The following is a 72,089-nucleotide window of genomic DNA, read 5'->3' on the forward strand; positions in this document are numbered from 1 at the left end:
GGATTAGTCTTCGGACTTTGAAACAGAGGGTCGCGGGTTCGAATCCCAGCCATGGTGCAATTTCCTTCAGCAAGAAATTTATCCACTTTGTGCTGCACTCGACCCAGGTGAGGTGAATGGGTACCCGGTAGGAAAAAATTCTTCGAATGCTCGATCGCTCGATCAAGGTAGCCGTGCTAAAGCCGGGTAATAATAGCAGGGCCCGCTGGGAGAAAAGTTTTCGTAACTGAAGTGGCTACCCTGGGTAAATATGCCGCTATTATTATTATTATTATTATTACAGAGAGGAACAAAAATATGATGCAATGATATAAACTCGAAAACGAAACATGGAAACTCATCGATAAAATAAACCGCAGTGGTCCTAAAGCTAAGCCCTAGGGAACCCCTCATTGGATAGCTTTCAGATTTACGGTTTTTCGTGCAGTTTTGTTTCATATTATAAGAATATTTATTTAAACCTTTCACAATTTAATAATTTTCTCACTCATACGTTATTCTAAAGATCGCTGCTAAAGCTAGAGATACAAATATCAAGATGCATAAAGTTACATTTTAAACAACGCATTACTTGAAAATATCAGTCTAGGATCTCCTTCCTCATTCACCATGGTGGAGAACCCTTGGGGAGTTTCCAAAAGAGTTCAATACGACTTATACTCGCACTAGAATTCCAAGGTGCGCGGTGCTGACCTAAGGCGGTAAAAATTAGGGGTGAACGTGGCGTATTGCCTAAAATCAATATAAAAAATTGAGAGCGAGCGAAACGTGTGAGGTCAAATATTTTTAGACATATTTTGACTTTGATATTCAGGAAATAATTTTACTCTTCTCTCTTTCCTTTTTTGTCTCTGATATTTTTCTTCGTCCTAATTTATTTTATTCTTATTGTTTATTTTTCATTTTATTTATTTATTTATTCATTAATTTTTAGGGGGGAGCCACCCCTATCTGTACGCCAGTGCAGTTGCTGAATAAAAGACATCGTCTCACTAGTAGAATCATGTCAATAGGAAGTGCGACGCATCAGGTGCGCTCCTGCACTAAATATAACTTCAACATGTTCAAGTCACACCTAAACTTTGTAAAACACCTCTGGATCTCAGGAACTTGAATTGCTTGTTTCGTTTAGGTGAAGAAAATAATTAGCGGTGATGCATATTGCAATTACTGTATATGCGGCTTGAATTCTTGAAAATATTGAAAATCAGAATTTTTCCAGAAGGTTGTATAAGGCACTCTTTTTCTTATATACGTCATAAAAACATGATACCTTTGTCATTCTAGAAACTGTTTTAATCCCTATTTTTGTCTTCTAGATTCTGGCTTATATGATTTCCTGCGTCTTATGCATCTGTGTCAGCCTGGCAGGACTTGGAAGGTACTGCTATGACATCTTTGTGTTCTCACAGCTTGGACTCTTTGGAGATTGCGGTGGAGGGTGTTTGGTAAGAATATAACATTAATCTAAACCCCTCAAAAAAGTTTTGCAACTCAGTTTTGGGGGATGATATCTTTTTGGTTAATGAAATATAAAAGATAAAACTGGTATCAGTGGAAAGCTGAATTATTCCTCTTTACAATGACATGCCATTTGATGTGATTATGCAATCATGAAATATGCAATCGCCCTGAACATTGAGAAAAGTCAGAAGTGAAATGTTGCAAAATGCATTGATTTCTAACAAGAGTCTCCATTTCTATAGAATTTCCACCATGTAGGTGACAGTGAATGCACTCGGTCCATCCTCGAAACAAATGGAAATTCGCTATGGGAAACGACGCATTTTGCAACATTTCATTTCTAACATTGCTGCATATTTATCATGTCTGTGTATTTCATGATAACACTAGCATTACAAATGACACATGATCGTAAAGAGGAATAATCATACTTTCCAATGACACCACTTTTACATATAATGATGGCACACTAAGAAATTTATCAGCACTCAAACTTGAGTTGCAGAACTTTTTTTGAGGGGTTTATGTATTGGAGATCAAGGGTGTAGACTGGGTCATTGCACCCTCCCGCTGAGGCACAAGAGTTCCGACACTGGTAGGCAAAGAGAAATTTGATGATCTTTGTAGGTTTGCATGGTGGAGTTTACAACGTGGAGAAGGTTAACGGTTCACCATGTGTAATATGAAGAAGGGAAATGAAATACAGGCAGAAAATTCGAAATGGAAAGACGAGAAAGGATGCAAAAGAGGAAATTAGAGGTATTCATTTCTTGAAAGTGAATGAAGTCCTGAAAAGGACTGTAAACCAGATGAGATGAGCTGGATATGGTTTGAGTAGCGATTGTGTGAGTAGTAGCTGGATGAAGTGAAGAGGGTTTTTCTTTTTTTTTTCTTTTTTTTTTGGTTGTTTTTCTCTTTTTTATTTTCGTTTCTTGTTTGTTTCATCCTCTTTCGTTTTGTAGATAGATTTTTTTTTACTTCTTTTACTTTGTTATGATTTGTTGTTCCTTATATTTTTGTATATTGCACGGTCTCTGAAAACCAGCCATAGGCTGATCGAGGTCATTTTACTGTGTTTAAATAAAATAAATCAAATCAAACGAAATTTGTAACCCTTCTTCTGCTATCAACAGCTGATTTTCAAAACTACTTTAACATGTTACGTCCCACCTCCCTAAGATTCATGCACCCCCTCTCACCAATATCACTTTAGTTCCCTCTCCCCATACTCAAACCAGCCTCCGCCCTTGGGGATCATGTTTGAGGGAGGGCAAGATCGCGATATGCTCTGTAGGCCTACTCCCCAAATAGCTGGCATAAAAAAAACGGAAAATGCCTGGACATCCTTCACATCAAGTTTTGTTTCAAATACAACGTTTCTTCTCATTCGCTTTACGTAGGTTTTGGGGTAATACTCAATGTTGATAACAATCAAAATAGAAATAGTACGCTGTTAAAAAAAATTACAGGGGGAAAGGAAGGTTTTTGCATAAAGCAATAACAAAATCATTCTGTTAATTCATAAAACAGGATTTTATCTGCAATTTAACAGAGCAGGTCTGTTTAAAAAAGGGAAAAGGCGGTTTTATGTAAGGAAATGTGTAAGGTTCCAAACACCAAATAACAATTTCCAGGAATTTTACAAGATATAATGTAAGATTACACAATCTTGTAATATTATTGGTGTTCTCGAGACTCTGCTGCAGAAACTTCTGTTAGTTTAAGGATAAGTTTTCTAACAGTGTAGGCCTAACAACAAACATGACAAACAAGGAGGAGAATGCTCATTAAAATGGTAAAAACACCATTTGATAAATCATGATGAAAATCATTTACACCAGGATATTATATTGGTAGTAAACAGTGGTAGAAATAACAGTGATGATAATAATATGTTTGTGGCTGTCATAACGGTTCAACGTTTTCTTTTGATTTTGATTTCAATCAAGGCCAAGGAATCTGCCTATCCAAAAATGTACGAGTGTAAAATTGTAACGACAATGCTTCACTGGGACACACTGATCAATGTCGAACAAATCAATATTGTTATTATTATACACCAGAGGAAAATGGGGGTAATCTATGTACACCGATTAGCATGGTATATAAATTCATGTGCAATACATTCATGACAACTAAAGGAAGGTGATCTGTATTAATTGTTATTTGGTGAAACTGTTTTACACCATTATAATTCATTTTGTTAATATCATTTCTCAGAGTTTTTGTAAACTGGTTTAAGTCGATATAAAAGAGACATTCATGAAAAAAAATCAAGAATATTCATAATAAACTAGTTTACTTTGTACAGATTTTGTTGTATTATTTCACAACGTCTATTTTTATTTTTCCGAGTTTTGGTTTGAGGCAGTAGCAGTAGCGGACCGGAGGAAACAAACCGTGTGGGGGCAGCAGCATTGTTCACTAAAAATACAGTGCCCCTCAATCGTTATTTTGCCTCCTTTGGGTCACGGTCCGCCAATGGGCAGTAATAACAAAATATTTTGCTTTCTTCACATTGTTATTTTTCAGTTCGTCACCGTACCTATTTGCGTGCTAGCCGTTATTAGTCTGATCGGATTCGTCACATCGCTTGTTGGGTCGATCTATTGTTGCAAAGGGGTGTGCTCACCGTCAGATAAAAAGACGTCATCAAATATGGTAAATAATGATATTAATAATAATAGTAATGGGTAATGACGATGATCAAGATGATGATAATAATAATCTTGATAATGACAATAATACTAATGATAAGACGTCATCAAATATGATGGTAAATGATAATAATGATGATAATAACAATAGTAGTAATAATGACGATAGTATTAATGATAATAGTAATAATGGGTAATGATGATTATCATGGCGACGATCATAATGATAATGATAATCATAATGACAATCATGATATTAATGATAAAAACAACAATAACAATAATAATGATAACGATTAGAATCATCATCATTATCATAATCATCACCATTTAAAGGTAAATTTCACCCTGACAAAAACTATGTCGCAAAAGTAGCAGAAGAAAGAATGAAGGTCTCAGGAAAATCCAATAAAGATTAAGAGAGTCATTTGAATATCAAGGGTTTTTTTTTTATTTGTGACGTCATAAACGAGCAGCTAGGCCTTGTTATATGTGAAACAAAATGCATAAATTTCATTTATGAAGTGTTCGTGATTATTTATTTTTCATTTCATTTTTATGGAGCGGGTTTGAAATAATTTGTGTATTTATACACTGAAGGTACAGTAGCAACCATTTTTAATTTTCTGAGAAAATGACGTTGATTTTTTTTACCATACGATATGTAGGAAAGGTGCTTCTTGCAGATGACGTCACAAATCAAATGATTACAATTTGAATCACTTGTTTGCTTTTTATTGGACTATCCTCAAACCTTCTTTTCTTTTCTATTTGTACTATAAACTATAATACTATATTTTGTCAGGGTGAACTTTCCATTTAATATGCCCCCTCTGTTTAGAAGAAATCTATTCCCATGTACATTAGCGCCATCTAATTACTAGTGGGCATAAATGTATAATTTGTGGGATAAGTCCACCCAAACAATAAAAATGTATTTGACAAAACTTGAGGAAAAAATGAAACGAGAATAGTACCATTAAAGTAACAGTGCGTAAATCTCAGAATCCAATAATAACGTGATTATACTAAAGATAATACACAATTGAATATTCGAAATTAACGTTGTATTTACATTTTCTTTTCACTTTCTTTTTTTTCGTAGACGGGCATGGACCGAGTCCGAATTCCGCGGCCTCAAACGTCATAGCAACTTCGTTCACCGATTGTGTAGATGGCCGGGGGGGGGGGTCATATGACTGCCTCTATTTCAAAGATTATTCGATGAGTTGTAAATCAAGTACATTTTAATATCAAGTTTGTTGTGATAATACAGAGAAATTTAGAAAATAAAAAGTTGATGAATACTTGAATGAAATGTATTTAATAGTAACACAGCTATGGCTTTGTATCGAGTAATATCACGGGTAGGCAGCTGCTCCTTCATTAATATATAGTCCAGAAATTGCCATGTTTGTAATCACTCTTGGTGACTGCGAAATATTTATCTTGCGAACATTGGCGAAGCACATTTAAAATTGGTCTGACGAAAACGCAAAAGTATACGGTGTCGCAAACTGTATGTCTTAAAAGCCACTTCTTTCTTTGTTTTATTCTTCAGTTCATGAATATTTGAAAACCACAAATATTCTCTCTTTTTTCGTTGGTATTATTGCTTATACAAAAAGTAACTTAAAATCTAGTCCAGTCCTGATATATGGATGATTTGCAATTTCACATTGTTTTAATTGTTCGCCATGCCCAAAGCATGCACGTGTTTCAAGGCCACTCTCGATGGTTAACATCTATATATGTTCATTAAAGACAGGCCTACTTTATTTCTTAAAATGGCATTACTGGTAATTGATTGTTACTTTCAACGCCGACTTATACTGTTCTTACATGTCAAGAGTCCATGCAGCGTCTTAAGGTGTATATCTATACCATTGTATAAATGTGGCAAAAGCGTCGGTATATTACAAATATATAATTTTACTGGATTATTTCCAAATGTAAACTTTTTATTGCAGGTTTTCAGCACTGCCCTTTGTTTCGTTTCTGATAAACTGGATTGGTGATGAAATACCGCCTGCAAGTTATCACACTTGGGTGGTTAATAATTTCTTGGTGAATAAATGGAGAAATGTATGTTTATTTCGTAATTGCTTAATTTTGCCAAGCGGTTTCACTAACACAATCTAAACCAGTGGTGGATCGAGGTATGGGCACATCCGGCCTGTGCCCCCCCCCAACCCCTTACAGCCCTAGTTAGGAAATATGTCGTGCTTTCGCAAGTGAATACTTTTTCATTTATTTTTGTTTGCTTGTCCACTTTCTCGTGACATAAATTAACATCGGCAGTGTGAAGACTGTTTTGTTCTTCTTTCTTCCTTCTTTTTTGGGGGAGGGGGCTTTTTACTTTTGCTGTTAAAAAAATTGCCCCCTCTTGGAAAAACACTGGATCCGCATCTGATCTAAAAAGAATAGACTAGGTCTATCTAATTTCCAGACATAATGAACATTTAGAAGTGGTGTGGTTACCCCCCCCCCCCCACATAGTTTTTGAGATGGGTGCATTTTCCTTCATTCGAACCACCGCCTCCGCAATTACAATAATATCGAAAAGAATGACGTGTTAATGAGAACTCGTAGAAGAAAGAAATATAATAGACTTTTTCTATGCCAAGGTCACAAGAGTGTTCTTGCCCATTGTTATCTGGAAAACGCATGGGCGAATATGAAAACAATTTGCCATAAAAGATAATGTATCGTGACCACCTTTCGAATTTCGAAGACATCTCCAACGTTGACTCTTCTAGCATTCGGCTTGCTTGATGATATTGAATCTCGCTTGTAATTCACAGGTAAGTGCATTTCTTTTTAATAGGTGTCATCCCAATTTCCATTTTTATACGAAGAAAATGGTATGCTTTGTTTAAAAATAAGCACCTTTGGCGAATTTATTGACCATTATCTTCGTGCCGGCCTTGTTTACCTTTCGACTATCCGAAGACTTCACTTCTAATTCATGCATCTATAGGCCTGCATAAATTATAAAAAGAGTTGATATTTCTCTTATTCATTATGTTTTTATTTTGGTAACAGTTGAAAATATGCCTGCTAACACAGGGTGATTTCAGGTTCAGTGTTCACCTTTTGGTGTTGGTATGTCAATTTTTACACGATTATATAAACTCCAAAACATAAAATGAAGATGGTCCTGAAAAGTCACTCACTGGTTATTGAAATGTCAATAATGGGATAAGGATCAGTTTTCCAAGCTCTGAATAAGGTTTGGAGCAAGGGGAGCAATCCAAATGTCAACACCAAGGCCAACACCGGACTTGAAATCACCCAGTGTATAGGTTTGTGAGCAACAAGCATGGCAATACGCCGCTGATGGGGGAGATCCTCTTGCTCGAAATTATAACAATTGTCACACGTCTTTCTTTATAGTGTTTTTCCATGCAATATTATAGGATTGATTTTGAAAATATTGAAATCTTTGTCTATTATGTACAGATAATTACACACTGTGGTACCTGTACAGTGTTTGTGTGTGTGTGTTCAAAGAGCGTGTTCATGTGATGGACTATCTTACTGCGATTCAAAATGTTGAATTTGAAAAAAAAACAAGTGTGAACTTCGCACATATAAAGGATAAATTCAATTTGTAATTTATATTATGAGCGCACTATGTTATTTCCATTATTCATATATATATATGTATTTATCTAAAATTCGTTTTATTATCTTTTTTTTCTTGGAGGGGGGCGTCGAACTAAAGGTGATGTCTATTTTTTGGCGTTGTAATTATTAAAAAAAATAGGTAACAAATATGTAAGCCCCTGCCATTGTCGGCTCACACACACCCATACTCACACATAGGCCTACACATGTTTATGTAACAGAATTTATATCCTGATTTATTATAATCTTCTGATGAATAATGTACACCATATTTTCTTTTGATAAAGATCCGCAACACAAAGGAATAGACCATGACATCTCCACAAGTGCGCATCGTACGCGTGACGTCATCACCAAGGGAGGTAATTCAAAATTCATATTACATCTATTTGACCAATATCAATCACGGAACAAGGATCATCTTCTGGGGACATTAATCAATCCTGAACAGCATCATCTTTAGCTTTCTTCTGTATCGTATTCTTTTTTTTGTGGAGTCCCCACCCACGAAAATGTCGAATTTTCAATAATGCTGTAAATCCATGACTATGCATTTATCTTCAATATAATGTATGCGTTCGTTATTCTGACTCTTCCTATAGTATATATCCTCTGTACGTATTTTTTTTTCATTCAGTAGGCGTGTGATAGAGGCTTAACATCATAACAATCACAAGGCCTTGTCCAAAAGCTAATTTTGGGGCGTTAGTATGTTACGCGATAACCACCTATTTGACGTACTACTACTACTACTACTACTACTACTACTACTACTACTACTACTACTACTACTACTGTTACTATTTACTACTACTACTACCACTACTACTGCTGCTACTACTTCTACCACTACTACTACTACTACCACCACTACCTCTACTACTACTACTACCACCACTACTACTACTACCACCACTACTACTACTACTACTACCACTACTACTACTACAACAACTACTACTACAACAACAACAACTACTACTACTCTTACTACTACTACTGCTACTACTACTACACTACTACTACTATTACTACTACTACTACTACTACTATTGCTGCTACTACCACTACTTCTACTACCACCACAACCGCTACTGCTGCTTCTACTACATATACTACTATTACTTCTGATATATTATTATTATTATATTACTTCTTCTCCATAAGGGTAATTATGTGTTCAACCAACATTGGGCATTTCTCTGGTGCATTTTATTTGTCCAGTGTGATGAAAATTGTGCACATTCTAAAGTAATTGCTGCTTATTTTTAACCTTAATGGAGCTTCCCACATTGGGTAAAATACTGCCCAAAATTGGTTGGACACATACCCTCTTGGTGGTAAAAGAAAATTCCCAATATTTTCTACAGTGTATAGGAGCACCTTAATTTTCCCTCGCATAGTACGTATAATACAATTATCACAATCAATACTGCAATTTCCGAGACATTGATTTTTTTTCAGAAATCATTTCAAACATTTTTTATTGTTCAGAACTCATGCTGTCCCGGACGGTCTCCACAATACAACGCGAGTCTGGGGCTTCTCTTCCGGCGTGATGCAGGTCATTTGTGGAGTGTGTACACTTCTGCTCGGAGGCATCTTTTTCGCATTGGTCTTGCACGTCATCGACACAGGTGCAGGAGTTTGGTGTGGGGCGTTCGTAAGTACCTCCTGTCAAGCCATTTGGAAATCCCTGCAACACCCTTTCCTCCCCAATGCCCCTCTTTTTTTCCAATGTACATTACGTACTTGTGCAATACGACGCCATAGAGGGTTACTGTTGTACAAAACATGACATAGGAAACGGTTGCACAGTGCCCAACATTTTGCAAAGGATAACCTCACCAAATATCCTGAATATCATCGCAATTTCACTTTTGCATGATCCCTCTTGTCCATATTGTGGGAGGAAACCTTGCTGTAAGATAATCACCCGAATCCATCCGCATCCTTTTCGACCATGTAAACCTATACGATAATTTATATGTGTGAATTCCCCCACCCCTACTTTAAAAGAATGAAAATAATAGATAGTGAGCCGTAAGCCCATTAGTTATGTGCTGGAGATGCAGGGTGAAGAATTGCTTTACGAAGATCGCAAGGCTACTGTACGAAATTGCAATGATCTTTGTATGATTTCATACGATGTTTGCAAAGAGACCAAGAAAATAGCAAGGTGACTGTCAGATTCCCGTACGATTTCTCCACAAGCTCTTGATGGCCTGCCCCCTTAGGCCTCGGTTAGGTAGAGACCATGGCACCGATGCTCGTTGTGAATACATGTACGTTCATCGTCGATAGAAGTCAACAAAGATGCGCCGTAATTCCTACAGAAAATGACAGATATATGGTTATCGTTCTTCGTCGGCATTCAAATGTGTTTCAGGAACTTGAAATAATATGTAAATCAATCGCAACATGTTTCCATCTATTTAAAAGAAAGAAAAATGGGGAAAACTATTAGGACAGCTTTAAGAAAATAATTTTTAATATTTTTTTAAAACTAGATATTCATTCCAACTGGAGTTCTCGGCATCTTCACCAAAGGGAAACGAACAGGATTGGTATGTATTACAAAGTTTAAACCTAAAATCGTAGAGATCGGGAAAAAAAATGTGCCGATTAATTCTGTTAAAATAGAAACAAAAATTGCTCTACACTGAACAGATACACACAAAAGCGAACAAACATAAAAAAGACATACGAAAAAAGCCAGGAAAAAAACATCTTGTTGGTCGATTCGTTTTTCCTACGCAATAGTCTTGTTATTATCAACCTCTAATAAAACTGGGGTCCGTTGCAGAAAGAGTTGCGTTTAAACGCAAGTAAAAAAATCAAGCGCAAGTCCCAAATGCGCGCTGTTGATTGGTTGGAAATCAAGTTGCGCATGATTTTTAGAGTTGCAATTGATTGCAACTCTTTCTGCAACGGGACCCTGATCATTAGTAATATACAAGAAAATACCAATTCAACATCGAGAGACTTTTCCTTACAATTTCTTGAAGAGATGATTTTTAAAAATATTGTTTATTTATTCGTCTATCCATAAATTTATTTATTCATTCATTTACCTTTTTGTTTATTCATGTTTCACCAAGGTAGCTTCAAAGGTCTTCCATGATGCCCTGGATAACAAACAATGCAACAATGCAAGATTAAAAACAATGAATGGGGGATAGTCTAATACATCATCATCATCTGGTATACGGGGGTGAGGTAAACCTGTAGATCTCCCGGTCGTCAACGAAGTCATAACGGATAACAAATTTTTCGAAACTGATAAATGATGCGTGTGTGCGTGGATGTCGTCATGGTACATAGAACTGTTTGCTTTGCCAAAGTTTATCCAAGCCATTTTTGAAAGCGACAAAAATTCACCAGACCATTAAATTTCGATAAAATAATGTATAAAATGTACGTTATCAGCATCATCTAAGTCATCATGTTAATAGTTTTGTGTAATTTATATTTTTGGTATAGATCATTGCCTACCTTGTGATGTGCATCATCTCCTGCTTTGCAAGTCTAGTTATGGCTGCCTTTATATTCTACTGGACGTGGTATTGGGGAGTAGAATGTGCTAGACCGTCAACGTCCTGCTCCAACGTTACGGTAAGAATTCGTTGCCAATTTAAGGAGTACTCTGGTTTGAAAATCATGTGATTTAAACAAAACGAGTACAGTCAGACAAACAAAACGCTGAAAATTCCATCAAAATTCGACATATACTCTAAAAAAAAGGAAGAGCTAATTGAGATCTTAAAGAGCATGTATGTGTATAATGACTGCACTTTGGACTGCTGATTTGTCTAGTTCAAATTTGAAAGAGAAAAATCAGCAATTCGAAGTGAAGGTCCTTCGAGCTCTTCGTTTTTTAGAGTGTAAGATATCAAATTTATGATTAAATTTTTGCACTATTTTGGTTAAACATTGTTTCCACTATTTTTTTTCTCTCGATCTGCATGTCCTGATAAATATGCAATGAGCGAGCGTATGATATCTTATTCCCTTTTTTCATTTTTTATTACATGAAATTCCAGTTGTGTAATTCCAGAATCCAAAAATGTAATTCAGTACTGTAAGATAATCAGTGCTTTATTTAATTCATGAATTATAAATTTAATGTAATAAAAAGAGCAGACTACATGTATAATGCAATAAATATATTCATACAGTATGTATGATAAGGACCTTTTGCAAAAGTCCACGATTCGATGACATCCTAGGTTCGTTGTGTGTCCTCAATTGAATACGAAATTCGTGTGTGAGAGAATCATCGGTTTCCAGCGTGGCAAGGCAAAGCGCCCTCACACGCCCAATTGTCGTTACTTATACTATCTATTATTTGTAATATTATGTTTTCAGATTTACCAAGCTATTCAAGCTCTCATTGGAATTCTGATGGTCATTGATTTTGTGGGGGCTGTTATGGGGGCACATGTGTGCTGCCAGGTAGTCCCTTCAAGTAAGCCAGCGACACGCAGGAACAACGCGGTAAGCTGCAACTGTATTTTTTTGTATTATTGAATTGAATTGAATTTTTTTTTCCGTTAAAAACAAATAACAATACATATAAAATATGTGAACAACGCGGTCAGCTACAGACTGTTTTTTTTTCCTGGTATATTCTGACATTTAGGCATAGACACAGACTTAGAATGTTTAGGCAGGACGTGCTAGTCACCATGATATTGTTTGAAATATTTTTCAAAATTCTTCTAGTTTAAAAGAAAAGGAGTATTGCCATGGTAAACCTATTCCCATCGGCATAAATTCAGGGATTTCTTTATAAACACAGATATAACTTTTTTTTAAACAAGTGCACAAATAGTTACCAGTAATGCATATAGCATTTCCATTTATTTGAAAGCAGGATAAAAGAGCGTTGTAGATTAAATGCCTTGCTCACGGGCATAGGTACCGCGGCCGGGGATCGAACCCCGGACTTTCCATGTATAGCCAGGCGCCTTAGACGACTCGGCCACGGCACCTCCTTTTATTAGAAGCGACGACGACGATGACAATCATCTAATAATAATAATGATCATCATCATATAATAATAATGATGGTGATAAGATAATGTTCGTAATTTTTAATAAAAATAATTTTGCTATTAGTGCTAGCAAAAGCGATTAATATGATTATGATGCTAATCATAATCACGATTTAGAATAAGTTGAACAATATTAAGACAACATCCATTATAGCACTAATAAAACGCTCCATTGATAACCTATAAAATGAACAAGAAAATAACGGGACCATACCAACAAAATGTTTCGTATCTCATATGCATTTTCCCTCAAGGTTTGACTTCCGCTCAACTTGGTTAAGACCTTTGTTACTGTAATTACCGTATCTAACTCGTTAGCAGACCTACATGTACAATTCTTTTATCAATATTTTTAAAGATTGATTAAGAACATTTGTGACAAGCCTTCCCGAAAACAAAAAAAAGTCGCCATGGTTTTTTTGTTTTTTTTTTGGTTATTGCGGGAAAAGTATTTTGGTAAAAAAAAACGTTAACTTTGTTTGTATTTTTTGTTTTTTCGAGGGGGGATTAGTTCCATATAAAAATGATGATATATGTATATATATATATATATATATATGAATAAAAAAGAATAAAACATATATATATTACATGACCAAATTTAACAGATCGTCATACAAAACGATTTGGAGGATGGCCCATGTCAGCAGTATTAACTCAACACCACTGTTCTTCAATGGGATCCTGTAAATTAACTCTTCTAAAGTGATCATTCTTATTCTTTCTCATTCATAATGCAAACAATACGTTCTAAACTTGAATGTAAACATATTTCTTTCACTGAGATCGCACAGTGGGCACATTTAGGCCCGAATTCACAAAGGTGGTTTTGAAAACTCACGGTTGAGTCCATGGTTTATGCAGATTTCCTGTATAAGTTACGCTTATTTTATCGCGTATATTAAAAAATGTCCAATGCTGATGCGCGCTTTTGTCATAGTGCGCCAAATTGACGCCTGTTGCCGTGGTTATCCACGCTATTTTATTCATGAGTCCACTGTTTTGAATTATTGAGCCCACTCTTCAACCAGTGGACTCATGAATGAAATAGCATATCTAACCATGGTAACAGGCGTCAATTTGGCGCACTGTGACGAAAGCGCGCATCAGCATTGGACATGTTTTATACACGCGCCCGATGCGCGCTTAATTAAGCGTAATTTATGCAGGAAATCTGCATGGACTCAACCGTGGGTTTTAAAAACCACCTTTGTGAATTCGGGCCTCAATGTTTTAGTTAACCCAAAACTTCAAATATTGTCTTCTTCCTATTATACATGTATTCCATAGTCATTCTACTACTTGAGAGGGCAATTTTTGGTCAATTTTCACAAGTTGAGTATCACTTCAAAGCTTAGCATGTGCTTTTCAAGCTAAAAAAAAATATCAGAATTTATTTGGGACATTTTCTTTTCTAAGGGGGGGGGGGGGGTGACAGGTCACAATATTGGTATTCTACTAATTACGTATTGTCATCATTATTGTTGATATCATTTTATATACGCAGGTGCATTATGAACGCCGTCAACAGCCAACAAGCAAGAAAGGTAGGTTTATATCCTGTCAGTATGCTATGCTCGTTTGCAGTTAAAATTAAAGAAATATATTCATGTTATGTTTGAGGGGCAACCTGTAGGGAGAGATATAATTGTACTTCAATCGTTTCTAAAAACACATTTCTTCATCATCAAGTCAATATTTCGGTCTAAGCCGGTACACGATGCATGCAGACGTGTTTTGATGAATTCATCTCCTTTCATTTGCAAGCTGAGAAAATGCACGCCATTTTGTGTATTATTAGATAAATAATCTAACCAATAGTGTGGGGATCAGATACAACAATAACAAAATGAATAATAATAATCAAAATGGGCATCCATTTTAAATGAACCGGTTAATAATTGGAACAGATTGTATATGATTCCCTTTAAATGCTGTCTTTCAACAAAACTCCGCTACTTTCAATATAAGCTTTTCAATCGGATAATGGGGGTGAACAAACATCTTTACGATATTGGTTTGTCTGAATCTAATTTATGTACATTTTGTTCTTCCTCTGTTGAAAGTATTTCACATCTGTTTTGGGACTGCCCTGTAACTCAACAATTTATTCAAAACTTCCAAACCTCTTTTTTGAACAATAACGTGTATTCAAATAAGAATTTATTTTTGTTTGGTTGCCCTGACGCTCATTACTCTACTGTAAACCGTTATATTCTTTATGCTAAATATTTCATTTTTTCCACACATTGTAAGGGTAATCGGTTGTGTTTAGCTCTTTTAAGAGCGTATTGAAACGCTATTGTGAAATTGAAAGGGTTCTCAGTCAAAAACATAATTTTGTCATATCATTAGAAAATAGCACGCATGTACAGTTGTTGTAAACATGTTCGCTTCATGATTTTTCTGTAAATTCAATTGCTTTCGTGTTTGATTTTGAATAAAATCTTTCTATGAAAGAAAAAAAATGAATAAATATATATGTATATATATATTATATTTATAAATGGGATCTTAACTTATTCATTATCAAATTATTTTTTAAAAATGGAAGTGAATCGAAGAGAGAAATAATGATGTAATGACTAGTTCACATTTTGTTTTACATATTCAGTTATCGTTTCGAAATAAAAGAGATGGTTGAATATAGCAAAAATGTGTACCTCCCTCTAGAAATGGAGGCAAATGTCAAAGAATGATTTGAATGAATTACGTTGAAATGGAATTCAATGAATAAAGGCTAGTAATGGTTGCTTTACAAAAAATGTTATTATTTTCATTGTTATAATAATATTTATTATTTTAATTTTGTTATTATTATTATCATGACTATTATCTTTATTCAACAGGTCCATCGTCTAACAGACGGTTCTAAATCGAGGGGGCGTTATACGCCCGACCACAATTTCAGCAAGATGAATTGTTCATAGAGTAAATATATCATTTCCAAGCTCAATTTAAAAAAAAGAGTCATATTTTCCACTTAACATCGCACAGTGACTTATTCTGATCAGAAAAAATGAATGTATAGCTTAAGAATGTAAATATCTGCATCCTGCAAGAAACCCCTGTTAGAATTACGCTTTTACACAAAGACCAATTTGGGGATTTAGGAATGTACAGGGGCGGAAGAGCAAAAATTTGGATGAAAACTGAGATTATTAGTGAATATTATTGAATTTTATTTCTTGGTCGAAAAGGTCAAGTTGGGTGTTCCATAAAGCTGTTCGTGGGTCAAGAGCGACTTTAAGCATTGTTTAGAACGACTGTTGAACCTTTCTTACGAGCTAAGCAATCGGACGTGTCATTTACCACAAGAAAGGATCACAAAACGTCCTTAAAGTTACTTAAAACTTAGAAAAGCTTGTCTTTGATTATAATATCTAACCAATGGCAGCAAGAAGTAATTATCATGGAAAAGGCATATTTCGTATTATATCTGTCCAGTAAGTCTGTAAGTAAAGTAGTTATCGTTTGTCTATGATCTGCAGACAAATCCATTGAAGAACATTACTTTTATTATTGCTTCATGTGTGGGATGGGGCGTCTTGGTCTAGTGGTTAAGACTCCCTTCTTTCAATCTGAAGGACGTGGGTTCGATTCCAACTTCAGCAAGAAATTTACCCACATTGTGCTGCGCTCAACTCACGTGAGGTAAATGGGTTCCGGCAGGAAGCAATTCTTCAAAAAGCTATGCGCACCGGAAGCTGGGGTAATATAGGAGCACCTTCAGCACCTAGCAAGGTGGATACGTGCGCTATACAAATATATTATTTTATTATTATTTCTCTATCTCTCAAGAATTCTTAAACAAATGTACCAAATGATGAATTATTTGAACAGTGAATTAGATATTTTTTTCTCAAACGGTCTCCAATATATTTTCCTATTTTGATTGAAGACTGTCCAATTTTTTACGGGTACGATTGAAGAGCTTTTTGATTGAAGAGCTTTTTTTTTTGCTTGTCAAAATTTTCGACCGGTTTTGCCCCCCCCCCCTCCTGTGGAAAATCCCAGGTACGGCACTGGAGTGCCGCCTTTAATACATGCCTGTGGAAAATTACACACGCCGCACCCCCATCCCGCTTCCCATGGCCATTTCCAATAGACAAGTTGTCTCTTTTGTGACGTCACGATCCAATATTTCATCATTTCGCTTAGAACGACCTGGGGCCCGTTTCTCAACACTTGGACAAGTTAATCATATCTTTGTCCACAAACTATGGAGTTAGTTCCAATCTTACTAAACCTGTTTCACGAAAGGCTTCCTAACTAAAATACCTTGATATCGATACTATCGGTAAAAGGAGCAGACGAGACGTAGCCTTAGTCACAAAATAGCATAATTTTCAAAAAGAAAAATTATGACAAAATTGCAAATATTGTGATGAATTGGGAATTACATCTTTTAAAAATAATAGCACAGGTAAATTATGCATCATACATACTTAGACCATGAAGACTGGGGCATTCAATTGCTGAAAAATGGAATTATGAATAATTTATTTCATGACTAAAAAATCACATGTGGACGTTGAGATGGGTACCCCCGGGATATCCAATTTTAATAGTTTACGAAAGTAAACCATAATACCATAATGGTTTTATTTGTAAAATTATGAGAATTATACAATGTTTTACGATTCCAAACATCATCGAAATATAGTTTAACACTTTTTTTTATAAATCTTTGATACCGATCTTACGATTTGACAAATCCTACGCATAAATTAGAGATTAGAATTTATCCAAATGTCAATAGGGTCTGAAAACGACAAATACAAGTCCAGTTATGGATGGCCTGACGTGGTAGAATTTTTATCAATTAAATTATATTACTATTTCAAAATGAATGGTTTTGTGGCGTTTTACCAACAGTTTTCATAGTTACTTTGTATTACAATGATCATTGAATGCATTATCCCACTTATTTTGGGATGTAATTTCAACCTCTATGATTGATTACGTAAGATTATAATTTTCAAATTTCTCGGCTCTTTTGCATGTCATAGTCTACCTACGTGATGCCACTACGTCATTAAGAAAGAAGTAATGACAGGTTCGGAGGTGTCATAAATATTTAGTGAGGTTGTTGTACACGATCTTGGTAAAGAGGGCTTCGTGAAACGGTTAGCGGACAAGTAGCTCACTATCTCCGATTTAGTCAAGAAGTTAGACTTATGACGGTGTTGAGAAACGGGCCCCAGGGCCCGAAACGCAAAGGCTAGCGATTGATCCCTAAATGAAACGACCTATCAAGATTATCGTTGCACGCGCATTTAGCTCAGTAGACTGATTAGGAGCCAATCAAAATTGCTCTTTCAAATTAGCGACCAATTGTAAATATTTGTGCTACGGAGTCCTGGGGCCCGTTTCTCAACACATGGACAAGTTAGTCATATCTTTATCCACCAACCACGGAGTTAGTTCCAATCTTACTAAACCTGTTTCTCGAAAGGCTTCCTAACTAAAATACCTTGATATCGATACTATCGGTAAAAAGAGCAGACGAGACGTAGCCTTAGTCACAAAATATCATAATTAACAAAATAAAAAATTATGACAAAATTGCAAATATTGTGATAAATTGGGAAATAAATCTTTTCAAAATATTAGCACACGTGAATTATGCATCATACATACTTAGACCATGAAGACTGGAGCATTCAATTGCAGAGAAAATTAAATTATGAATAATTCATTTCATGACTAAAAAATCACTTGTGGACGTTGAGATGGGTACCCCCGGGATATCCAATTCTAATAGTTTACGAAAGTAAACCATAATGGTTTTCTTTGTAAAATGATTATAATTATACGGTCTTTCATGATTCTAAACGTCATCAAAATATAGTTTAACGAGCGACTTTAAAGAGCGACTTTAAGCATTGTTTAGAACGACTGTTGAACCTTTCTTACGAGCTAAGCAATCGGACGTGTCATTTACCACAAGAAAGGATCACAAAACGTCCTTAAAGTTACTTAAAACTTAGAAAAGCTTGTCTTTGATCATAATATCTAACCAATGGCAGCAAAAAGTAATTATCATGGAAAAGGCATATTTCATATTATATCTGTCCAGTAAGTCTGTAAGTAAAGTAGTTATCGTTTGTCTATGATCTGCAGACAAATCCATTGAAGAACATTACTTTTATTATTGCTTCATGTGTGGGATGGGGCGTCTTGGTCTAGTGGTTAAGACTCTCGTCTTTCAATCTGAAGGACGTGGGTTCGATTCCAACTTCAGCAAGAAATTTACCCACATATGTGCTGCGCTCAACTCACGTGAGGTAAATGGGTACCGGTAGGAAGCAATTCTTCAAAAAGCTATGCGCACCGGAAGCTGGGGTAATATAGGAGCAACTTCAGCACCTAGCAAGGTGGATACGTGCGCTATACAAATATATTATTTTATTATTATTTCTCTATCTCTCAAGAATTCTTAAACAAATGTACCAAATGATGAATTATTTGAACAGTGAATTAGATATTTTTTTCTCAAACGGTCTCCAATATATTTTCCTATTTTGATTGAAGACTGTCCAATTTTTTACGGGTACGATTGAAGAGCTTTTTGATTGAAGAGCTTTTTTTTTTGCTTGTCAAATTTTTCGACCGGTTTTGCCCCCCCCCCCCCCCTCCTGTGGAAAATCCCAGGTACGGCACTGGAGTGCTGCCTTTAATACATGCCTGTGGAAAATTACACACGCCGCACCCCCATCCCGCTTCCCATGGCCATTTCCAATAGACAAGTTGTCTCTTTTGTGACGTCACGATCCAATATTTCATCATTTCGCTTAGAACGACCTGGGGCCCGTTTCTCAACACTTGGACAAGTTAATCATATCTTTGTCCACAAACTATGGAGTTAGTTCCAATCTTACTAAACCTGTTTCACGAAAGGCTTCCTAACTAAAATACCTTGATATCGATACTATCGGTAAAAGGAGCAGACGAGACGTAGCCTTAGTCACAAAATAGCATAATTTCAAAAAGAAAAATTATGACAAAATTGCAAATATTGTGATGAATTGGGAATTACATCTTTTAAAAATAATAGCACAGGTAAATTATGCATCATACATACTTAGACCATGAAGACTGGGGCATTCAATTGCTGAAAAATGGAATTATGAATAATTTATTTCATGACTAAAAAATCACATGTGGACGTTGAGATGGGTACCCCGGGATATCCAATTTTAATAGTTTACGAAAGTAAACCATAATACCATAATGGTTTTATTTGTAAAATTATGAGAATTATACAATGTTTTACGATTCCAAACATCATCGAAATATAGTTTAACACTTTTTTTTATAAATCTTTGAAACCGATCTTACGATTTGACAAATCCTATGCATAAATTAGAGATTAGAATTTATCCAAATGTCAATAGGGTCTGAAAACGACAAATACAAGTCCAGTTATGGATGGCCTGACGTGGTAGAATTTTTATCAATTAAATTATTTTACTATTTCAAAATGAATGGTTTTGTGGCGTTTTACCAACAGTTTTCATAGTTACTTTGTATTACAATGATCATTGAATGCATTATCCCACTTATTTTGGGATGTAATTTCAACCTCTATGATTGATTACGTAAGATTATAATTTTCAAATTTCTCGGCTCTTTTGCATGTCATAGTCTACCTACGTGATGCCACTACGTCATTAAGAAAGAAGTAATGACAGGTTCGGAGGTGTCATAAATATTTAGTGAGGTTGTTGTACCCGATCTTGGTAAAGAGGGCTTCGTGAAACGGTTAGCGGACAAGTAGCTCACTATCTCCGATTTAGTCAAGAAGTTAGACTTATGACGGTGTTGAGAAACGGGCCCCAGGGCCCGAAACGCAAAGGCTAGCGATTGATCCCTAAATGAAACGACCTATCAAGATTATCGTTGCACGCGCATTTAGCTCAGTAGACTGATTAGGAGCCAATCAAAATTGCTCTTTCAAATTAGCGACCAATTGTAAATATTTGTGCTACGGAGTTCTGGGGCCCGTTTCTCAACACATGGACAAGTTAGTCATATCTTTATCCACCAACCACGGAGTTAGTTCCAATCTTACTAAACCTGTTTCTCGAAAGGCTTCCTAACTAAAATACCTTGATATCGATACTATCGGTAAAAAGAGCAGACGAGACGTAGCCTTAGTCACAAAATATCATAATTAACAAAATAAAAAATTATGACAAAATTGCAAATATTGTGATAAATTGGGAAATAAATCTTTTCAAAATATTAGCACACGTGAATTATGCATCATACATACTTAGACCATGAAGACTGGAGCATTCAATTGCAGAGAAAATTAAATTATGAATAATTCATTTCATGACTAAAAAATCACTTGTGGACGTTGAGATGGGTACCCCGGGATATCCAATTCTAATAGTTTACGAAAGTAAACCATAATGGTTTTCTTTGTAAAATGATTATAATTATACGGTCTTTCATGATTCTAAACGTCATCAAAATATAGTTTAACGAAACATTTTTAATTATTGATACCGAAAAATACGATATTTGACAAATTATATGCATAAATTAGAGATAGAATTTATCCAACTGTTAATAGGGGTCTGAAAACAACAAATACGAGTTAAGTTATGGATGGCCTGACGTGGTAGAACCTTTCTCGATTAAATCATTTTACTATTTCAAAATGAATGGTTTTGTGGCGTTTAACAACAGTTTTTATAGTTTATTTGTATTACAATTATCATTGAATGCATTATCCCATTTATTTTGTGATGTCATTTCAACCTCTATGATTGATTACGTAAGATTATAATTTTAAAATTTCTAAGCACTTTTGCATGTCATAGTCTACCCACGTGATGCCACTACGTCATTAAGAAAGAAGTTAGGACAGGTTCGGAGGTGTCATAAATATTTAGTGAGGTTGTTGTACCCGATCTTGGTAAAGAGGGCTTCGTGAAACGGTTAGCGGACAAGTAGCTCACTATCTCCGATTTAGTCAAGAAGTTAGACTTATGACGGTGTTGAGAAACGGGCCCCAGAACGGTGATTTTTATGGGATCTTCCCCTTTATACAAACTAACCAGTAAACATGGTATTTCTTGTTCATGGCAAAGGAAATGAACAAACAAAAAACCCTCAATAGTGCGTATGATATTGTAGCACATACACTCAAATTATTCTTTCACATTTACACGGTTAATACCCTTTTCTGCAGTTTATCGGATTTTAAAAATTATTTTTATATGCGTGGCATATGTCATACAAACGCAAGCCAGGTCGCAATCCTATTCATGTCCATTTACTGATATGAAAAGAAAAGAAGTACGGATTGAAATATTTGACTTTATTGTGTGGGGTACTTTTTTGCCATGCTTAGTTTTGCAGCACTATCTATCTCATTTAATATCCAGAGGTGCACAATGTATTTATTAGCGAAATATGATGATAAAATCACGGTAGATGAGCGTAGTGTTTGAAAGTGAACTGTTACTTCAGTGTTCTTACTTGAAATGAACATGAAAATAAGAGGGGATTATAACAGATTATAAAGAATATTTTCTTTCTTTGCATTTTCTTGTCTAGATTTTTATTTATGAAAAATGTTGCAATAAATGAAACTAAATAAATTGATATCATAGCCATCATCAGTGGAATTTCTTTGTTTAATGAAATAATAGATATGCAATCAATATTACACAGAAATAGATCTTTGTCATGTGTTACAATCGTTCATCCATTTGTCGTATTTAGTAAAGATTAGATATATAAATGTGAGTGTGGGTGCGTGCGTTGAGGGTGCACTTGTGTGTGTAAGAGTGATACAGAGAAAGAAAGAAATAAATACGTAAAGAAAAAGACGGAAGGAAGAAAGAAAGATAGAAAGAAAGAAAGAACGACAGAAAGCAAAGAAAGGAAGAAAGAAAGAAAGAAAGAAAGAAAGAAAAAGAAAGGAAGGAAGAAAGAAAGAAAGAAATAAAGAAAGAAAGACAGTGTTTATATAAGTGCAGTAAGTTGTATCTGTTATTTGAGCGACCTATTCGATGGTTATGGTAAGTGTTGTCGCCATCATGTTTATGTTTTCTTTGTTTTGTTTTGTATTGTTTATTCAAAGGATTATAATTCAAAAAGAAAATATTCCTCCCTAATCATGTCCATTGGCAGTCAAAACTACACCCAATTTTTTTCTAAATACAGTTTTATCAACCTGCCCTCAAAATGCATGAAGTTGGAGAAATGAGATTTTAACACCCCCAAGAAATTGTAATTTCGTAACATCGTTTTATTTATTGACATTATAACAATCAATAGTCTTGAAATAAAGAAGACTAGATTTAGTGAGTATGTGACATCTATTTCTGCCACGCTTTTCTACATTCTTTCTTCTCTCATGGCGCATTCAGTATGGTCGCTCTACTCCAACAGCCACACCTAACCAAAAACTCAAATGGGCATGTTAGATTTTTAAATCTTGATTAAGTTATTCCCTCACCTGATATATGTATATATAATTGTTGTCCTTTTTTTCTGTACTTGAATGAAAATCGAATCTGTATAATTGAAATTCCGTAAATTTCCTCCGTCTTCCACAATGAATTACTCACCTGTCCCACCGGGGCCTGCAGTTTTACAAGCTTGCTTTTATGTACAGTGTATCAAACAATTACTTGTACACCCATAAAACAACGATTCGAACAAGGATAAAATAGTTTTCACTGAAAACATAAATTTATTAACTGATAACATTTGACAAATGATGTATCCTCTTTGTTCAAAGCAAAGTAAAAACATACAATTCTTATTACTTTTAGAAATTTTCCCCAAAATGTGATTTTTTAAGGAAAAAATTATTTGTACACTTTGAGTTCTTTTCTACTTAAAGTCTCATTCTAGTACTTAGTGGGTCCTCCTTTGGCATCAATAACGGCACGCAGTCTCCTGTGCATACTATCAACCAGTTTCTTACATGCGGCAGGATCCAGGCTGCTCCGTGCTTGCTGAAGCGTGGCTCTCAGGTCATCTTTGTTGCTGGGGAGAGTCGATGGGCGATTTCTCTCCATTTCATCCCAGAGATGGTCTATTAGATTCAAATCCGGACTCTGCGCTGGCCATTTGAGCACAAATACCTTCTTCTTGGCCATAAATTAATGCTGTCACAACTTTCGCCGTGTGCTTAGGATCATTATCATGTTGGAAAATAAAACGGCGTCCTAGCAGTTTGGCAGCAGATGGCATCATCTGTTGTGAAAGGATGCTCTGATCATGCTGATTCAGGTCAGCATTCATGATTCCCTCAATGAAGTAGAGGTTGCCTATACGCCAGCAGAGCCATACAACCCCACACCAACACGTTTCCACCTCCATGCTTGACAGTTGGTTTCAAGCACTTAAGGCTGTATGCCTCCTTCGAAGTACGCCAAACTCGCTGACGACAATCTGACCGAACATATTAAACTTGGACTCGTCAGACCAAAGCACCGTTTTCCAGAATCTAGCAGGCTTGTCAATATGCTCCCTGGCGAAGTTCAGGCGTTTCATCTTGTTCTTCTGACTGATGAATGGCTTCTCACGAGGAATCCTGCCATGCAGTCCATGTTCTTTCAGAGTTTCAGTCTGTTCCGGATTGTTTGAGTGGAAACCTTGGTGCCTGTACTTGCTTCCACCTGCTTGACAAGTTGCTTGGCAGACAACTTCCGGTCTCTCATCACAACCTCTTTGATGTACCTGTCCGTCCTTGAAGATGTCGCTCTCTTTCTTCCTCTTCCCTTCTTATTTTCAACACTACCTGTCTTCTTGAATTTTTGGATGATATACTGCACTGTTGTATGCTTCATATCAAGTCTTCTTGCTATCTTACGTACAGAAACTCCATCTTTGTGGAATTTCACAACCCTTTCCCTCAAGGCTCTTGGTACTTCACAGGTCTTAGCCATGTTGAAAAACTACAACTGACCCTTCCAATGACTGTAGTAAATGGTCACAGATACTACAGGAGGGAATAGAAAGGACTGCCATGGAAAAGAAAATCAGTTGTACACAATAACTTCAAAAGATGTTGCTATTTCAGGCATGTTTCTGTATCAATAAGGATTAACCAGGGTTGAATTGTAAAATACAAGAGTTTTCGACCTTTTGATATGCGAGGAACCCCAGGAGACATTCCTGCTCTTTAACAATATGCAGACTAATCCACTTTGTATGATAAGCCATTCTTTTATTAGAATTTAAGATCTGTAAACAGGGAAAATGGGCTCTAAATGGAAAGTGTACAAATAATTGTTTGGGGGTGAAAATTAATATTTTTATGAAAAAAAGGTATAATTATGAAATAATTATGGGAAATTCACTTAGGTTCAAAAGGTACATGTATATTCTACAATGCAGTCACTTTTTGGGGTCTAATTTTCAGTACTTTTTATTCAATTTGCTTTGAAGTAACAATTTGAAAGGTGTACAAATAATTGTTTGATACACTTGTAGGTCCGCTCCATATTTATTTGAGTTTAATTAAGATTTTACCTTAAAACTCGACTGATTACATCTTTATATTATGTTCTTTGTTTACTTCTCACTTGTTTATAATTTAATATTGTTGTTGCTGTGCTTTTTTACGTGAATCAAACTTCAATGAGAAATATGAAATAAATAAAATGAGAGAGGGGGGGGGGGCTAACAAATTGAAACAGTAACAGGCATACATCATGATATTTTTTTATGAAGTTCTAAAGAGGGTAAACGACCCTTCCGTTTTGTCTTCCGTGCATGGGGAGTGGGGAGGGGGGGTTATATATCTCAGTCAAACTTTTGTCAATTTGTAATTTAAAATGTCTATGTATCATTTAAAGGGGTATAGTTCACCCTTAAGAAAAGTTTGTTTGAACAAATAATAAAAACAGGTTTGGTAAGGTTTGAGGAAAATCCCCTACAGATTAAGAAAGTTAAGTTTTGGAGTTGTGACGTCGTAAACGAGCAGTTGCCCCATATGTTATGTAATATAAAGTGCATAAATTATATTTTTTTAAGGTTCGTGATTACTTATTTCTGTTTGCTCCTTGTTTGCCCCTATGGTTTGGCAGGATTTGCTTGTTTTGTTGTTGTTGTTTTTTTGTTCTATTTATACAATAAACTTTTTAACTTCCCCTTTAAACCTTCCCCATGTAGAAACCGCTTTTGTCACAGATGTGTGTTTGCTTAGATGTTAGATGTATACAGGTTTGTATGTGTGCAATATTTCCACGATTCTATTGACACATATCTTCATGTTGGCTGGTGAACGTATTGTGAACTACCACCGCGTTGTCATACAATGCCAGTCTCGAACTGAGCGACAATACAAAAAATGAACATCGAACTCCAAAATAATACCATAATTGCATGCTATATGTAACCGTTGTATTAAGCTCGATGAGATTTTAAGGGCTCCATAATATATGATCCTATGATAGTAAGCACTAGCGTACCTACGGGGGGGCAGTCTGCCCCCTGACGAGTCCCAACCCATGCAAGGGACGTATTCCGCCCCCCCCCCCCTCCCCCGACTTTCAAGACCTTTTTTTTATTTTTATGGTACGAAATCCTATATTTGTGTTTGAAGACCTTTTTTTTTTTGCTTGCCAAATTTTTGGACGGACGAATCCCCCCCCACTGTGAAAAATCTCAGGTACGCCACTGATAGTAAGAGGGGGAATACTCTGAAGGGCGATGGCCTAAGGGGCAAGATATCTATTTAAAAAAACCGAGCGAGTAAAAAAAACTGTTAAATACAAACTTTTAATTTCATGATAGATTAAGAAAACGTTATCATATTTCCCTAATCATGCTAATGACCAAATATGAAACAAAAAAAATTCCAAAATCATTGAAAATCTATTCTATATAATTAAGGTCCCGCAAATTTTCTCCGTCTTCCACATTTAATTACTCACTCGTCCTACCGGGGCCTGCAGTATTACAAGCTTGCTTTTATGAAGGTCCACTCCATATTTATTTGAGTTTAATTAAGGTTTTACCTAAAAACTTGACTGATTACATCATTATATTATGCTATTTTTTTTACTTCTCACTGGTCTATAATGTAATATTGTTGTTGCTGGGTGTTTTTTTTTACGTGAATCAAACTTCAATGAGAAATATGAAATAAATAAAATGAGAGAGGGGGGGGGGCTAACAAAATGAAACGGTAACAAGCATACATCTTGATATTTTTATGAAGTTCTAGAGGATATACGAGGCTTACCTATACTGTCTTCCGTGCATGGCGAGTGGGGAGGTAAATATCTCAGTGAACATTTTGTCAATATCAAGTAATTTACAATGTGTATATTATTTTAAGGGGTAGTTCACCCTAAAGAAAAGTTTGTTGTAAAAATAACAGAAAAATAAAAAAGAAATGTTGGTGAAGGTTTTAGGAAATAACCTTAAAGATTAAGAAAGTTAGGTTTTGGATTTGTGACGTCATAAACGAGCGTGTGCCCCATATGTTATGTAATATAGAATGCATAAATTATATTTTTTAAGGTTCGTGATTACTTATTTAGTGTTTGCTCTGTAGGAACTGGTGTGAAGTAGTTCAAGATTCTAAGAAGTTTTTTTATTCTTTGATGGATTTTCCTTTAGCATTTGGCAATATTTGTTTGTTTCTGTTTTTTTTTTGCTATTTATACAATTAACTGTTTGTCAGGGAACTTTTGAACTTCCCCTTTAAAGCTTCCCCATGTAGTAGCCGCTTTTGTCACAGATGAGTGTTTGCTTATAGATGTTAGAGATTATAACTTTGTATGTGTGCAATATCTCCACGATTCTATTGACACATATCTGCATGTTTGCTGCTGAACGTATTGTGAACTACCAACGCGTGGTCATACAATTAATGCCAGTCTCGAACTGAGCGACAATACAAAAAATATGCACATCGAACTCCAAAATAATACCATAATTGCGTGCTTCATGTTAACCGGCGCGCCGCGGCGTATTAAGCTCGATGATATCTGATCCTCGGATAGGATATAGAGGCAATACTCTGAAGGATGATGGCCGATGGGGCAAATTTCTATATGAATAAAAACACGAGCGAGCCCGAAAGAAAATGACCTCTTTAATTAAAAAAATAATAATTTTGCGATAGATTAGTACCTAATACTCATAAAACGATAGTCGTATTTCCTTAATCATGCTACATGACCAAATATGAAACCAAAATCAACAAATGTCAAAATCATTTTTCCGTCCTCACCAATGCCGTCCGAATATCTATTATTTCCGTCGAAATTTGATGACTTATCTAAAAATGGTAGCACTGCGGTCAACGCCTTCCCATTTAGGACTAATATAGAGACTAGGAAAATGAAACAATAAAAAAGGCGGGCCTTGATAAATGTTCGGATAAATGGGAACCTTCATACAATACGAGTACCGATACCAAAATCAAGTTTTATAATTGCAAGCAAACTACCTGTAATGATCTTTCAATTCTATTACTTGTATGCTATATTGCATATCAATCTCAACGGCCGACAGTCCGACAGTCAGACAGTCCATCAGGTTAAGATGCGAATGTATTTTCGCTGGCTCCGATTCTGCTACTTTACTACATGATTACTACCATTTCCAGTTCTTTGTACAATGTTCAGCGAATTAATAATCACCCCGAAAAGAAGCTCATGATCAATTCAATGTAACGAAGCGCATGGGGGTGCAGTAATACGGGAAAAGGGCTGTGAACCTAAATGCCAGCAAAAAAAATAATGGAATCAGCCCCCCCCCCCCTCCCTCTCTCTCTCTCTCTCTCTCTCTTCCACAGTCCTCTAAACCATGATTTAAAAGAGTGGGGAGGTAAAATCATTACGATTCAAAACTGAATCACAATCGATCTCAACGAACTCCTGACAATTTCTGCTTGATCATACCTCGTGCATTCACGCGTGCCGCCATACAATGAATTCAGCAGATTCTTTGCTTGAACAATGTGATTTCGCAAATAACGTGCAGGCTGGGGAAAAACCTTACAATATACTTGCATTATATTTTTTTAAAAATCAAACTTCCTCTTACAGTTCTGTTGCGTGAGCGCTAACAGCGTGTGGCTTATCCTCATTATAAAACACGGAAATTTCTTTTACATATTTGAACGTATATCACCACTTTGCTCTTTCTACGTTGTGCGTTGAGTTGATTGGGAAATAGCTTCATGACTTATTTCGGATTATGACCTGTTCACACTACGACATGTTTACAACGTCAGAGAGCCGGGGCAGGAATCATTGCTATATAATGTCTGGATAATTTCCACTCCATGTCATCCGGTACCTTAACGACGACGTACAGTGCATATTACTTTATATTGACCCATCTTGGTCAACTTGATTCGCCATCAATGGTTACATCATTGGGAAATGTATAAAAATCAAAGTAATCGATATATAAAACGGATCACGACTTGAGTACTCTGGACTAATGGACTTGAGTACTCTGAGATATGTCCTAACTTCGTGTGCTGTGGCCTGGAATCGTTGCTCCATACCATTAACGGCACTGTCATTTGGTACTTTGACAAATACTATGTATAATGTATATTGACTCATCTTCCTTAATTTAAATGATTATCAATCGACGACGGTCTCGGAAAACTCCGGAATTGCATGAAAATCAGCAAACTAATCCACGAATGAAACTGATCATGACTGGTATACTCTGAGATATGACAAAACATCGCAGGCACAGACCTGGAATCATTGCTCTACCAGAACTACATAATCTCCCATTCATTGGGTACTTCGACAAAAACAGTGTATATTAGATTCAGATTCAGATTACTTTATATTGACTCTTCCCGCTCCACTTGATTCAAGTGCGATCGGTCGATGACGGTACTTTGGCAAAGATAGTACTTAATATTACCTCAATCTTGCTTAACTAAATTCGTGATCAATCGATGACCGGCTGGGGGAATTCCGGAATTGCATAAAACAAGCAAACTAATCGATTGATAATTTGACTATAATGAATGCGACATGTTCATGGCAAGACATCGTACATGCCCAGGCCTGGAAGCATTGCTCTACAAGAACGATGTCTCTTCTGACCCTCTCATTTGGTAGTTAAACGGAACATATTACTTTATATTGACCAGTCTTGCTAATCTCACGGTTAATCAATGACGGTACTATGATAAAGACCGTGCATAGTACCTTATATTGACTCGTCCAATTCAATTTAATACATGGTCAAGCGATCAGGCAATGCATCTTAAACAGGCAGACTAATCTATGTAGGAATTATAACACGGCTCGGCCTATCTACGATCCTATTGGCTGAACTGATTGCACCGGTTTACTTTTCCTGAACTTTTCTGGAGCTGAAAATTCGAAAGTGATGAAACACATCGCAAGCACCGAATTATCATCTAATGACAATTAGAAGAGAGCAAGAAGGTAAGTACATAACTGCATAAATCTTCCCCTTTTCAATTAGGTTCCCATTCATTGTTTTTTTTTTCTTTTCTTTTCTTTAGTGCTCCATGGCACCGGCGCATTACAAATATCATATCTTTATTTTCTTATCAAGCCATTATTTATCTTTAATTATACATGTTGTTTTCGCCTCCTTTGGAATGTGATGGGTAAATATTAGACCGTGGTCTTTATGCCATGTTTTACAGTGATAACAATAACATATCAAAGGGCACTGGTGCCTCGAGTGCAACTACACACATGCGCGATGCCTCATGAGAAAGGAGGCTAGGGGCAAGTGCCTATGTCATACTTTGATTTTTTTTATTATAAACCAAACACAAGAAGGAAAATATAGGGAAGGCGTAAAAAAAAATATAAATGGATCATGCAAATCTAGTACTCATTTTGCTCAATTAAGAAGGAACGAATTGACGTACATGTATAATAGCTCTCCTTGACACACCCCCCCCCCCCCCCACCCTCCCCTCCGCTTAAATATGAACGAAAGCTGGAATTTTTATTCGTTGAACAATAAAAGAAGCCACAAGCAGTGGTGGATCAAGCCAGGTTGAACGCAAATGCATTTCAGGGGCCATATTGTTGTTTGTTTGTTTGTTTTTTGGGGGAATAAGACTTCTTCTCCTTCCTACTCCTCCGTTAGCTTCGGAGATAACGTGCGCCCCACAAAAACAGATACAGTGCGTCCCCCCCCCCCAAAAAAAAAACCCTTTTGAGAGATAGGCTTGACAATTATTTAATGTGTTTTTACTATAAATTTGATAATCATGGCATGAGTGGAATCTCATCTCTCATATGAATCCAACAGCTAAGTAAATCGTTCACGCATGTCCGATTACAAACAATAAATATTGAGGCATATCAGGAACGATTTGCACAGATCAGTGAGAGAAGCTTAACAAAGAATACAAAAGAAAATGATAACGAGCCAATCGTCGAATGAGCACGGTTGTCGTATCACGAACCTGTTCATGGTTGGAAGCTGCGCACAAGCAGTAAAAGGTCATTTGAGATCAACCATGAAGGTGGTTTTCCAATTCACTGACACAGGCATTATTCAGTTGATGATTATTCATGTATTCCTTTTAAAATATTTTTTTCATCACATCCAGGCTGAAGAGAAAAAAATTCACTGGTATTTGACAGTAGCCCAAACAATAGTCAAAATGTGCCAAAAGGAGACAATAAAACAAACAGATTAAAAAAAATAATTGTATATGAGGGGTAAATTACCCCTCATGTACTATTTGAGTCACCTGGTCTATATAGTGCCTTTCATTCATGAATGCTTTGTCAGGAAAACTTATGCAACATCTTCATGTGAAAATGTTAGTGCTCATCTTAATGAAAAATCACTAAGGTCAGTTCTGAAAAGTTGATCATGAGCTAACCGTGAACTGGCTATTTTGTCATTTTTTTCTGCACATCCACGTTTTGACATACAAATTTCAAACTCGTCTTGCTCATTAATGCGTGAAGTTTTTGCCGAATAGGAATCGAAGTAAATAGGAATGATTCAATTATATGAATATGTAAATGTTCTGGGACGCAGGGTATATAAGTCTCTAAACACGTTTGTGTCTAGATTGGGGCAATATTTCAGCTCTATAGTTTCTAATTTCAGCACTCGGAAAGAGAGCCAGCTTCCCGAGATACGCACATGTACTCCCTATACCTAACTTTTTGTTGCTCTACCCATTTCTGTTTCTCCGCCCCACCCACCACCCCCTCTCTCTCTTATTTCTTTCTCTCTCTCTCTCTCTCCCTCTCTATCTATCTATTCATCTTTTTGTATATACCTGTGAGTATTAATTGCACAAATCTGCGTTTGGTTTTATTCATCATGTTCATGCATTATGAAACGATTTCAATCTATTTTCGCATAGCAGTTTACTAGTTAGTTTACCGGAACTGCCCCACTGGCGCAGTCAGCAAAAATGAAATGGGTAGCCAACAGTATGTTTACCGGGATAAAAAAGGAGAAACACAAGAAACTATTTATATTCGAAAGAGAGTGAAGCGAACGATAACAAATGCTGACTTTTCAAAGGTTCAAATCAACATAAACATTGACTCAATATGAAAAGAATATTATAATATTTCGGCAACCACACAGTGTTACTTTCACATATCAAAATAAAACTCATGGAATTTATAATTTACTCCTAATATGTATATTCAAATGTAAATCAATAAATCAAATCCTTTCCTTTCATTTTCTCCTTTTTAATAGTTTTTTCCTCTGCGCGCTGAAACCCAATAATTAGGGGGGCGGGGTACTGCTCCCCGTCCCCTAACATATACGACCGTTGTCATAACATACAGTATAGAAATAATTCATTTTGTAAAAGGTCGTTATTAATACTCTCAAAACAAATCAATCAAAATGACTAATTAATGTGGTCAGGTGGGTGCAACTGTTAATCTAGTTATATTTTACTATTTTCTAGTTGTAGTTTACTAGAACAGACTTATTTTTTGCTAGGATATGACTGATTGAATCCGATGACCGGGGTAATAATATATCTGTAAAGCGCTTAGACACGCCGTTCTGATGTATTATAAAGTGCTTTATAATGGCGGATTATTATTATTATTGTTATTATCATTATTATAATCATTATTGTTATCATTATCATTATATACCTCAGAAATTTGCCTCGACATATCGTTGCACCCAGCCGACTACTGATCTAGTCAGTTTGACTTATTAGTTTTATGAATCTATTTTTCGTAATATGTATCTAAACGAATGTTCTGAAATACGAATAAAAAAAGTGCCAACACTAATTTCCCAGACGGTACTGCTCTTGTCACAGTCACACCCAAGGAAACACACATTCATACCGATCAAATCTATCGGGTTTTTTCCAATGACCTACTATCGGTCGGTTTGTGGTCGTTTCCGTCGGTGTGAATGAATGTTAGACGGCAGTGCGTGGGCGCGAACCAACGCACGTCTACACTGGCTTCTATCAGTCTATAGATATTGAATAAGGGAAAAATGTTCCCAGGGCGTATTGCGTGCTAGTACAAAAATGTTCTTTATGTATATTCCAAATAACCTTGCTTATACAAACATTATGTATGAATATCCTTAAAGTTTGTTACTCTTTGATAAACACAGCAGGAAAGCCGCATATTTTTCAGTTGAAAACAAATATTGAGACGATATCCACGATTTTTAACAGCGGTAGCGTACAGATTTGTGGGGAGGGCTTGGGTTCCACAACCCCCGAAAATTTTAACGACTAAGTGAACAGGAAGAAAGAGGGAAGAAAGGGGATATTGGGATATACATAACTCACCAATCAAAATGCTAGCGTGCAGCGCTAGCTTTTGACAATCTGACCTGAATAGCGATATTTTGAGAACTTTATGAAATACAAAAAAAACCTGACAAATCAAATTTTGCGAGCGCGCAGCGCAAGCAAAAAATGATAATATTCAGACATTTTTACAGAGCACTTTTTTAAATCAATTTGTAAATCAAACAAATAATGAAAGTTCAATTTCCCAGCTGAAATATGTTTTGTATATTGACTTCAAAGTTTGATATTTCAAACTCCATATTGAGCAAGATATGCAAATCCCTTAAAAGACAACGCGAGCGCGAAGCGCGAGCGAAAATTCTATATCCTAACAAATAGATTTTTCAAAAAAATATTTTTAACGTCTTCCCCTCATGTTACTTTATTCAATCATGATCCTCCTCTTATGTTTGCCTTTCTTCTTGTCTCCTCTCTTTTCCTTTTTTTCCTTTTTTTTCTCCGCCAATAGGGGGGGGCGGGCTCCTCCCCCTGGATCCGCCTATAAGGATAACACCAATCATTTACATTTAAGCAACAACAATTAGTGTTAAAGCAATATCGTTTTGATTCTAAACTGGTGGATTTTTCAAAACTTCTCTGGTGTTTTCCGATTTAGATACCAGGCTAGTGTTAAACTAGCACCATTTTTTTTCAGTACACTCTAAAATATATTGGGTGAAAGTGCTCCATGAGGGTAATTATGCGTCCAAACAACATTGGACATTTCTTTTAGGCATTTTGATTTATCCAGTGTGATGAAAATTTTGCCCATTCTAAAGTAATTGCTGCTTATTTTTTAAACTTACTGCACAACGTTCTACCCGCATTGGATCAAAGACTGCCCATAATTTGTTGGACACATAATTACCCTCTCGGTGGTAAAAAATTTACCCAATATTTTTTTTACAGTGTAGACAAGTTAGGTGATGATTTTAATTCATATCTTGAAAGTGGATGAACGAATTTTGTTTCATTCTCTGTCTTACTATATGAACAGTATTAAGACATTTAACCGAACACTTTAAAAATGTTATCTAAAATATACAGCAGGACATGAAAGCCCGTCACTCTAACAATAAATTGTTTAAACATTAAACAATAAATTGCTTAACACTTTAAATTGCGTTTTTTACAGTGCAGTTAATAGGATGTTAACTATAGACCTATTCGTAGGACAATTTTGGTCAAATGACCCTTCATTTCTTTCATTATGATAGGCAGATTACAAAGCAAGATATTACGTAAGCTTGCCTTACATAGCAGGATAAAGACATTGAATAGACCAGGTGTCTAGAATAGCACACCATTAAACACTTTATGAAGGTATTTGGTGCATTCCTACTTTGAATGCAGAAAACATAGCATGTTGCACAATGTACTTGGCAAACTGTGAAATACCAGTCGTTCGTGGACGCATTGTTGTTTTTTTGTGGATGTAAATGAAAACCACAATTCAAAAGAATATATGAATAATCAAGACATCAAAATTGGTGCTTATCTCTTTAGATTTTAAATCGCCATGTCACTTTAGTACAAATGACCTTCCTCTGATCATGCGTAGAATCTTTTGATCATGCGCAGAAATGAACTACGATCTGGCTTATTGGCCTACGATCCAAAACTTTGAGTGGTAATTGAATATTCTTAAGTTTGTAGGGGCAATTATTTTGCACAAATCTTGAAAAAAGCTTCCTTTTTTATAATACGCTATATACTGAAATAGGGGAAATATGATTTCATTTATTTTATTCTTTATCATTTCTCAGATTTTCAATACATCCACGGACCGTGGATGTATTGAAAATCTGAGAAATGATAAAGAGACCACGGAAAGTATTATTTCAAGCAATGTTCTATCCCAAACGAAGTAGGTGTCGCAGGGACGGATTTACAAGCATGGGGGGTGGCTTATGAATACCAATGCCATGCATTTGATCTTGCTTTGACATTTGTGATATGTTTTGAGTTAAATCATCTATTCTGCAAGATGAGCAAGTAAGAACAAATGTGCGTTTATCTTGTTCATTTCCAATTGGTCTAATGCCAATTCTTCCAATTGCCAACTCGTCTACTGTCATTTGGTCTACCATCAGTTCGTCCACTATACGTATGGTCTAATTACCAATTACTCCACTCGCCATTTCGTCTAGTAAGTAGTTGGTCCAATAGGCCTTTTTTCTCAAAATATCATATTATGTTACATGGAATTCATGGTTGATAAGCCTCAAGTCGAAATAACTTAAGCGTCGACGGCAGAAATTTTCATGGTTTTAAGTGCCACTTCTTTTCCCTATTTCCCTTCTTCTCCATCATTTTTTACTTCTCGTCTTCACCCCTTATAGCATCTATTTAACATTATTTCTCTCGTTCTCTTCTTTTATTCTTTTCTAAACTCTTCTTCCTCCTCCACCTCCTCTTTTTCTTCTTCTTCTCATCCTCCGTCTTATTCCTCTTCTTTATTTTCTTCCTCCTCCTCCTCTTCTTCTTCTTATCCTCCTTCTTCTTCATTTTCTTCCTCCTCCTCTTCCTCTTCTTCTGCTTCTTCTTCTTCCTCTTCTTCTTCTTCCTCTTCTTCTTCCTCTTCTTCTTCCTCCTCTTCCCCTTCTTCTTCGTCTTTTCCCCCTTTCTATTCCACATTGTTCTTCGCCTCCTCTTCAGAATCTCCCCTTCCGACTCATTACTAACCCGGCTTCTTCACTGTTCTCCATCATCATCACCGCCAACACCACCACTACCTTAACCATTTTCATCATATTCATAGTCTTTGTCTTCAACATGTTTGTGTTGTTCTTGTGTTTTAATTTTAGTTATGTTAATTCCTCAGAACTATCATGGCAGAAGACGGCAGGATGCCACCCCTGTCCAACAGGGACCTCATCAAACTCACCAACGGGCTGGACCAAGACAAGTACTTCAGACTCGGTAGGGCCTTAGGAGTCGCAGAAGACATTCTCGGCCATCTGTGGGACCCAACGCAGAGGTCGTGTGCTTTGCAGATGGTGCTCCTGTGGAGGGACGATCTTGGGCCTGAAGATGACCAAAGGGCACTTTTGATCGAGAAACTTTTAGAAGCGGGACTGGAGGACCAACTAGATAAACTATTGAATGGTATGTCTTGAACAAAAAAATACAACTGACTTGGCGATAATTACACGGCGTGATTATGAAATGTAGGTTGTACAACTTGATTCATTTGTCTTAAAAATGTCTTATTTTTTTCCAGAGTGATTTTTATTTTCCTGAGATAAGTGATCAAATTAAAACATTGTGGTTGAGATCACCAGGGGTGTTCCATAAAGCTGTTCGTAAGTGAAGAACGACTGATAATCCTTTCTTGTGGTAAATGGTATTCGCTGTTAAATGTTCATTGGTGATTAGTTAGCATGGTTAGCGCATAAGAAAGGTTCACCAGTCATTCGCTCTCAACTTACAAACAACTCAATGAAACGCAAACCAGATTCGGGAACAATCATAAATAACATTGAAGTAATATTCACCCTAGATCTGAGAAACTGATATTCTCAATGTAATTCTGGTTCGATCCCTCATTGAATCCGAAACAATTTTCAAATTAAAAGAGTATATGCTATCTTTTCAAGTAGTCGCCTAAGGTAATGTGTAATAGTACAGTATATAACGGCGATCTAACGCAAAAAATGTGGATTTTTCTTCAGTATTATGTCGATGGACAAGATAAATCTATTTATCTGGACTTACTTCTTGAAGCAGAGGACAGTTTCATCTCCGATCCGGAACGCTTCTTCATCTCTTCTGAACTCTTCTGAACTTACAACAAGTAAGTCCAGATGAATAGATTTATCTTTTCCATCGATATTTGACTTTCCTGGATGAATCAAAACATACATCAGTTTCTTCAGTATTATGCTTATTCTTTATGAATCAATTTATTGAGAACTTTTGAAAGGTTACTCTTTTTTTCTATCATTTCAAGCATCGCCAGGGCCAACCCCGCCATCTCCAGGTTATTCTTACTTCGGAGCGACAGACACTTCTATACCTTCAAGAACAAATGCCCCCGTTTTACCAATGAAACTGACCAAAAAGGGCACAGAGAATGATAAGCTATCCTCTCCGGCAATGGGTCATAGCTATAGCGAAACTGTTGCTGCTAAGCCAGAGCCAGAAAGCCATACTTCTAGGCCAGGGCACACTGGAGACCAGGGATCTGGACAAGACTTTGAAGGTCGGTCTTATGATGAAGAAGACGACACTGACGACTCAGACCCGGAAAACTATATCAATGTGTCGAATAGAGTACTCCACAGAGGATCGAAAACTGTCTCTGTAGCCTTTGAAGGTAAACCAGTTGAGGCATTCCAAGGCTCTCAAGAAAACACAATTCGTGAAGAAGCGGAGGGTGATATGGGCAGCACTGAATCGTTCTTGCAATCATGTAACCTTGTCAAAGATAGGACAACAGGCGGTCATGATGATCTATGCTGCGATCAGGCTGATGTCCTTCCAGACACCCTTAAACACACCGATAGCCCAATTAATCCAGATAGCCGTGACAGTATATGTAGCAGTTTCGAGACCAATGAGGCGGTTCCTGCAAAACCATCGGTGTCAATCAAGAACTCCATGGAAAGCAGAAAACCTGTGGAAATACAAGACTGCACTAGGGTATCTGCAAATGTCGAGTCGGGTAGCAAAGCTCAGACACGTACCCGTCAGTGCGACAATGAGGGTGTGGATTGTTTAGAACAACGCCTTGATTTTCATGAAGCATCTACGACAGAATGCACGTTACCAGAATCAAGTAATAGTAAAGAAAAGCCTCCTAAGCCTGCTCGTAGGAAACCACACCTCCTTCTACCAGGCAATTCTAAAGTAACCCAGCACGACAAAGAGACACGAAAAGGTGATTTTATCTGCAAAGACAAGCCCCAAACTAAACCAACAGAGCAATGTATGGCACCGAATAACACGCACATGTCTTTCGGCAATCAGCAAGAAGAGTCAAAACTGGTCAAAGATCCGGAACTGATCAGCGATGCGAACGATTCTCCCCAAAAACCAGAAAGGAGAGGGGTTGAAGGAACATCACTGATACACAAAATGGAAAAGGCTCCTAATCACACAAATGACATCGATACTGATAACTTTAACACAACGCAACCTATGAAGGAAAGATGCTTAACACGAATGGAGGATACACCGGATCAGGAACAGGGAGGTGTCCCGAGTATTACACCTTCTGAACCAAGTAAACCTTTCCTGGGTAGATCATCCACCCTTACCAATGGTTCCCAAGGATTGCAATCGGGTGAAGCTGAGAATACGTTAAGCCCCCATAATGTGAACGGAAGCAATAAGAGCACAACACCATCGGAGAATTATGATGAACCTCGACATATTCTAAACCAAGGGGGTTCATTACGAGGGAAAGTACAGCAAGAGCACACGTATGCATCAATCCCGGAAGTCCAAAGTGCAGGGAAACCTGTTGTCCCGTTTAAACCAAAATTACCACTTGGTTCGGATTTAGCCCCAACTACCCAGGATCCTTCAAAAAGTTTACCGAGCTTAAATGCGCCATCGGGAACAGAAGATAGACCACTACAGTTAACAAAAACCGCACTGGAAGCAGACATTGAACCTTCTGAATCAGACATCGATAAGACAAAGGAGTCTTCTTCCCAACTTTCACCAAATCCCCTGTCAGTTGCACATGGATCATCCGAACCCGGAAGCACCCCGACGCAGGTAGCTGGTAATTTGTCTACTCGTCGGAAGACAAAACCACCGCAACAAGCGACGGGCAATGGTTCCAAACATTTTGGATCTCTTCTGAGGAAGACCGCTCCATCGACTCCTGGATCCACTATGAACAAACAAGGTATGCCCATGTCTCAACATGCTTGCGTTATGCTATGTACAGTGGTGCATTTCATCCCATTCCGGGTTTGCAAGGATTTGACATGCTAGACAGTGCAGAACATACAATAGTTATAGCAGTGCTGCTTGTATGCAATCTTGGAATTGGCTTAAAGGCACGACTGTTACACAATATGTTGTGTATTCAAAGTTCTCTAGTTACACACAATTAATTGAAAATTTATTGATTTGGGGGCGTGCTGTATGTCCTCAAGTGAGAGAAGAACATGTCCGAGATCAGTCACATAAAAAAGATTTAAGTATGACTTAGAGTCGCACTTAAATGTCTAGTTGCGCGCAGTATAAAAGGCATGACAGCATTGGTCAGATCATGCCAAGAGGACGCGCACTACTGCGTATTGATCAATAAGATTGCGCGTTGCATATCATGTACGCGTTTTAAGTGCGATCTAAGTCATACTTAAATCTTTGTGAAACACCCCCCAGGATCAATACTCACCAGCATCCAGCCATATGCGTTTTTCTGCTTCCGCACATGTTCCTACATATGCCTCTTTGTTGCCACAGAACTTCCAACAATGATGACTCTTTGGAGGGAAAGTCGAGCTTATGTTTGCTAGTTAAACCATTCAACTACACATTGCACTATGTTTTGTTCAATGAAATTCCAATACAAACGAAAGGAGATGGTCACACCATCAGAAAAAGGATAACGCTCGCAGTAACAGCGTAACAAATAATGTGTTTAGTCGCAAATCACTCAAAACGTTAATGAAGAGGATAAAAAAGACAATTTAAAATCTAGTTATTTTTGTCATTACTATTTCCTCAAAGCATGGAAAGTACAATAACGAACAAAAACATGTTAAATTTTCCCTTCTTTTTACTATTTTGGTCGTTACAATGGGATACAATACATGTCATAGTTATCAATATCAGAGATGGAGGGGGAAAAGCATGGTATTTTCTCAGAAAAAAACAAAGATATTATTAAATCGCATCATTTCCAATATAAAATCAATAACTTATCTATAAATCAAGAATCTAAATTAAGCTTTCCTCTTTTCTGTGTGTGTTTTGATTTGCTGGTTTCTTTACCTTTAATATAAGGGTCCTCGTTCATTATTTCAGATATAAAATCATTCACTTATCTATAAATTAAGAATCACAATTAATTTGCTGTTTGTTTGTTTTTTACCTTTAATATAAGGATCCTCGTTCCAAAGTAATAAAGGACTGAGTGAAGACATCCTTCGAGCATTGGCGGGAGACGTCACGGATGGTCAGAAACTCCAGGCACTTGGGCTTGAACTTGGCTTTAAAGAAGCCGACATTAATGGATTTGAAGCCATGAACCATCGCACATGCAGCGATCCCGTGGAAGGCACACTTGACATGCTTATGACGTGGCAATCAAGAGTTTCGCAAGAGGACCAATTGGCATTGTTGAAACACGCTCTCAGGAGGACTGGTCTTACAATGGCTGAAGCACATCTGAGGTCCACAAAGAGGCGCAGAGGTGAGATCGAGCATTAATGTGTTGAACCCGTTGACTCCTGGTGGGTGTTGCATAAAGCTATCCATAAATTACAAGCGACTTCATGGTCTCGTGACCCTTTCTATTGAACTACATGTGGTACAATAAAGCTGCTCTTTACTTACGAACACCTTTATGAAACACCCTCCTGAATTCTTCTATTCCCAGAGGATCCATCCGTTTCCAAGAGGGGACAGGTTGGCGTTTAGGCAGTTCGATTTCCGTTTAAGTATTTGCCAGTGTAACAGCTACTACGCAAACTTCGGGGATTGGGGAGAAAAATCACTTGCAGCCAAATGTTCCTCGCTGGGTAGTCTCATTTATATACCACATGAAAAGTAATTCTTAACCATGCTAACGATTCCCTTGACATACATTTCCCACACAGCCTTAATTCTTGAAATCCCATCAATTGTGGCCGCCATTAAATTCTAAACTGCTATGGGAATTTAACTTATTTTAGTCATTATATTTCATATCTTTACATTTGCCCCTCAAACTCTTCCACCAACAATCACACATTCTCTCATCATGAAGAGTTTGGATTTTCGGGGAAGATGATTTTGTCAATAATTTATCCCGCAAATTTATTCCTCCTCTCTCATTCAGAAATGACAAGATTTCCATGATTAACTTTTTATCTTATCAACCTTTTTTTAAATTTCCTTAACAGATATAACAGGCGTTAGCGTGACAAAGAATTTCACCGTGTCGGATTGCCGCGAGAAGCTACAATTCCATTACAGGATTGAGACTTGCAAGGGTCTAAAGAAACACGAACATTTTCCCTCCTATCTCCCAATCGTAGATGTTCATCGGATCGTAAAGCGGGGGAAGAATGTGTATGTGGAGAAGACACCTCTGAAAGATGGGTCTGTCAAAGAAATTTTAAGGACAAGGAAAGATGGTGCATTGCCGAGCAGGATTGTAATCTTTGGCCCATCAGGAATAGGGAAAAGTACACTTGTTGCTCAGATGGCACATGATTGGGCTGAACGAGTTCCTGGATCCCCGCTGAACGATGTCCTTCTGCTATTCGTCCTCAAGATGAAGTTCATGACTAATCATGGAACCTTAGGGCAGGCGATCGTTAATCAACTCCTAAGCGACGTCAGAGGATTGACCGCTCAGGGAATCGACCAACTCATCGAGGACAACCAAACGGAATGCATGGTGGTCCTTGATGGTCTGGACGAGTTTAGAGGCGAGGTTTCTTCTGTCAGGTGTGGTCATGTTTTGCGCGTTCTCCAGAACATCCAACTGCGGACGTGCCGCGTCGTTGTGACTAGCCATACAAGACTCGAAGACTACTTCAATAAGGAAGACTTGCCAAAAGACTTTCTCAAGTTTGAACTCCGTGGACTTTCCCATGTGCAATCAACATCATTCATACGGTCTTTCTTCGAGCAAAACTCATTGCACAGAGCCAAAGAGATGATAGTATTTCTAGAGATGAATGACATCATCCGAGAACTTTTGGCCACACCCCTATTTTGTATCATTGCGTGTCACCTCTGGGAAAGTAATCTTCTTCAGCTTGTCACAACGGAGTCAGAATTCTATGATAGTGTGAATCGTTTCTTACTCAAGCAAAAGGAAGAACAGGCGTCGATGGTTCCCGGAGACACTGATCTGGAAATAATTGTCCAAGGCATAGGGGAAGTTGCGCTCAATGGTCTCCTTGATGACCCAAGGAAACGATTCTTCGGACAAAATGACTTCAAGAAGATACCGTCCGCCCTAGAGAAGGCTACTTCGATTGGAATCCTCAATAAGACATCCCCCAAGAAACGTGATGAGACTGAAATTGAGTTCTATCATCGCCACGCGCAGGTGCACTGCGCGGCTAGGTATCTCTCCAAAGACGTGACCTCGAAATCAATCAAGGGAAAGCAGAGTCGTCTAGAGAAGGCTTTGAAGCAGATGGCAAAGAAGAACCTGGTGGAATTCGGGAGCTTACTACGGTTTACAGCAGAGTTAGGAAGCCCTTCAACCAGACTGCAGGTGATTGAAGCCATCACTTCTGCGGATAATATACCAATAGGTGACAAGACTAGAATGGTACTCGATTGCCTTTCAGAGATTCCTCAACTGGACAAGCCAACAATGTACGTGGTCGAACGATGTTTCGAAGGAGGCAACGTTGTAATAAATCTTCCAACCCTACACACTACCTTGGGCCTCTACAAACTCCATCCATCTATAAAAGAAAAGGTGGGTCCCAACCGTTTATATAAAGTAAAGTTTATTGTCTTAATAGTGAGGACTTTCGGCCTTCCGCAGTTGGATTTGTAACATTGTTTAATGTCTTCCAGTTGATGGTTTACGTAGTTAACATTTCTTTAGGAGCCCATATCATCCGGGAAATTTTAAAACTCTATATGATTAAATGCTTATCTTCAAAAATATAAATAAGCTCTATTAATACAGGGTTTTTTCAGCTATGCATTTTTGTCTTCAAAAATATAACTTAGCATAAAATGATCTCATCTTTCCCTTCGATTGTCAAGATTGGGAAATATTTATTTTGTATTTTTGACCACTTTATACGTTAAGGGTGCTATATAGTTTTGATTAAAGTTTATTGACATCGCTATCGCTGTCTTTGTTTTTATAACCAAATTCCGTACTATCATTATCGACATTAATACAAAAACTGTGAAATTATATCAAGTATTAACTCGTTAAACTTGATCCAAATAATTTTTGATAAATTTATCATCGAGGTGTTTGATTTCAATTTCAAAACTCCTCTTATAGATACGTGGCTTGAAGATTCAAGGTTCCTTCATGGCTGACCTTGTGGCTAAGAGGTTATCAACGGCTCTCCAAGGTTGTTCTGACCTACTGAAGCTCGAGTTTGCTGATTTGCAGAATGCAGCATATCCTCTGATCCTGCTCCTGCTAAACAAGCTCTCACTTCATCTCTTCCCCGATGGTGCCATGTCAATTCTTCCCGACCTCCATCAGACTATATTCAATGGAGTAAGCCTTCCGATTTTCTTTTTCACAAACCCCCATTTCCTAACCACCCTGTAATTCTAATAATGATCAAATCTAACAAAATATCATTTTTTTTCACTGTCATTTAAAAAAAAATACAAGTGCACCCCTAGTTATTAATAATGCATATAGCATTTCCATTTTTTGAATGCAAGGTTAAAGGAGCATTGTCGATTAAATGCCTTGCTCACGGGCATAGGTGCCGCGGCCAGGGATCGAACCGTGGTCTTTCCATGTAAAGCCAGGCGCCTTAAACCACTCGGCTCCGGCACCTCACACGTAACCCCTCCCCGGTCACACACACCCTTACGTACTACTGAGATATATTGAAAGTGTTTTTGGAATGAAATGTCATATGTCGATACAATTCATGACCTGGAACATTTTCATCAGGCCGTATGGATGGAAAATCCGATCTGGAACTGAGTATAGGTAATCTGCACGTTAAGCCAAACATAAAACCCAACCTCCAAAACGTAATAAATCCCTATCCTTATCTTTACATTATTCTGAACCAAAACTTCTATTAGGATCCCAACTCTAACCCTATGCCCTCTGAGATATCAAGACCGGGGGAATGTCGCAGGAGCAAACGTCCTGTCACCGGTGACACTGTTCCATGAAATGTTCTCAGACATCACTATCATTAAGGATGAATTAAACAAACAAAAAATAATAGCTCTGACTTAGATTTTGTTTCTTTTCATCCAGCTGCGGATTGTCGACCTCTCGGATTGCAATCTATCACCAGAAGTGACCTGTGTCCTGTGGACTGCTCTAGCAAGATGCCCAAAGATTGAGCTGATGTCTGTAAAGAACTCCACGATCCTCGGCAAAGACCTCCCCAATCTCGGTTGCATCGCGGACCTCCAGGCGAATCTCCGCTCACCCATCCTCCAGGACGAAGTTGGCTGGCTGGCAAGTGTCTTAGGGGACACTGAGTGCTCTACGAAGGTGAAACTGACCATCGGCGACGCAGGAGACGGATCCTTACGGCGTGTGGGACTTGGGACCCAAGAGCACATAGTGATGGCTGGTGACAGATTGGAACTCAATAACGCAACAGAAAATACCCTCAAGGTTCTCAGTGTGCTACCCGACACGTACAGAAGAAAGGTAATTGTGGACCGCCCCCATGTGCTTCCAAAAGCATTATATATAAAACTACTTCTACCTCTACTACTGCTACTACTACTACTACTACTACTACTACTACTATGACTACTACCACCATATAATACACCGCTACTGCTGCTGCTTCTGCCACTATACTACTACTACTACTACTACTACTACTGCTACATGTACTAAGAGTGTTATTCCTACCAGCTAGAGTGTAGTTCTAGTATTAATCAATTTTAATGTACCGTTCTAGCACATCCCTTCGACCCACAACAATCAAATCTATACATTCCTTCAACTTTGCCCGTAGAATGATAATCATTCTCCTCGCCACTTCCTTGGTCATGTATTTTTGGGGAGGTTCACTCCGTTCCACTTAAGCTGGCCACTTTGACTTCATAGTGCCTCTTTAACATGCAGCCCATCGAACCTCATTACATCACCATGCCAACGATTACCAATTGCCTCACCAAACATGGTAAAAATTAAAATAAAGGTACCAGTTAATACTTATGTTAAATTTCCAGGTCAGGAAACTCTGTATCAGTGGAACACGCTTCACCTATGACCTGACCCATCCACTTCTTGACTTTGTCCATTCCTTGATACGACTTGAGGTCATCGCCACGGAGGGAACGAACATTCCTGGGGAACTCCAACAGCTCCAAGTCTTCAAGGGGTCATCCCATAGGTACGTCTACACATAAATAGCTGTAAAGTGACACTGCATCGAAACTCGCCCTCGTATCTAAAAAAAAAAATGCGGTGCCACACAACATCTGAACTCGGTTTTGATTTAAACTCTGGTCCACAATCTAAGTTTAGATATGGATAGCCAATGGGGACATAAATATTTTAACAGTAGAAGTTTAACGTAGCTCATTTGACACTCTTATCATTCTTAACTGTCTGAGAATGATACACAAGAAATATGACTTCACCACTAGAGCAATGGGATTAGCACAGCAAGCATTAGAAACATACAACAAAATTATAACACTTTTGGCTTCCCTAAAAGTTAGCATATAGAAGACCATAGTCTAAGTTTACCCGAGTTCAGAAAACGGGCCAGTGTGTAAGCAGTGCTTCCTCTTAGTTAAATAATCCGATTTAAAAGGGCGAAGATAGTAATTCGACAATCAAGCGTATAACGTACACTCGCAAAGATGGCTGTCTTAACTTTGCATTCACAACGTCAGTTAAAAAGCTCAAATTTAACAGAGTAGATATGATCTGATATCGTACTCAACACTGTAAATTCTTCTCGATAATATTTCTAGCAGTCTTGGTTAGAGTGGATGATGACGTGTCCGCATGCGGTTACATGTTCCAATATCCCCATCTTAATCTTTAGATTGTAAGACGTCCAACTCGTACTGAGTATCCTTTTGATCATCCGTAATTTCAATACACCGCCACAAATCAGTAAAAAAAGGGGCATGTTAAAGTAATCAAACGGTGCATATTTGTAAATCAAACACTAACTATATATCACTGATCTATTTGTGCAGAATATATTTCGGTGTAGATTGCAAATGGTATTCGAACATGGCAGTTGGATTGCCAATGGAAGTCATCGCATGGTGGCGCCATGCATTATCCTGCCAATGGTCCTGGAACTCGGTAATCATTATGTGGTTTCTTTTTTAGAGACATGAACCAACTGCCAAGCTTAGGTCCGGACGGTATCCTGACTGGATGCGTATCGTCCCCTCTTCGGGAAGAAGAATTCGAACGGCTTAGTAGTGTCTTCAACTTCAGCAGAACGACGACCCTTAAACAGGTCCATCTCCTGATCGAGCACGACAGCAGCTCTGAGGAGTTTAGGGAGACGCTTGTCATCGAAGAAGACAACATAGACCTCTCAAACGTGTCATCGGCAACCATTGAAATCCTGAAGATGCTTCCGCCGGGGTTTAAGCAAAAGGTAATGCATGGTTCACAAACTGTCGAGTTTGCAAAATATGCTACAGCTACCCGACACTTCTACCCACTGTGTGAAGCTACATTCGGGAGTCCTCGCACCAAGAAGCATGAACGTATCGAATATGACAAAAAAACTACCGGAAAGCCCTTGTCGAAAATTGTTGAACCGGAACAAGAGTTTCGTCCTTAGTTTCGGAGCTGACGAAAAATGGCAGATGTGTCGTTTGTCGTACGAAACTGCTGTCTTTATTTACCAAATTTCGACAAAGACTTATTGGTTGCTCTTTGCCATGGAGGGCGTTTGACATTTTTTTCTTTGCTTTTGATTCCATTCTGTGCCGCGATGCGAAAACTCCCTTTTTAGGAAATAAACACCGTTGGTGAAAATAAATTTGAGAGTCATTACCTAGGCAAACTGAAATTAGCTGTTATGTTTCCGAAGGCCGAAACAGGATTAATTCCTATATATAATGCACTCACGATTGAAAGGTAGCTCGAGCTAAAGCCTGGGTAATGATAATAGTGCGTCTCAGAATAGATGGGATGTCACCTCACACTGCTACACAAAATGTTTTCATTTCCGGAATGCTTTCATCCGCCAAGTTGTCCTAACAGATGACCCTTACATCTAACGAACGAAAGGAGTGTGGGAAGATTCAGGCAAAGCAAGTTAATCTTTGCTAAACGCCCTCTTTGATCTGTGGACATACACACACCCACACAAACACACACACACGCACACATGTATGTTTATATATATATAATAATCAAACTAAATGAAGAATAGTCAAAGAATGCTCTAATATTCTTTAATATTAGAGCATTCTTTGACTATTTTTCATTGACGGGGGAAATACTTTGTTATTTCATCGTATATATATATATATATATATATATATGTATATATATATAACAGTCCTCACAACTGGGCGTTGTGGCGTGCGCCTGTAATCCAAGCTATGTGGGGAAGTTACAAATTGATGCAGACGTTCGAGCCCTGCACGTCTTTTGGATGGTGACGTTAAAGGTCCGTCCCAGACGTAATAATCATATCTGATTGATACACGTCTGACAAACTCAAATACACACACAGTTCTCACCCAGTCGATTTCATTAAACAAGGCTGTCTGTGGATGATAAGTATGTTATTCTTTGCACTCTGTAGATGCACTCCGCACGAATCAAGAACTGCACCCTGACAGACGAGCTTACGCACCAGTTGTCTCAGGCACTCCAGTCGATGATAGAACTAGAGATGTGTCTGTCTGAGAACAGGTCAGTGTACTATTTAGACCCTTGTTCTTGACAAGGGTTTGGATTGAATCCTGGTTCAAAGTAGTGGTTCAACTATACACATCCAACTAGAGCACAAAGTACAGTCCGATTTATTAACTCACATGACACTCAAATCATTCATAACTGCTGAGAATTATAACTGATTTTTGTTTAAATTATGCAAGCGAATGAAAACAAAATAGTACACGTTAGAAACATGCAGCATAAACATAATTTTTGAATTTGTGGATCACCAAACTATGTTTCTTGAATATGGTTGGGTGTTGGATAGGGAAATAGAATGAAAAACAAATATCGTATATTATAATGGAAGCCTTCGAATGCTTCTTGGTGACTGGTGTAGGATTGGCGTAGATCATTTTACATGTAAAAAACAAAAAGAATCTTTAAAAATGTATTGAGGTACAGTGCAACACATGAAATGTAAATAAAATTATTTTAAAAGAGCGATCCTGATATCCTGCTACCATTCGATGTAAACTGAAACAAACATCGATTATTACTATCATAGTATCCTTGGACGAAAAGCCTTCCACTTGAAATCTGTCACGGTACTTGACGTTGGCCGTTTCTCGTCGCAATGTTTCGACTGGGAGTGGCTTGCCAGTGCAAAGCTGCTCGAAGAACTGCACCTCACCTTCGAAGCATCCCCGCCATCCACGCCCACATCCCCTTCCACTCCGGGTACACCGGTAGCAGCGACCTCCCCACTGTCTGCGAAGAACCGGATCTACGAAGAAATCCACGAAAGAATGGACACTGCTGACGTTGAGGGCGCTCCAGATGAGGACTTCTTTCTGACAACCGGAAGGCTGGTAATGAAGAGGATGTCTTCCTGTAGCTTGTCTGTGATGCTGCATCTACCACAACACATGAAAGATGAGGTATGTCTACAAGGCAAAGCCCTCTAAATGTATGATAGGGTACTTTCTGCGCATGCCCAGTTCCCCCCCCAAAAAATAAAAAAAATAATAATAATAATAATAATAAAATAATAATAATAGTAATAATAATAAATAAATAAATGAATACATAAATAAATAAATGAATGATGACTGTCCATGCGCAGACCGGCTTTTTGACCCAATCTTTAGTTTATATTATGAAATCCCACTGATACAGGTCGATACAAGTTTCAAATAAATCTTCCTGTGTCAAATTTTACCAATGTTAATTGTTTATTATTAAATTCTCATGAATACTAATGGTAAAAGGATATCGCTATACAAATCATGTTCATAAAAAAAATGCCTGACTCGAAAAGAACGAGCTGGCCCTTGCGCTTCTCAAATACAGAGAACAGATTTGAATATATGATAGCGTTCAATCACAACATGGTAAACTTGTTTCTTAAAGGGGTGGTCCAGGCTGAAAGTATCTATAGCTTAATAAATAGAGTAGAATTCCCTGAGCAAAATGCTGAAAATTTCGTCAAAATCGAACAAATAGCAAAGTTATTGAATTCTTAAGTTTAGTAATATTTTGTAAAAACAGTCGTCATGAATATTCATTAGGTGGGCTGATGATGTCACATCTCCACTTGTTCTTTTGTATTTATTATATGAAATTAGGTTTATTCAATTTTTTTTCCTCCAAGAACTAGAAAAATTGGACTGACAACTGATTTAGTGCATTAGATATTTATTGCTGCAACTTATTTCATCATAAGGGTGACATATTATTCACACAAGTATGAAATAAAGAAAAAATATTATTTTATGTAATAACATAAGAAAACGGAAAGTGGAGATGTGACATCATCAACTCGCCTAATGAATATTCATGACGATTGTTTTCACAAAATATTGCTAAACTTTAAACTTCAATAACTTTATTATTTGTTATCCGATTTTGATGAAATTTTCAGCGTTTTGCTCAGTGAATTCTACTCTGTGTATTAAGATATAAATATTTTCAGCCTGGACCACCCCCTCAACTTTATATTCGTGTAAATCGCCATTATATGGCAGAAAGTGGTTGGCCTTTATCATTATGTTTTAATTGATTGTTTTAATTGAATATGCTTATATTTTTGTGTGTAATTCGCGGTACATTACAGAATGTTACAATGTTAAACGAACAATTTACCAAACGATGCTACAACCTCCCGATATACAGTGCGTTTAAAAAAAAGTTTACACTTAGAAAAAATTAATAAAAATTACATGTAAACCTACTTTAAAAGATAAGAACTTAGTCAAAAAAATGCTGGAGATGTCTGATATAAATTTTTGTTCAGATTCAGGTATGTCCTAAGATCCAGCTGGCACAAGAGGGGTAAAGGTTGTGCTTACTAAGTGTTGAAATATTAATTTGGGTGGGAAAATTGTTACAAAATGCTTGAATGTGTCCGTCTTATTTCAATTGACCAAAAAGTGCAAGGGAAATGTAAGACAAATGTTTCGCAGGGTAAGTTTGATTTCGTCCTTCCCCCTTGACACCGCGTGAAAATAAGCATTTCTACGCAAATAGAATTCTGCGAGCTTTACAAAAATGAACAGTGCTCTCTCAAGTGTAACATTCTGTCAAAACTTTTACTTTCATTGGATAGATGAGACCCAAACCCAAGATAACATGTGAAAAATTATTTTCATGGTGTATATTTTTTTAATTCCCAGTGCTTTTTCAAAGTGTAAACTTTTTTTGATACGCACTGTAGTTCTGTATTGAAACATTATACATGACGTGCCACCCCCAAACCAACAATGAGATTAGCCATTAATATTCTTCAGAAAATAAAAATTAAGATTAGCTAATATCTGAAGAAGTAATTCTGCTCCTAATGTCAACATTTAATGTTAAGTAAAAAGAGAGACAGATATAAGAGGTAGTCTGACTACTCTTGCTCCTGACAGCTTCGAATTTTCAAAGAGATTTGTACATTATGCACATGCTTGAGTAAGCTTTTATAAAACTCACACCGAATTTCATCAAAATCTTAAAATTCATTTCAGGCGACTAATTACCAGTTTAAACCGGATCAAATGAATAAGTGTTTATATTTCCTACATGTAAACATGGAGCTAACAGCTAATAGCTCTATGATGAAAATGACTCATCTCTATTATGATGTTTCCTTATTTCTCGCTTTTTTTTCTCGTGTTGTTTATTGTTTCTGTCTCTCTCTCACACCTCCCCCTCTCTCCTTTTATCTCCCCCCCCCCCCTCTAACTATGCCTCTCACTCTCATATGCCACCTACTTCTTCCTGTAATGTATACCTTACCTTCTATTTCATCAGTTGCGTTTCGTGCGGATTCGTTCAACGAAGCTCACCGTGGATGTCCTCAATCGTCTTTCCGATGTCCGGAACTCCTTCAAACATCTGAAGCCGCTTTCGCTTCAAAACCTGTATCGCAGGCCGATCAAGTACGGATGCATCATGCAACCAGGTTCATCTGACCCTGTCCTTGGCCAGTGGGACTGAAAAGGACCCCATTTGAAATCAAGAGGAATCTACAAAATAGCACTTGTCTCTGAAGTCCGGAGCTCCTCCAAAGTTTTTCAGCTGCTATCGCTTCAGAACCTGCATCGCAGGCTAATCAAGTACGGATACATCATGCAACCAGGTTCATCTGACCCTGTCCTTGGCCAGTGGGACTGAAAAGGACCCCATTTGAAATCAAGAGGAATCTACAAAAGAACATTTCTTTCTGAAGTCCGGAGCTCCTCCAAACTTTTTACGCTGCTATCGCTTCAGAACCTGCATCGCAGGCTAATCAAGTACGGATCATACGGATGTATACTGTAACCAGGTTCATCTGACCCTGTTCTTGGCCAGTGGGACTGAAAAGCAATCCCCCCCCCCATCCAATTTGAAATAAGGAGGAAACCGTAAAAGAATACTTCTCTGTGAAGTCCGGCGGAACTCCTTCTAAAATCTCAAGCTGCTATCGCTTCAGAACCTGCATCGCAGGCTAATCAAATATGGATGTATACTGAAACCAGGCTCATCTGAACCTGGCCTTGGCCAGTGAAACGGAAAACAGATAACCCCTCTCAAACATGATGAAATTAAGAGGAAGCCACAAAAGAACACTTCTCTCAGAAGTCAAGCGGAACTCCTAACATCTCAAAGTGCTATCGCTTCAGAACCTGCATCGCAGGCTAATCAAGTAGGGATACTGTAACCAGGCTCGTCCGACACTCCTTGGCCAGTGAGACCGAAATAGTACCCCCTCCCACCTCCTTCATCCATATGAAATTAAGACAAATCTACACTTTGCAGGCTCGTTCGATACGAAACCTGAAAGTCGCAGAGAAAAGCAACCAAAATGAACATTGTCTTTCAGACGATTAATATTATTATTATTTATGGTAGTCATGATGAATTTCAGATGGGCATGTGAAAAATTGCGTTCTCTGTGGTAAGGGCGGTAACCTCCAATTCTTGTTTTGCAAAGTGTGAATGCTGTTTTAGTAGCGTTAGATACGCCTCCAGTCTGAACACATGTAAGATGATTATGCATAAAATGTCCGGAGTCGGATTCAAACCCCGGATTACCAAGTAAGAGACCGAAATATCGGCCTCTCGGCCAAATCTCTTATTATCTTTCATTTCATGAGACTTTTTTATTTACATTTACATTACTTTTAAAGATATCACTAATATGTTATATAGTGGATAAACGTACTATAGAACATTTATGTACTAAATACTAATAAAAATAGCGACTTTACGTGTGGTGTGGGTTCTAATAACGACGGTTTGTAAACGTTATAGGAAATGTACATATCAATCAGAGTCGTTATTGCATAAGAAGCGTGTCATTATGATAAATATCAGCCAATCAAAATTACTCTTTAAGATTTCGAATTGATCAAAAATCTTTGCAGGTATCTCTTAGGCATTTAAATTGGCAAAACTCTGATATTCGTTTTCATGTATATTATCGTATTGTTTTTATCGACAACAAACAAATGGTATATATATATGATTGGTTTGATGTTTGTAACCACGTACAATTTTAAATGTAAATTAATTTCATGAAATTTGTGGAAGACGCGCAAGTTCTTTCTAAAATGACTGATAAGCAAGCATAACTATATATGAACACGCAGCGCTTTAGAATTTAAAACAATGTTTTGTGACTGTTTAACCCCCCAAAGAAAAATAAATAACAAATAATGATGATAATGTATATATGTACATTACTTTTAACCAGATATGAAGTAATGAATGATATTCTCCTTTTACCGAGTCTTGAGAGACAATTTACCATTTTGGGGGTCGTATAATCCTCATTCAGGCTATACCCATTTTGGCTTATACTAATACTCTAACAATAATTAGTGATGTCGATAAGCTGAAATGTTCTGAACATTTTAATAAGACCGGCTGGGAAGACGACTTAAAGAAAAAATTACACTTTCTGACCAAGTGTACTTTAACCAAACGGCAATTGGGCCCATTTTATAGTAGATCAAATGGTTTTGCCATGTACCATGTAACATATATGATGGCATAATACTATTTGATAAGTACACAATCTATTCGAAAATGTAAATAAGAAACTATAATTTCTTGTTATTAATTGAATTCGTTTGAAAGTGTACGTGCTGCTTCAGGGTTTAAAATGAATTTTATATCCAGATTTCAAATATGTTTATTCCATTCGTGTAAAATTCTTAACGCTAAAATAGAATTTTTAAAAGGCATAAAGGTAAGGTGTATTCATATGGGATTGCCCAGGGTAGTTTATCATAAAACATATTGTTGCTGTATAATCAAACAAAATTGTAGATTCAACCAATCAGATACAAGGAATCACCAGCGAACATTTTTTTAAACAACTATACTGCTTCAAAAATCATTACAGAATGGGTATTATGCATGAAATTACCGAGGCATGGCCAGTCATGGATTCGGTAAATTTGCCATGCGTCCGGTAAATTTGTCATGCATTCAGTAAATTTGCCATGCGTCCGGTAAATTTGTCATGCATTTGGTAAATTTGCCATGCGTCCGGTAAATTTGTCATGCACTTAGTATATTTGCCATGCGTCCGGTATTTTACTGATGCAGGGCAAATTTACCGGATGCATGGCTAGCCGTGCGTCGGTAATTACTTTTGCATGGTCGTAAAAAAAAGTGATTTTTTTTTCATTTTAAGAAAATCCATTCTATAAAACAAAAGATACACAGGTATGTGTGTGCATCGGTAAGACTAGTGAGCATGCATGAACATCTGATCGAAAATAACCTAACCCCCCCCCCCTCGGCTGCGCCTCTTTCTTTTAACAGTTCCATAATTTTAACCTTATGCTCACGTGCACTCATACCTGTGCATCAGTTGTATACCAAGGACCACACTGTATTCGCAATGCGTTTTCACAACGGGATCAGCGTGCATTTACATTATTCATAATTCATTTTTGTTCATTATATCCTGTATATAGAGGTCAATTTACACCAAGAGCAAGGTTTGTTGGTAATAAAAAACAACAACGAAACATGTAATGTTGACTTTGCTTTGTGTTTATTTGTGTTAGTATTCATCTTTCCATATCACTCTTAATTGCAAGGATTTAAACTCAATGAATAGTGACCTGCCGAATTTTCAATTTATTTAGATCTTAAGGATTATTTCAAAATATTTAGATTCAATTTTTTTTAGATTTATATCTAAATCAACAAGGTTTAAATCTAAATCTATTATTCGGCTGGTCAACATTCCCAGTCGATTTGAATTTATTTGAAATCCTTGGAATGCATGTAAATATCCGTAAAACGATTGTGTTTTTGAGATCGTGAACATCGGCTCAGCATGAGTAGAAATTATTTACTGTTATTCAAGAAGTTATTTGATAAATATTCAAGTTATACCAGCAGAAAGGAAAATAGCATTACTCACTTTTGTCAAAGATACAAGGTAAGGTAAAAAACATTAATAAAGTTGGGGATAGTAAAAGAAATTCGATGTCTATACGAAAAATATCACAATATATGTAAGTGAACAATACTAAAATTAGGGATTGAATAAAAAGGAGCAAAAATGTTAGTGAAAGCCAACAGATTAATACGATCTAATCGATATCCATTAAAAGGGGGAGGGATACAGGGACTCAATAACCAATATCAAATACGTTGATACACCATCGAGAAATAAAACATCAGTATAAAAAAATACGACACCGTATTATCATGATTTTTTTTCTATTATCATTCATACTTTGTAATTTTTTTCCAATATGAAATCAATGGTTGAAAACGAGAAGGAAAAGGTTCTTAAACTTGTAAATTAGCAACTTGTTTTTATATTTCCTGATGGCGCTGTAGCGCACTGGATTCATCTGTAACCTACGAAATTCCAAAATTGTGCCATCACTGTTTCTTTTTTCATTATGCTACTTCGATACCAAAGTCAGATAGAAATAGATGTTTTTGTTTTTCGGGGTCCGTTTTAGATCTCCTTTTCGGCTGCTTCCAGGCTGGCAAGCAACTCTGCAGCTCGACTCAGAAGTTCTGCTTTATCCTGGAAATAGAACAAAATCAGACGATAAGAATTGTAATAACTCACAGTACATGAATGAAATGTTTTCGCATAGGGTTACATTGCCAATTTTAAACACTGAGACAAAAATATCAAGAACTTGAAATATATCCAGTTTCATATTTTAGAAATACAATGATTAACACAAAGAATATTAAGTAATTACCAGGCATATGATAAGGATAATTCAAGCATAGACAATACAGATATACATGTACATACACATTATTGAAATTAATGATCAATTATATTAGATTTACATGGTTACGGAGCGGAAGGGGAAAGAGAGCAAAATGTGTAGTTGATGTAAAGCTTATCACCGTTCTTATTTTAATTATTATTATTAACACTATTATCGTTATGAACGCTCTTAAATTACATCCTACGAATTGATTGGTCTTTTTTATACACAAGTAATAAAAAAAAGAGGTTAGCAAATGTCACGAAGAATTATAATCCGTGACGGCTAATGAATGGAACGAGATTATTATGTTATAATGATTATTATTATTACTATTATCATTTTTATTATTACTATTTTTATTATCCACATTGTTTTATTCATTTATTTATTCATTCATTTATCTTAGTAGGTACTTACCATGTCTTCTCCCATGGATAGCTCCTTCGTTGCTGGGCCAGGTGCTAAATAAAAAATGAAATAAAAGGGAATAATAGTTATTTTTCAATATGTTGTCATTTTGACCGTTGCTTGCTAATTCGTCATATTAAAAAAAGGAGATCACAGGAATTGGCCCTTTATGGGCCAATGACCCTACCATGTTTGCGAGTTAAGGCAATATATTATGTCGTTTTGATTTGGAATCGATGATGAGCATAACTAAAATAATTTTAGGAATAGAAATAACTAAAAAAAATAATTTGATAAACATATAACCCAACATGACACCCTATTGCAACCCTAACCCTTACCCTTCATGCATATCTGAGACGAAATTAAGCCCGGGGGAGTTGTCGCAGGAGCAAATGTTTTACAAATTACATTAAGCCTGTTCACGGTTTTAAACTGCGCACGAGCAGAAAGGGTCATTTGAGATAAACCATGAAGGTGGCTTTTAAATTCACTGACATAGGCATTTGTGATTCGGTAAATATTCAGGTATTCCTTTCAAAATATTCATTTTATAACATCCTAGCTGAAGAGCAATAAATAGAGCCTTCATAATCACTGGTATTTCACAGTAGCGTAAACAATAGTCAAGTGTGCCAAAGGCAGACAATAAAACAGATTTCCAAACTTTATCCCTGATGTACTATTCTAGTCACCTGGTCTAAACAATGCCTTTTGTTCTTAGAATTTGAATACTCTACCGGCAAAGCTTAGGCAACATCTACATTTGAAAATGATAGTGCTTATCCTAATGAAAAATCACAAAGGTCATTTCAGAAAAGTTGATCATGAGCTGGCTTATACAAGACTGCACCATTCAACATGTTCAAAGTCTTGCTTTTTTTTCATTGTGTTTCGTGGGAGTGTTCGCACAGGAGTGCAGAATGAACTGTACAAGGCAGCAATCATAAAAAAAAATCATTGAAAATGCAGGTCAAATTAAAATAAAGTCTATGTGGATGAATCGTACCGGCAGCTTCGTCCGACGTTTCTAACCTGATGAATATTGCAAACATGTCGTTGTCCAAAGTCATGTGCGAAATTGCTGCTTTGATACCGACCTTCGACAAAGACCATGTAGACGTTTGAATTGCATTGTATGTGCATTCGCCTGTTCGCTGAGTTGTAGGATTTATTCTGCGCCGCTGTGCGAATTAAATCTCCCTATCGACTCCGTTTGGAGGCAAGACATTTGTATATACCTTGAGCGGAAAAGGTCTGTTTTCGGTCAATTAAGCACTAAGAAAATGTTGCTATTTAGGTGCCATCAGATTGGGTAGACACGAGTTTCTTTCCATTAACAAAATAGATATATATATTTCATTTTCATATATTTCCCCATACTCACCAGTGTCGCAAGTAAGGGAGACCGCTGTCTTGAAGTTGCACCGACGATCCTCTGTTTGACCGTAACTACAGGCGAAGACGCTCTGCTCTTCGCCCCGGCAGTCCAGTCCTTCCATTACGATGGGAATCTGAACGAGTTCTTCCGCGTTCGGGTACGTGCCATCGCCGTTGGGTCCCAAGTATTGACCAAAAGACGAAGCGCCGCTGTTGAAGCCGAGGAGCTTGCAGACCCTGTCACCACCAGCTTGTGTGAAGCCTTTTATGCACACTCGGCCCCACTGGTTATTAACAAGCACTTCCAGTACACCCTCGCTGCCGTCCACGCTACCGTCCTCGGCTACAAGACGAAGGCCTGTGTTTTAAAAGGCAAAACAGGTCATTGAGATACAATAGGATAAAGCACGAAACACTGTAAGTTCTTGACCTAAAATGCTTTAATAATAACACACATTATTTAATCCTATCTTAACTGGGCTATTTCAGACCAATATAATATACTGGGGGGTCAATTTGACCCTCCCCCGCCCCCTTCAGATCTCGGCCGCTGATCGCGCGATCGCCGCGAAAATTTGCACGCGCAGAGTCGGATCCGGATGTAAACTACAACACTGTATTGTAATTTGTTTTCTTTATATTTTTAATTAATTGATTATGCAAATGAGCGTATGAAATTTGCCCTATTTTTTTTCCTTTAACTCAATTCATGTAGCTAGTAGAATGTTAATTTTTGGTTGGGGTATCAATTATTACATTTCCAACAAACATCTACAAAAGAAATGCAAAAATTTATAAAATTTCTTGTGTATTTTATTGTTTTTTAAATTCTTATACATTTCTTTTGTTTTTTTTAAACCTTTGTTTTTTGTTGTTTTTTTTCCAGTAAACTCTGTCGGGTGCCCACTTGGGATCATAAAGAGCATAAATTAAATCTTAACCAAAAAAGTTTAAAAAAAATGATAATCACGCATCCATGATCATTGGTTGAAAAACAATTTGCATTGACTTTGTACACGGGATCACGTTTTTGAGCAATTTCGGGTCTGACATGCACTCAGCGAGCGGCGCGATAAAAAAACTTTGTGCGGCGGCGTAGTGATGAAATTTGTTGAGGGGGTCAAATTGACCCCCCCCCCCAGTTTAATAAGGGTTAACATGTGTACAAATCAAACGGATCCACGATATGTTCATTAAGGGGCGGCATTTGTACGCGGTGGTTACTTACGTCAAACAAGTGGACGCCTCTGGCACATAAGAAAACACTAATATGATTTTAAAAAATATGTCCATTTACCCAAAATGACCTTTGACCATGATCATGTGACCTAGGACATGCGCAAAACAATCGTCCATTTTTAATTACCCTTATGTCGATGTTTCATGAGCTAGATCCATAAATGTTATAAGCTATGATGCCAATTCAACACATACTCCCAACACGGCCAGAGTTCATTGACCTTTAAATGGCCTTCGCTCTCGGCCATGTTCCTGAAACGCGCACAGGCCGGGTATTCAGGGATACATTGCTGCTCTTATGTCCAAGTTTCATGAACTAGATCTATAAACCTTTAAGGTTATGATGACAGTTCCACAAAATTAATACCCCCAACATTACCAAAGTTTGTTGATCCTAAATGATCTTTGACCTTGGTCATGTAACCTGAAACTAGCACAGGATGTTTAAGGATACTTGATTGCTTCTATGTCCAAGTTCCACGAACTAGATCCATAAACCTTTAAAGTTGTGATGCCAATTCCTCAAATAACCCCAACATGGCCAAAGTTCGTTGACCCTAAGTGACCTTTGGCCTTAGTCATGTGACCTGCAACTCAGGCAGGGTCTTCAGTGATAAGCTATAAATCTTATATCTAATTTTTCTGAATAGAGTCCTTATAATTTTGAAGTTTGGACGACATTTCAAAAACTAAACTTTGATTAAGATTTAGATATTGATTCCCCAAACATGGTCTAAGTTCATTGACCCAGTGACCTGAACCCAAGGCAGGATGTTCAGTTATATACCTGATTACCCCTATGTTTTAGTTTCATGAACTTGGTTTGTATACTATCTAAGTTATGATGACATTTCAAAAACTTAACCTTGGCTAAGATTTCAATGTTGACGACGCCGCCGACGTCGCCGTAGGAAAAGCTGTGCCTATAATGCTATAATCTCGCTCTGCTATGAAGGCGAGACAAAAAACGACAAGCCACCCCCCCCCCCCTCAAAAAGGGAGGTAATCACTTTATGTACGCTCGATGTTACACACGAGAGAATTTGAGATGTACAAAAATACTCAGTGGTAACGACCTCGTACAAAGCGCCTACTCGAAATTATTAATATCGCGTTATGACTTTTTGAGATGAAGGGATAATTGGTGCAAAACCGCCATAGGCGCCGGAAGCTGGGGGGAGGGGGCAGGGGGGCACTTGCCCCCTCCCCCCAATACAATTTAGGGGGGCAAAACAAGATTTTGCCCCCCCCCCCCTGAGGCCCCTGAAAGTAGAAAAATGATAAATTATTTAACATGTTTAAGGACAAAAGTAAACGATGAAGGCACTTTTCTGCCTAAAAATTGTCATTTCCATTCTCGAAAATGGAAAAATTTCGCCCTTGACGGTGCAAATACATATCATAGTAAGCCTCGCGTCTTTTGACAAACATGTTCCTCTGTGAAACATACCTTTGATAAGCCCCCTTTTCATCTTATTACAGTGTGATAACGTTTAACCTTTTAATGAATACGTTTCAGACTAAAACCGAATGGCATATTGGAAGCGGTTTACCAATGCATGCTGGCTGTGTCTGCTAACAAACGCGCGGTCGCCCAGAAACGCCCAGACCGGACCCGATATAACTAACGCTCCTGAACGTTAGTTACTCGAGCAACATATGGAATCTACATGTATGTCATAGCTGTCAAGCCCAGAAACCATAACATCTCGAGGTCGTCATATATTACTCTAGGACATACTCCCAATCATCTAATATCTCGCCTTTCAATTTTACTTAAGCAAGATTGATAGGCGAGAAATTGGAAGATAAATATTGAGAGTAGGTCCTATATAGAGTAATATTTCTTGAAAATGTGTGTAGTTCTGAAAATGACTGTGAAACAGAAAAGGTTAGGCCCCCATCTCACTAGGATGGCGATCATGGCGACCATGGCGACCATGGCGATCTGTCTAAATCCCGCAAAGCGTAGCAGAATCGTCCTCGAATTCTATTTTTAGCCTGCGAGGCGATTGCGAGGCGATTGCACTACAACTTCACTGCGACGGACCTGCGCTGAAGGCGATGGTAATACGCTGGTAGTACGACGCTGCCACTCTCTTGCCACGATTTGAGGCAGATGTGATGCGCTGCTTCTGCGATCAAAGCGACCGTACAACGAGGCCCATACGCTAATTAGGACCTCGGTACGGTGGTGCTACGAATGGAACGATTGTGTTACGTTCATGATGGGCTCTTGAAACGATTTCAAGCAATCGGCATATTGATCGCGGCACATGAGACATTTTTCAGTCGATTGCCAACCTCCGACCAAGATGGATGTCCAGAATTTGGTTGGACTTATACATCTTAGCATTATACAACAACTTCAATTAGAAGTTGAATACGAGGACCTGATACGAGGACAGTAGAAGGAGGAGGCCAAAAAGATACTGGGTCCGATCCTGGCTGTCACTTAAGTCATAATTTCACTCAAAAGATGTCGATGAGCCTAATAGTTAATTTGAGGGATGCATCCAGAATTTCATAAAAGAGCATAAAAATGTTTTATATTTTGTTTATTTTTTTCCACAAAAGTTTGTCACTCAAAATTGTTAGGTAAATTCCTTTCAAATTTGCTTTCAAGAAGTAGTCTACTGATGTGAGAGCACTCATAAGGGGGGGGGGGCACAATGCCAGAATCCCCATAAAGTGTGCTTTCCCAATCAATACATCAGTGATCGAATCATTAAAATTTTGATATTGTTTACTGTCACTGTAGTTAGAATTCATTCTATTTTTAAAACATATTCAATTTATATATTTTTGCGGAGGTAACCCATTTCGTCATCAAGACATGCGAGCGTCTTTTTTTCTCTCTTTCAAGCTGGCTCAGCAGTTAGATTTTCATCCTCCTACTATACCCCTCTTCCTCCTCCTCTACCACCAACATTACCTCTTGTTCGCTTCCTCTTGGACCGCCGGCATAAAAGATTGGGCAGCTTCACTTTTTGGTCCTTTTTCTGGGAAGTATATTTGAAAACGTCGTGGTGTCGCCTCGTAATCTGTTGAAAATGTGATAATCCGCTGCCATCGGCACGTTGTTTCATAGCAGCGCAGACGGTCGCTGCTCAATCGCTGGCCAGTCATCAGCATGATCAGCGGCGCAGCAAAAGCGCAACGCGAATGCCTGCAGCGGGCTAAGAACGTGTGCCACATGCCACCCAAAGGGAAAGCGTCGTGGTGGAAACGGTGTGAAGCGTGTCGAGCGCAAGGCAGTCGCCTCGTAAACGGAATCAGCGTAGCAGAATTGTCTTGGGAACGGGCCTGAAAAACATGGGCGATCGGTGCCGCTTTTAATGCGCTTCTACTACGCTTTGTGCGTTGGAGCTTCGTTACAGCTACGAATATGTCGTTTGTAATACGCTCTTGACTCGATTATGATGCGCTTTAGCACCTCCGCGATCTCGCTACGTAAGTTTTGAACATGTTCAAAATTTTGTGGCGACCAGGAAGATGGTGGCGATCCTTGCCGCTTCAGAAAAGATCAAGGTACGACGGAGAAGATTGAAAAGATCAAGCCACGTTCAAGCTACGATATACCACGCTTTGTCGATTTTTGACGATCGCAGCGGAATCGCTATCTAGTGAGATGGGGGTATTAGAGTTAGCGAGGCTTGTGGAGTTGGATTATTGGTTAAATGAGAAGATGCTAGTTTGAGTCGACGAATGGAGTACAGAGGAGTACCCATCTATCAATTACTCAAGCCTCTTCAACCTTTTCTGGTTTACTGTCTTGTTCATTTAAACAAACAATTACTCGACTATCAACTGTCCACTCCCCTATCAATTTCACTTCTTCCTCTATCCACATTTCGAATACTCCACATGGTGTACCATCAACCACATCCGCTATTGGAATGAAATTATTTTCTTCTAAATAATGTTACATAATGTACATTATGAACTGCGGTAGTTTGTTAATCAGTTCATGATTATTACAAGTGAATATTTCCTGAAATTTGATATTCATCATTTCCTATAGTTAGTCACATTTTCCCCAGAAAATATGTAAAGAAAAAAGAAGATTTTGAAGGAGTCATCCAAACGTGCTTCCCGCCATACAAAACATGCAAAAGGAAACACATATATCGAGTAATGTTTAAAACTTTTGATTGATTTTCAGAAAATTTTTAAATTGTTAGACAATCAAGCTTGTCAAATTTCTTTCCCCTCTACTTACAAAATATGAAACGAACTGCCAATCTCCAATGCTGATGTCAGAACTGATTTGCACAGAATGGAGATTTAAGTGCATATCGACGTCTGCCACCTCTGAACAGTATGACATCTTGAATTTGAAAAGACATTCATTAGAATTTCTACGCTTATTCTGTTTGATACACTCCTTGTTCTGACAGGAACTACTTGAAACTTATGATTGTGCTCTCTCGCGTCGTCGGTGTATGTAAATGTACATAAATAAATGATTCTGAAAGGATATTGCATGAAAAATGTAATATGGTATTTTGAGTCAGCATAAGCGTAATACGTATTTTAATTGATCAGACGTGAAAACCGCATTCCGAAGCGATCGTTTTGCGCGTAGATTCGATAGGTTGTCATAAATTATTGGTATAGTCTTTCGTGGTGAATTCTATGTTTAATTCTCAAGAAATTTATTTTGTTAATGCTCTTGGAAACGCAACTTTTATACTCCATTTTTACTCAAAGTCCTTACCGTGGGGGCGCCACACCGTCTCCCACTCGGATACTTCGCTATCTCACGCTGTCAAAAGTATTGTGCCCCCTTCAGGATTTTGCCCCCCCCCCCTAAACTGAAACTGTTCCGGCGCGCCTGAAAACCGCTGCCCATTTCCTAAGTCAGTTTTTGAGCGTATGGCTTTGGAGCCGCCCGTCCCTACCATTTCAAAATCCAAGTGCCCTCCGAAGTTTTATAGCAATCAAGCGATCGCTTTTTTATGTCGCTCTATGAACTTGCACGATCATTAGCGACCCGAATACATGGAATAGTTTACGACTAGTTTGCGCATCGAATTGTGCCAAGTCGTTCAATATCGTGAAGTGCGCGAGCCAGTGCGGACCAATACTTGAAGTGTCGTGCCAAAAATTTACAATTTTAAAAATTCTGGCACGACTAATTTCAGGGATAAGGGGCGTGACGTGAACATTCGTAAGTTGTGTGTCGGAAAAAGTCGTGCCAAGAGTGCCAAGCACTTGACGACTAGGTCAATTATAGTGCATCGGCGTCCGACTAGTTCATTAGCAGATCACGGATATAAAGTTATGCACATTTCCCACAAATCTCGAATTGCTCGCCCCTAAAAGGCACATGGATGGGCAATTTGTGACAGACGGCTATTGATAGATCATCGTTGAGTCCGATTTCGTGCCCCAGTGACTGGGGATGGGGTGAAAGGCGTGGCAGTCCGTGAACCATTCGTAAATACTGCGTGACTTGTCGAGAACCAGTCGCGTCCCACACTTTTATGGTTTGCACGATTGAATCATGCCAATGGGGCAAACGAAATGTGTGAGACCGTGCGCGAGTGTTGTATCAGCAAAAAACAGCTCGCTTACCTGTTTCGCAGATAACGCCAACATCACGGTTGTGATCACATCCGGGTTGCACCTCTGGGAACCTGCCACACTTGAAAAGAAGTCTGTCATTCGGAGAGCAGTCAACCCCGTCCATACCAATAGCTCCGGTCCCTGGACCGAAAAAGGCCGCGGGTTTGATGGCCATTGCTCCACGCGGATATCCAAGCTGCTTGCAAACCACGTCCCCGTCCGTCTTTCCGAACAACCGATCGCAGACCGTGCTCGTCCGATACCCTTGCCCTAACTGGATGCGTCCGCGAGAACTCGACGGGTTACCGCTTGCATCAACCAGACGAATACCTGCGGGGGGGGACAACAATTATGACAATGCTATATCACGGCTCCATAACTACAGTGATCAAGCATTACAATGAATACCACAATAACGTCTACAAAACGACACAAAGTCACAAACGGCGGCAGTTTGACCTCCCCCCCCCCAAAAAAAAAAGTAATAATAATGATAATAATAAATAAATGAATAATGAAAATTTGATGGATAGATAAATGTATGCATAAAAAATAAGAATAACTAAATGAATTGATAAGAAAATAATAAGAAAAATTATAACAATGAAAAAAAGTATTACAAAACAAAGCAACATTGATCAAAACAATTATTTCAGATGTTTTTTGAAGGTTTGCATGGTGGCATGTACAATTGCTAATGTGGTTTACGGTACACCATGTGGAGTGTTATAGAAACAGTGGATAGAAGAAGAGAAGAAGTGGATAGGCGAGAAAGTGCAGATTTGAGAGTATTCTTTCTTGAAAGTAGTCCTGAAAAGGACTGAGGGAATGTTGAGTGAGAACAGCTTGAGTAGTAGAGCTGATGAGGAGATGCTGGCTTGAGTCGGCGAGTAGAGATGATGAGTAGTAGAGAGACTCGACGTTTCGGACAGGTTGACTGTCCGTCTTCAGGAGACGGACAGTCAGCTCTCAAACCTCCACTTTCTCGTCTATCCATTTCTTCTCTTCTTCTATCCACTGTTTCTATAACACTCCACATGGTGTACCGTAAACCACATCAGCAAACAATTATTTATAACCACAAAAAATGCTGGTGGACCGAAGATTTGGACTGGACGAACAATTGCAAATACGTCGTTGTCCAGAGTCACGCAAAGACGATATTGTGCAGGTCCAAAAAACTTTCGACCAAAGCCTCTCAGCTCTCCATTGTGATTTGACTTCAAAGGATATGATGCCTGGTAGATAGCGGTCGCGTCGTGTTTGCGAAAAGTTTTTAATAACAAAATATGTACCTGCAACCTCGCATGTAACTCCGACGTCATCTCTATGGCTGCAACGCGAATGGACGGTATCTGATCGGGAGCAGCTTAGGACATCCGGAATCGTGTCCGGTGAAAGGCTACCACACGTAAGCCCACTGATGTGGATCGGTCCCGTTCCTTCACCAAATATGGTAGAACCGTAGTACTGCTTAGCCCTTGATGCGACACTGAGCACCTGTCACAGGAAATGAATTCGCCAGGGTCAATTTCGTCACCGAATCTACGCTGCAAAAACACCGATGTTGATTTAACACCAGCCCGGAATCCATGTATGTCCACACCACATAAGTGTTAAAATACACCAGTTTGGTTTTGGTAACACCAGAAAGGTGTGATACAACACCAATTAGTATTAAAAGAGCACGGGTTTGATTCAAAAGTGGTGTTGTTTCAATACTTTCCTTTTGTGGACAGAATAGAATTCGAGCTGATGTTAAATCAACACCGGGGCTTTTTGCAGTGTTGTGTAAAAGATATTTGCGATCGAATTTGACCGTCGAAACTCTTTGAAGTCCATGCGTACCACCGACTTAATCGGATCCATGGGGGGGGGCGCATCTCATCCATATCCCCGCCTCTCCCCCTTTTTCAGAGAGCCATAACAAATATTCCAAAGTGGAAAAGTGTCGCACATACACAAATGAATACCCATTCATTTCCCCTTTTTTGTGTTGGGTTTTTTTTTTATCTCCCTTAGAAATCTTTGTTCTGCCCCTTGACTGAATACGTATTTACGCGAACTTTGGATTCAACATGCGGGACACCGTAACACGGGGTTGGATATTGCTGTAGTCACACTCAATATTAACGATGAATCGCGTAAATTGTGCAATGTAATCAATGCAAACAATCGTCAAAATATTCGTCGACTGTTATTGCTTGAGGTAAGGGCCCCTGGACGTGATTATTGTACTACGGGGGAGGGGGCGCATTTGGGTGGGGCAACCGACCCTTGAGTTTTCTTTTTCTTCCAGTTTAAAGGGGGGGGGCAATACAAATAAGAGTTTTTAGTTTTGACCATAATACTGTTTGCACGATAACACTATGCGCAGTGTCATTGATTATTATTTGTTGTTGGTATGATGTTTCTTTCGGGCATGAAAATAACTACGACTATGAAGGTTCATAGAACGAACGTAGAGGGCATCAATACTTTACAGGATGTTGACGACCTCTACGTTCCTTGGTCTATAATTTAATTGCGAAATTATATGACTTTAATTACACGTCCCGGCGCTCCATATCAAACTACTTTGGCATCACACTTGAATACAACAATATCTGACTAGAAACAGCATTTCTGTACTACGATTGAGGTTATTCATACACCTACAGACCTGTTAGTTTCTCAAACAAATCTGCAACTGTATGTTAAAATTTAAACCAGTCTTATACACAGACAGAATTATGAAAAGAAAAAGATGTTTGCCAAGGCGTTCCTTTTCTTCAGGAATATGTACAATTACGAGTTAAAGTAATTAATATATTTTATATAGTTAAATTAGTAAATATATTTTAAGAGAAAAATGCCAATCCGTTTATAGTGTGGTCCGCATGTTCTTTCATGAGTTAGCTCATTAATGAAGTGATAACTTCAGACAAGCAGGCTTAAATTAATTTGATTAAATTGCTTTTCTGCTTTAAATAAGCACGACGTATTGGCCTCCTTTATGAATTATATTTCAATTTCAGGGGACTTTTTAACAAAGACTAAAGTGTGCCTGTGGGGGTGTTGCAAGAAACTATTTGCAATCAATTGCAAATATATTCTATTGCAATTTGATAGACTAATTTTGACCAGAGCAAATCCGATTAAACTGTCTGTTTCAAGAAGAATTTTTGCAATGAATCTCAAATTCTCAATTACTTTAAAACTTATGATTGACTGAGGCAAGCCGAAATACTGATCGCAAGTTTCTTGAAACGCCCCATAGGTCACGCTGAGATTTCCAGTTTTGTACTGTATAAAAGGCATTGCGTCATTGGTCAAATCATGGTAGGAGGATTCTCGCGAATGCTTATGAACCAATACGACTGCGCGTACCATAATCATGCGCGTATCATAATCATGCGCGCATCAGTACTTAGCATTGGCTTGAAGTCACACGTAACGTCTTTGTAAAGCGTCTCCCAGTTCTCGGAACTTAGCTTTCATAATAGAAATCATAATTTGAAACTTACTTGGGCACAAACCATGTTAGCATCACGTAGGTCGAATCCAGAAGAACAAATTGTTCCCCATTCTCCATCTTTGTATATCTCCACCCGACCCTCTGTGGTGCCGAATCCTCCGAACTTTGAAGCAAGTCGAATCCCTACATGAAAAAAAAATAAACATGAAAATATGAAACAGCAACCGTATTAAGATAGTGGTAGTAATGATAGTAATAGTTGTAGTAGTAGTAGGAGGAGGAGTAGTAGACGTCGTAGTAGTAGTAGGCGTAGTAGTGGGAGTGGTAATTGAAGTAACAGTAGTGGTAGTAGTAGTAGTAGTAGTAGTAGTAGTAGTAGTAGTAGTAATCGGGCCGCGGAATGGTTTTCAAAGTGGAAGGCTGACCATACAAAAAATCACAATCATATGGTAATTTTTACGTTTTTGTACATGGTTTTGGAAAAATGTGTGGGGCTTTAGCCCCCCCCCCCCCCCCCCGCTTCCGTGGTGCCAGTTAATAGGAGCAGCAGTAGTACTAGCATTATAAGTACCTGTCATGCCTGTAGTCGTCAATTAAGAGCAGAAAAGTAGCTGATAGTACTATTATCTACCTTTACAAGATGCATATCCATCATACTCATGGCCGCATTGGTAGACATCATCACCGTCAAAGGCATCACTGCACTCTGTGAAGCTGCTCTCATTACCCACGCACTTCACCATGTCTTTCCAGATTGGTACGTAGTGAGGAACCACGTCGCCACTTCCGACTGAGGCCCCGATGGCCCCAGGGAACCCCAAATCGGCACAGACTTGTTGAGCCTCTGCCATGCCCCACTTTGGGTTGCAGGCCGTACCCCATACGCCATCGCGGAGGACCTCAACTCGCCCGCTGCTTACCGACGTGTCACCGTTCTCGTCAACCAGGCGTACATCTGTGTGGAAAATAGAAATAATCTTTAAATAGCTTTGACAGCAAGGATATTGGCCACTTCCATTGACGAGTGGATACCTTGCGCCGCCATGGGGTCTCGAAAAGCACCCTAAACACGTATTAGTACAGCCCCACCTTCCCTGCCACACCTCGCGCAAATTGTACTCTAAACGCGTAAAGTGTTGACTCTTGGGGCAAAAGGTACCTCCGCTATAAAACATTTTAGTCTTATTTTGTATACCCTCGCAAATTTTACCCTAAACACGTAGCTTTTCTATCGAAAATAGATACCCTTTTTTCATTATATTAGTGTTTTTACACCCTTATTACGTTACGTAAGTAACGTGCTCTATATCTTGAAAAAGACATAATTTTTGTGTTTTTTTGGTCGCGCATGGTATCCACTCGTCAGTGTAAGTGCCCCCCCCCCGAGCAAAAAGCACTTACCCTGAGCCAGGGCGGCTGCCGCTAGCAAGCTGCCGATGAGTAAAGACAAAGTTGTCTGCATGGTGAAGATCAAGATCGAGTCCAACTCAAATCAGAGCGAAGTCAAAGAAGTTGCGCCTCACTTTCTCCTGTTAAAAAGTGATTGCGAAATGCAAATGATACAGGCCGACCCATCTATTTATACACACCTGTTGCCCTCTCAAGCATTGCATGGCCTTCATTGCAGCTCAGTTCGGAGTTCCATATTACTGCGCATGGTCAGAAGATTCTGCGCATGATCAGTAGAAGGTTATTTGTACTCAATTGACTAGGAATATTCAATTAGATAAGCACCAACATTGATGTCTTGATTATTCATATATTCTATAGAACTGTGCTTTTCATTAGGACCTGATAGAAACAAAAAATGCGTCCACTGGCAACTGGTATTTTCACAGTTGGCCAAAATGTCGCTATAACAATACATGGCAACATACTGATGCAGTGAGTAGAAAATAATGCAACTAATACCTTGGTCACATTTTTCTACGGCGAGTCGAAAACAGCCGTTTAAAAAAAAATTGGACAAGCTACATATCGGTGGTTTGAATAAAAATGAATAAAACGACTGTTTTCGACTCGCCGTACGCCCGCCGTAGAACAAATGTGACCAAGGTATAACACATTCATAAAGTGTTCATTGGTGTGCTATTCTAATCACCTGGTCTCTGGAATTTCTGCAATTTCCTACCATGTAAGGCATGCTTATACAATATCTTTCTCTGAAATCTGCCTATCATAATGAAAGAAATAAAAGGTCATTTGAACAAAATTGGTAACTCCGAAATGGTCTTTTTTTTCTAGGGATATTACAAAATTGCTCAGAGGAGCGTGGCTATTTATTTCTCGATTAAAGTACATGTACTGATGTACAGAATGTAATTCTGGTTTCATTACATTTGTTCTGGCGACAAATGCTCTGCTGCAGATTTCATATACTATTGGAATGACCAACTTAATCCCTGGATTTAACACTACACAGCAAAAACTGTGATGTTAACCGGTGTACATAGAGGACCACACCAGTTATTCTACACCGGTGTTAATTTGTTGGTGTTAGTTTTACACCTATAGGTGTTATTACAACACCTTTGGTTGTTACATTTACACTCTTTGGTGTTATGTTCAATCTTTAGGGTGTGGATCTCTATCAACACCAATTGATGTCAGTTTTAACACCACAGTTTTTACAGTGTATACTCTACCCTAAAGCCAACCCTATACAAACCTGCAATAAAACCCTATCGCAACCCTCACCCATATACATTGGTAACATTTGCCCTACGGCGGCCGTACGGCGAGTCGAATACATCCGTTTTATCATTTATTTTGTACCAGCTATAGTGGGTTGAATAAAAATGAATAAAACGGCTGTTTTCGACTCGCCGTAGGGCTGCCGTGGACCAAATGTGACCGAGGTATAACGTTTATTGATATACTTTTTCTTTGGTCTTTGTTGTTGTTGATTGTTTCTTAGTAGATTGTTTTGTATCAAGACGTCTCGGCTGAATTCTTCTCCGGAAATTACTGATACGCGTCATTACCAACGATTTGATCAATGAAAAAGCTTATGAACTAATCGCCTAAGAGTGTTAAGCAAGGACTTGAGGACTATCCAGTGGTACGTATAGGCCAGCAATTATGCGTTAAATGATAATTGACAGGCCTCTTGTGTGCGCGTCGTGGTCTCGAGCTTCTAACTCTCGCCTTTCAGAAGACGTCGTGTGTTCGAATCCTAGCCATGACGTGTTTTCGTTCAGCAAGAAATTTATCCATTTTGTGCTGCCCTCGATCCAAGTGAGGTGGATAGGTACCTGGCATGATAAATTCCTTGAATGCACTAGGCGCCATTGAAACAGAGCTAAAGCTGGGTTAATAATAGAAGGAATTTGTATTATCAGGCAAAAATCGCTATAAGAGTCCAGCTACAATGTAAAGTATATTGTGTAAAATTTAACCAACACGAGGGTATTTATGTGTCAATCCAATTTGGGGCAGTACTTTACCCAATGCGGTGAGCATATTGTCCTGTAAGGTTAAAAATAAGCAGTGATTATTTTAGAATGGATAAAAATTTCATCACACTGGATAAATACAAATGCTTGAAAGAAATGTCCAATGTTGGTTGGACTCAAAATTACCCTAATGGAGCATTTTTACCCAATATTTCTTAGATTGTATTATTATGATTCTAAACATTCACATATTTTCTTTGTAAATTAGTATTGTTTAGTTGTAAATTTATTGTTTTAATTTAAATTACAAAACAATAAATACTATATATATATATATATATATATATATATATATATATATATATATATATATATATATACTATGATATATAATATATATATATCACTAGTCGTATATGCTTTGTGGAGCTAGTCTATTAATGTCATTGTCTTGATAATATTTTTTGTAGAAAATGATCACGGTTGTGAAGCTAGCGGCCATTAGATAGTCGAGACACGTTTTCTGTGAATTGTAACATTTTTTTAGAATGACAGTATATATATATACTACACTATTATATTTTTTTAATTGAGAATTTCATATTTTTCTTGTTCTGTAACCCAAATTTTGTAATGCCTTTA

General features: G+C 37.9%; 5 protein-coding genes across 5 annotated transcripts in view; 3 read left to right on the forward strand and 2 right to left on the reverse strand.

Annotated features, from left to right (window-relative positions):
* Positions 1 to 5,904, forward strand: part of LOC121416593 — a 9,948-nt gene extending 4,044 nt beyond the window's left edge. The window contains exons 5-7 of the mRNA XM_041610085.1: positions 1,320 to 1,448; positions 3,997 to 4,125; positions 5,227 to 5,904. Coding sequence (XP_041466019.1) covers positions 1,320 to 1,448; positions 3,997 to 4,125; positions 5,227 to 5,271 — 303 coding nt within the window. The 3' untranslated portion in view covers positions 5,272 to 5,904. The remainder of the gene's footprint in view (positions 1 to 1,319; positions 1,449 to 3,996; positions 4,126 to 5,226) is intronic.
* Positions 5,905 to 9,303: 3,399 nt separating this feature from the next.
* On the forward strand, positions 9,304 to 15,683 carry LOC121417700. The gene is made up of 6 exons (XM_041611434.1): positions 9,304 to 9,414; positions 10,262 to 10,318; positions 11,235 to 11,366; positions 12,120 to 12,248; positions 14,316 to 14,355; positions 15,658 to 15,683. Exons 1-6 carry the CDS (start codon positions 9,310 to 9,312, stop codon positions 15,681 to 15,683), a joined length of 489 nt encoding a protein of 162 aa, XP_041467368.1. The 5' UTR covers positions 9,304 to 9,309.
* Positions 15,684 to 24,399: 8,716 nt separating this feature from the next.
* On the reverse strand, positions 24,400 to 24,732 carry LOC121417701. Its single transcript, XM_041611435.1, has one exon. It carries the CDS (start codon positions 24,730 to 24,732, stop codon positions 24,400 to 24,402), a length of 333 nt encoding a protein of 110 aa, XP_041467369.1.
* A 4,089-nt stretch (positions 24,733 to 28,821) lies between these two features.
* Positions 28,822 to 51,868, forward strand: LOC121417343. Its single transcript, XM_041611018.1, has 12 exons — positions 28,822 to 30,228; positions 36,403 to 36,686; positions 37,531 to 39,438; positions 40,648 to 40,956; positions 41,648 to 43,188; positions 43,735 to 43,959; positions 44,689 to 45,093; positions 45,627 to 45,790; positions 46,750 to 47,026; positions 48,191 to 48,300; positions 48,833 to 49,205; positions 51,562 to 51,868. Exons 2-12 carry the CDS (start codon positions 36,410 to 36,412, stop codon positions 51,745 to 51,747), a joined length of 5,775 nt encoding a protein of 1,924 aa, XP_041466952.1. The 5' UTR covers positions 28,822 to 30,228; positions 36,403 to 36,409; the 3' UTR covers positions 51,748 to 51,868.
* Positions 51,869 to 54,784: 2,916 nt separating this feature from the next.
* Positions 54,785 to 69,628, reverse strand: LOC121417344 (scavenger receptor cysteine-rich domain superfamily protein-like). The gene is made up of 8 exons (XM_041611019.1): positions 69,454 to 69,628; positions 68,684 to 69,007; positions 68,102 to 68,235; positions 65,891 to 66,095; positions 64,605 to 64,925; positions 57,793 to 58,143; positions 56,415 to 56,458; positions 54,785 to 55,795 (listed from the first exon to the last, which is right to left on the reverse strand). Exons 1-8 carry the CDS (start codon positions 69,512 to 69,514, stop codon positions 55,724 to 55,726), a joined length of 1,512 nt encoding a protein of 503 aa, XP_041466953.1. The 5' UTR covers positions 69,515 to 69,628; the 3' UTR covers positions 54,785 to 55,723.
* Positions 69,629 to 72,089: the final 2,461 nt, after the last annotated feature.

The sequence above is a fragment of the Lytechinus variegatus genome, chromosome 6, assembly GCF_018143015.1.
Source record: "Lytechinus variegatus isolate NC3 chromosome 6, Lvar_3.0, whole genome shotgun sequence".
Lineage (NCBI taxonomy): Eukaryota > Metazoa > Echinodermata > Echinoidea > Temnopleuroida > Toxopneustidae > Lytechinus > Lytechinus variegatus.

Coding starts and splice junctions, on each gene's coding strand:
- LOC121417343 (XM_041611018.1), top strand. CDS start 36,410: ATGGCAGAAGACGGCAGGATGCCACCCCTGTCCAACAGGGACCTCATC. Junction 45,791..46,749: donor TTCAAGGGGTCATCCCATAG/GTACGTCTACAC, acceptor TTTCTTTTTTAG/AGACATGAACCAACTGCCAA. Junction 47,027..48,190: donor CGCCGGGGTTTAAGCAAAAG/GTAATGCATGGT, acceptor TGCACTCTGTAG/ATGCACTCCGCACGAATCAA.
- LOC121417701 (XM_041611435.1), bottom strand. CDS start 24,732: ATGGCTAAGACCTGTGAAGTACCAAGAGCCTTGAGGGAAAGGGTTGTG.
- LOC121417700 (XM_041611434.1), top strand. CDS start 9,310: ATGCAGGTCATTTGTGGAGTGTGTACACTTCTGCTCGGAGGCATCTTT. Junction 11,367..12,119: donor CGTCCTGCTCCAACGTTACG/GTAAGAATTCGT, acceptor TTATGTTTTCAG/ATTTACCAAGCTATTCAAGC. Junction 12,249..14,315: donor CGACACGCAGGAACAACGCG/GTAAGCTGCAAC, acceptor TTATATACGCAG/GTGCATTATGAACGCCGTCA.
- LOC121417344 (XM_041611019.1), bottom strand. CDS start 69,514: ATGCAGACAACTTTGTCTTTACTCATCGGCAGCTTGCTAGCGGCAGCC. Junction 68,236..68,683: donor TGGATATGCATCTTGTAAAG/GTAGATAATAGT, acceptor TTTTTCATGTAG/GGATTCGACTTGCTTCAAAG. Junction 58,144..64,604: donor TGGCGTTATCTGCGAAACAG/GTAAGCGAGCTG, acceptor TTTAAAACACAG/GCCTTCGTCTTGTAGCCGAG.